The sequence below is a fragment of the Phocoena sinus genome, chromosome 2, assembly GCF_008692025.1.
Source record: "Phocoena sinus isolate mPhoSin1 chromosome 2, mPhoSin1.pri, whole genome shotgun sequence".
Classification (NCBI taxonomy): Eukaryota; Metazoa; Chordata; class Mammalia; order Artiodactyla; family Phocoenidae; genus Phocoena; species Phocoena sinus.
Genome location: NC_045764.1, coordinates 134,431,482 through 134,503,570, shown reverse-complemented (window position 1 = coordinate 134,503,570; position 72,089 = coordinate 134,431,482). Strand labels below are relative to the sequence as shown.

The window sequence follows — 72,089 nt, the reverse complement described above, 5'->3', positions numbered from 1 at the left end:
CTCTTCCTTCCTTTTACTCCAGGCCAACAGCACATGCTGTATTGGAAAGTGTACTCGAAGGAAAACCAGTGGCCCAGGCTGTAGGTCTTTTTCTAACACCCAAAGTATTGATTACCCCCGCTACCATGGGATTGTTGAAAAAAATGAAAAAAGATAATAAATTAGAAAGCAGAGGTTGGATTTTTTTTGTTTTGCTTTGGTTAGAGAAGTCAATCACCTCAATTCTTGGGCCTTGTTTCCCTTGCTTGTAAATCAGGGGTGTTGGACTAGATCAAGGATGCCTCAGGGGCCTGGCAGGTAATAGAAACAAGTGAAAAAGGGGCAACCTTGGTGTAAAACAGTAGACTTTGTTGGGGCACATGGCACAATTGGGGAATGCAAACCTATGCAAAGAACACAAATCAAAAACAAAAACAAAAACACCCTGTGACAATCGGAGTGTGGTCCCCAGATGGCACGCTCTCTAATAATCCATAAAAGGAACAGCCTTGAGTCTGTACATGCACATGTATTTAACTTGCAAATGAAGAGGACTCTCCACTAAATACCTTCCCCCCTACCCTGAAAAGTCAAGTAGCTTAAGTACAAGCATTTGGAGACCAAATAAGAGCAGGGTAGAGGGTAAGAGATAGGGAAAAGGTACAGGGAAGATGAGGAAATAAAGTGAGAATAAGGATGGTGACAGTTTAAAACAGACAACTGGTAACAATTAATCCATTCTACCAATGCACCCCTACAGGCCCATGGTTTTGTTAGGAATTGACGTGTACTCTAAGGAGATCCCAGATCGATAGAACACACTCAGGGATCCTGAGTCTTCTGGTCTGATGCTATTTTCCTAGATCACCAGTTCTTCCATAGTTGGTCTCCTTCTCCTTTTACAGATTATTTCCAAGGATGGCATGCTGTGTACTCTTCTGCAAAGGGGCTTTGCCACTACTCCCATCAAGAGGTGGAGAAGTCAGGTTCCCTTCCCCTTGAATCTGGAATGGGCCTGACTTGTGTTGACCAAAAGAATATGGCAGAAGTGATGCCATATGACTTCCAAGCTAAGGTCTTGCAACTTGTATTTTCACCTTCTTCAAAGCCTTGAACTGCCTTGAAAACAAGTCAGAGCTACCATGCTGGAGAGATAAGTTGAGTTGAGCTCCAGCCAATAGCCAGAACCTAGGCCCCAGTATGCAAATGAGGCCATCTTGGACACTCTATCCCCAACTAAGTGCCCAGCTGAATACGGCCACATGAATGACCCCGGAGCGAGCAGAAGAACTGCGCAATTGGGCCCAACCAACTCATGGGGTTGTGGGAAACACTAAATCCTTGTTATTTTAAGCCATTACTCTTAGGTTACATAGCACTAGATAACTGAAACAAAAACACAACATTATGGTCATCCAGACACCACAAGGACTCTTAGACCAAATCTTTTTTTTTTTTTTTTTTTTTCGGTATGTGGGCCTCTCACTGCTGTGGCCTCTCCCACCGCGGAGCACAGGCTCCGGACGCACAGGCCCAGCGGCCATGGCTCACGGGCCCAGCCGCTCCGCGGCACGCGGGATCCTCCCGGACCGGGGCACGAACCCGCGTCCCCCGCATCGGCAGGCGGACTCCCAACCACTGCGCCACCAGGGAAGCCCTAGACCAAATCTTTGACTTTACAAGTCAAGCCCTGATGGGGCAGTCAGAACTGGAGCTTGTTTTTTAGAAGGTCTGTCTTCCGTGGCACCTGCATGGTTTTCCCTAATAGAATGAGATTTCCTTGAGAATTCAAAAGCTGTAAAATAACACAAATATCAAGGTCGAGCCCCTTATTTAATAGAATCTAAGGCCAGAGAGGGTAAGAAGCTGGCTCAGGGTCACACAGCCCTCTAGTGGCCAAGGTGGGACTTGAATTCAAGGCTCCTGAGTTTTAATCTACTGCTCTTTCCAATAAAATATGCTGCCTCCTGCCATTCCACTGAAAGATTTCCATCACATCAGAATTATTGATATAAACAAACTCCCAGGCAAAATAGTACTCTCAGAAAAGAACGGTTGACAAATATTTTGCAGTCCCGTAGGCAAAATGTAGTATGAAAATACAGGCTTTGGGGTCAGGATATCTGGGTCTAAGTCCTGACTCCTCCATACATCTCCTGTGTGACCTCTTTAAGCCTATTTCTCACCTGTGAAGTGCTCCCATGAAAAGTGCTTTACAGCTGTTTCCTTAGACTCCCAGGAGAATTTTCTGAGAGTTAACTTTGCAGCTGAAATTTGCCTCCACTGTGAAAATCCAACTATAGAGTACTCAGAAGCAAGCTTGAGCCTGACCACCTTGCCTGGAAACCTGAGGACTGACTGCGCTGGGAGAGGGGGACAGTCAATGAGGCCTGAGTCAGCTCCATAGCCCAGCCCACACTGGTGAGCTCATGAGGCAGTGTTGGCCCCTAATCACCCTGAGTAACAGGGGTAGACAAAATCTGAAGCATGACTCTAGGCTGTGGGGAAACAATTTCCAAGGCTTCAGAGCACACGCTGCCTCTAGACCTTGCAAGCACACACAGAATACCTACCACACCCTTGGGCCCCTGGGTGTGAGGAAGTGTGCTTCCCATACTTGCGTTCTGAAACCATGACTGAGCTTGCCCTGGTCCCTGGCACTGAGAAACATCAATACCTCCAGGAAAGAGTGTTTGATGTGCACCCTGACAATCGCCCTTTCTTTCCGAGGCGGAATAATATCCCAATCCTGTTGGGGGTGGGAGATAAGACCTGTTCATTTCTCCAAGGAAAATATGTGACGTCGACTTGCAGACCAGCACCCTGCCTGACCTCAGTCTATTTTCTGCAGCCGTTCTTATCTAGATCCCCCAACTGCGCACGTTCTCTCTGCCCCAGCAACCCAAAACGCTTTTTTGTCAAGTGAGATATGGTTTCACTTTGCTGACTCCGCTCAAGATTTGCCCCATGGAAAATGTAAATTTGCAAATCAGGATCAGAAGCAGTGACTCTGCCCCGATGCTGTATGCGTGTGAGAGAGGCGGCAGAAGGAGGAGATGTGCCAGGAATACATGAGGCTGAAAACTTAGCTTGAGAGTGTGTCACAGCCCAGAATCAAAGGGGGAGGCCTGGGGAGACACTGGGAGTGGCTCCCACTGCAACTGCTGTGAGGGCACAGATGCTCAATTTTCAGGAAACACAAGGCTTATCGCCAGAACAGAGAGAAAGGACTCATGTCATAGGAAGGTGGGGCTCATGTTGGGGAGCAGGGAAAGATAAGGTATGTCAGGCAAGGCTGGGCAAGACTGTGGGAGACCAAGGCCAGATGCAGAGACATCCAGTGTGGGGGGATTCGGATCCCAGGCTTGTCAGTCTCCCTTTCAATAGCCCCTTCCCTTCATCTTCCAACCTCCTAGAACAACTGAATTGTTTAGTTTGTAGTCTTCCCTTATTAGAATGCAAGCTCCACAAGGCATGCATTTTCTGCCTATTGTCTTCACATATGTATCTCCAGCTCCTGGAACAGCAGGTGAGTCAGAAATATTTGTTGAATGAACAAGTGGATTCAATAACATGTAGTAGGTTGAAGTGGGAAAAGAAAACAATGTCTTTTTGTCTAATCATAGAGTCTTTAATTTTGCTGTGGAAACAAACTGAAGAGCAACAAAATACCATCTCTTCTAGTGGCTGGATTTGGAATGCAAGACTGTTTGGGGATGATGGATATAACTTTCTGTGAAAACTGGAAAGCTATTGTCTTGGGAGACGCTCCCACCTCCAGACCTTCACTTCTGCATCTCCCTCCACAATTACGTAAGGTCAAATCCCTGTAATAAATCCCTGTCCTGCCATTCTCACAGGGACTCTATTCTCCTCCCTGAACCTTGACTTCAGAAGTTATTGACACAAGAAAGGTTTCCAGGAAAGCAGAAGGGTGAGGATGGGAATCTGCAACTGGTTCTCTGACTGGCTAGATTTAAAGGCATTAATGGCCATGTTTCCACTGGCAAAAGTTACACATGGCATACGGTGACCAAAAAGTTCCCTCAGGTACTGTCTGTAGTCACCTAGAGTCAAGACCCTACAGAAGTCAAAGGCTCTGGATGACCAAGCAGTCCCATATTTTAGTGGAAATATGGTACAAACTGTGGGGTTGTTTGTTTGCTTCTAAGTGAGCTGGAGAGCTTAAAGGAAAAAACAGATGTGCTTAGGGCTTTGCATTTCCAGCTAAAGGTCTGAAGAAGTTATCAGAAATCTCCTATGACTACCATATGACCCAGCAATCCCACTACTGGGCATATACCCTGAGAAAACCATAATTCAAAAAGAGTCATGTACCAAAATCTTCATTGCAGCTCTATTTACAATAATAGCCTGGAGATGGAAACAACCTAAGTGTCCATCATCGGATGAATGGATAAAGAAGATGTGGCACATATATACAATGGAATATTACTCAGCCATAAAAAGAAACGAAATTGAGCTCTTTGTAATGAGGTGGATAGACCTAGAGTCTGTCATACAGAGTGAAGTAAGTCAGAAAGAGAAAAACAAATACCGTATGCTAACACATATATATGGAATCTAAGAGAAAAAAAAAAAGGTCATGAAGAACCTAGGGGTAAGACGGGAATAAAAACACAGACCTACTAGAGAATGGACTTGAGGATATGGGGAGGGGGAAGGGTAAGCTGTGACAAAGCGAGAGAGTGGCATGGACATATATACACTACCAAACGTAAAATAGGTAGCTAGTGGGAAGCTGCCGCATAGCTCAGGGAGATCAGCTCAGTGGTTTGTGACCACCTAGAGGGGTGGGATAGGGAGGGTGGGAGGGAGGGAGATGCAAGAGGGAAGAGATATGGGAACATATGTATATGTATAACTGATTCACTTTGTTATAAAGCAGAAACTAACACGCCATTGTAAAGCAATTATACCCCAATAAAGATGTTAAAAAAAAAAAAAAAGAAAGAAATCTCCTATGACCACTCTGAAAGAAACCATATCTCCATGGACTCAGGGTTGAGATTTCTGAAAGCCAAGCCTAGAGTCTAATTCTGCAGGTACGGTGCCTTCCTACAAGACACAGTATATGTAACAAACCCGAGGTAAATATATAGTGCTATCTCATAGCCAGAGTGCTCATGTCTGGAAAGCAAGGGATAGAACTGGGATTGGCACTTCTCACTACTAGACTTAATAACCCACGTAAGGAGTCCTGGTTCCTTATGTTGATGCTGCAATCTTGAGCTTAATGTTCTGTAAGGCATCCTGTCCAAGGGAGAAATGGTTCCACCAGTAAACACAGTCAATGTTCCATTAAATTGGAAGCTGGGATTGCCCTCTAGTCAATTTAGGTTCTTTGTGCCAACGAACCAGTAGTCAGCTCTGAGAGGCTGATTTTTATTGACTCTGTCAGCTGCTCTTCCTTACCATCTTCCAGTTGAGTTTGGCCAATGGGAGGCACTGGCAGAGGATTCAAAGGATGCGAGGAGAGAATTTGAAGTATCTACCCATTTGACTCACTCCCTGCTGGGCCATGGGCTGACAGCAGCTGTATTCCTCTACCAAAACCACAGCTTTGCCCCTTTGGCCAAGGGCTAGTATTGGCTTCCTGCTGTTGTTAGATCCTGAGTGCTTAACCCTACTCAGACCTCTATAAATAGTCCCTCCAGTCACCCCTTTTGAATACGTGGGCCATCCTGCCAGCTCCCTGACTGATACAAGAAAGTTGCGATCTGAATCTCATTCTGGTCACCTTATTTAAACTTCTCATTAGCTCTCATAATTGTTAAGTTAATTGCCTTGGTCTGTCTGAATACATAGTCATAGTATCTTCATTTGCTGAGCAAAAGAAAAGCTTTTTTTTTTTAAAGTAACAGAACAGTTAGGCAAAGATTTCTCAGAATACAAAAAGCAAAAACCATAAACAAATTTGAAAGATTAGACTTCATCAGAGGTTAAAAACTGTTGCTTTTCAAAAGATACTCTTAAGAAAATGGAAAGGCAACTCTAGACTGGGAGAAGATATTTGCAAAACATATATCTGATAAAAAGACTTTTCTCCAGAATACATAAAGAACACTTAGAACTCAAGAAAAAGAACATTTTCTTAGAGAAAATTTTTAAAAATTTAATGGGCAAATAGAGATTTTAAATGGGCAAAAGATAACAGATACTTCAACAATGAGGATAGATGGATGTAAAATAAGCAAATGGACATCCAAATTAAAATTACAAGGAGATACCACTACATACTCACTAGAACAGTCAAAATTTAAATGGCTGAAAATACCGGATGTTGGCAAGAATGTGGAACAGCTGTAGCTGTCATCTATTGTTTTGGGGAATGTGAAATGGTGCAACCACTTTGGAAAACAAGTTGGCAGTTTCTTAAAAAGTTAAATATACATTTAACATATGACTCAGCAATTTTACTTTTATGCATCTACCCACGAGAAATGAAAATTGGGTCCACTCAAAGCTTGTACACAAATGTTCACAGCAACTCTGCGCATAATAGCCAACAACTGGAAACAACCCAAAACAATTGATCAACAGGTGAAGGGATAAACAAATTGTGGTATATTCATACAATGGAATGTCACATAACATCAAGAAGGAATAAACTGCACGCAAACAACATGGATGGATCTCAAAATCGTTACACTGAGTTATAGAAGGTGGACACAAAAGAACATGTACTGGGGAATTCCCTGGTGGCGCAGTGGTTGAGAGTCCGCCTGCCGATGCAGGGGACGTGGGTTCGTGCCCCGGTCCGGGAAGATCCCGCATGCCGCGGAGAGGCTGGGCCCGTGAGCCATGGCCGCTGAGCTCGCGCGTCCAGAGCCTGTGCTTCGCAACGGGAGAGGGCGCAACAGTGAGAGGCCCGCGTACCGCAAAAAAAAAAAGCAGATCAGCAGTTGCCTGAGGCTAAGGGTGTGGGGAATGGAGAGAAGAATGACGGGGATGGGGCACAAGACAACTCTTTGGGAAGGCAGAAATATTCTGCACACTTACTGAGGCGGTAGTTACACAGGTGTATAAATCTGTCTAAACTTGTTGAAATGTACAAAGTTTATGGATTTTATTGTTTGTAAACTGTTCTTCAGTAAAGCTGATCAGAAAAAAAAGAAAGAAAAAAAAAAGCAGCAGCACAAATTGTTGTGATCCCAGCATGCTCAAATACTTCTCTTCACAAATCATTTGTGGATTGCAATCACAGCTGTTCTGCGGTAGCCTCTGGAACTGGATTACAGCCAGCAAACATGCTCCCAGATGCTGGAACATCAGTCACGCTGGAGAGGTCATATTTCAGGTCTTTGGGGGATTTGATATATTCCCTGACCTTAAACAGACTACTACCACCTACAATGGAATACTGCATTCTACAGATAAAGAACTGGAGACTGATCTATTATCTTACTCTCTTATACAGTTTAACATCAATACTTTTTCTCCTGTTATCAGACAAAATACAAGGCTATAGGAAAGCTATGCAAGATAAAGATTACAAATGAGGAAGTGTACCCAGATTCAAAGTGGCTGATTACCTCCAAGACAAGTCATGCCAAAGAGACAATCTCCAAATTCCAGTAAAAACAGCTATAACTCAAGCTCCGTGGCTAACCGAGATTCACCAATGCACACAAGAAAAAACTTAGCAGTTCTCGAGACAAATCTGTTCCAAGGAAAAAATCTGTTCCTTGCTGCACTCAGCAAACAAGCATCATCCAGAGTCAACAATTTGTCTTTGACTAAACAGGTTTTATTCTTTAGTTATTACCATTTTGTCCTCTCAAGGGTGAAGTGATGAAGCAAAAATCTTTGCTAAATAGACCATAAAGTTTCCCACTAGTTCAAGGATTAGACACATCAACAACCTAGACACCATTACCTGGGTTTTTGTGGGGTTTTTTAACTTACATGAGATCTGGCCTGGGGCCAAGAAAATGTTATTAAATTGGCACAACATCAGGCCATGGGAGGATGGCATTTAAGAGAAGAGGGTTGGCAGAGAGATTGATTAAATGCTTAGTGTAGGCTTACTTCCCTAGAATCCAAATACCTGAAAATTCACATAACAGAAGTTTTTGCTTTATTATTCAAAGATATCTGATGTTCATATTACAAAGGCAAAGGTATTTCGAGAGAGCAAAGTGGTGTCTGAATCAAAGGAAAGCTTAGATTTCGTATAATTTAACATTGAATATATTTATTGTGCTCTAATTCTTTGAAAAAAATCATGTTTTATGATAGTAACTCTCCACAAACCAGAATATTCAATTGATTAATCTAGGAGCTCCTTACAAGCAGGAACTATATAACTCTTATTTCATCCCTATACCTAGCACAGTGACAAGCACAAAATGTTCATTCAGTGAATTTTAATTGAAATAAAATGAAAACATGCAATATGGTTCAATCTTTTTTAAAAAGAAAAGAACTCCATATATATGTTCATATATTCATATAAACATGAAAGAAATATGGCAAGATACATGCCAAACTTTTAAGAAAAACTACCTCATGGATTTGAGGCAATAGGGAGAGAATTTAGCATTTCCTTTAAAACGTAGCACAGTAGTCAAGATCATAGGCTTAGTAGTCAGACTAGGTTCAAATCCCAACCCTACCACTTTTTATGTGTGTCACTGGGCAAGTTCTTAACCTCTGTGTGCCTTGTTCCCTCAACTGTGAGTGGAGATCATAAGGCTTCCAACCTCACAGGGTTGGGATGAAGATTATCTCAATCTTCAGATAATATTAATACACTTCAGAGTGCTTCACACTTAACAACTACTTGATTAAGGTTAGCTATCATTAGTATTTTGTTTGATCTCTTACAGTGATCAAGGAGTACTTCGGAAATAAAGGGAAAATATTTCACAGCAAAAGTAATTTTAAAGGAACCAAAGTATAATACAAGAAGAAGAAGGAAGAAGAGGAGGAAGGAAGCAAAGGAGGCAAATGGGGAGGAGGAGAAATACAGCCATTGGTTTCATCCTGAAGAAATTTTGCCTGAGCCCTCTGACTTGCTCCAAGGATGGGCTGGTTGCTCCACGCTTCCCACATAGCTATCATCTTGGATTTTGCTTTCACCTTCATCTTTAGGATTTCTTTTGTCTATCACTTATGTCGAATCACATTTTCCTGGGTCCCAAGTTTTCACTTCTCTTCATACCTTCTCATTTTGGTAAGTCATATTTACCATTACCCTCTTAAGAAGGGGTGCGTGGCAGTTAAGTTTTTTGAGATACAGCATGCCTGAAAAGGTCTTTATTATGCACTCATGCTAAATTATGTTTGCGTGGTTAGGTGTAAAATTCTACAGTGGAAATAATATTCCTTCAGAATTTTAAGACATTGCTCCATTGTCTTTTAGCTTCCCGCAGTCCTATAGAGAAGTTTGATACCATTTTATTTGTATTCTTTGTTTCAAACTTGAGTTTTCTATCTGAAGGCTTTTAGGATCTTCTCTTTGTCCCATGTACTCTGAAAGTTCACAGTGGTTGGACTTGGTGCTTTCATCCCTTGTGTTAGGCACTCAGTGGACCTTTTGGTCTGGCAACTCATGCCCTTCAATTCTGGGAGATTTTCATAAATTACTTCTTTGATAACTTCCTCCTTCCTCCTCTCTGTTTTTGCTACTCTTTCTTTGGAATGTTGTTTGTTTCTGTTGTTGTTGTTCTCCATTGTTGCCTATTTTCCATCCCCTTATCTTTTTCCTTTATATTTTGCAGAAATTTAAACCTTATTTTCCAAAATTTCTTTACAGTTTAAAAAAATAGCTTCTATAATACTTTGAATTTCTAAGAGCCCTTTTTTGTTCCCTGTATGTTCTTTTTTACGTGGCTACTGTAGCTTGCTTCACAGATGTAAAATATTCTCCTCTATCATTGAGAATATTAATAGAAGGTAGTTGTTTTTTCTCCAGTTTTCTTCTCCCTGTATCTTCTGTTTCCTCCAATTAATATTTTTGTTTTAGGTTCTTTCATATTAAAGGGTTTCCTCAAACGTCTGGCAATCCTTCTATGTCTGTTCATATTTAAAAGTGGGAGGGTGGAAGAGTAAGATGTGGAGATCACCTTCTTCCCCACAGATACACCAGAAATACACCTACACGTGGAACAACTCCCACAGAACACCTACTGAAGGCCGGCAGAAGACGTCAGACTTCCCAAAAGTCGTGTGGATGAAAGGCTCTTGGTGCTGCAGCCAGGAGTCAGTGCTGTGCATCTGAGGTGGGAGAGCCAACTTCAGGACACAGGACACAAGAGACCTCCCAGCTCCACATAATATCAAATGGCGAAAATCTCCCAGAGATCTCCATCTCAACCAGCACCCAGCTTCACTCAATGACAAGCAAGTTACAGTGCTGGACATCCTATGTCAAACAACTAGCGAGACAGGAACACAAACCCACCCATTAGCAGAGAGGCTGCCTAAAATATAATAAGTCCACAGACACCCCACAACACACCACCAGATGTGGAACTGCCCACCAGAAAGACAAGATCCAGCCTCATCCACCTGAACACAGGCACTAGTCCCCTCCACCAGGAAGCCTACACAACCCACTGAACCAACCATAGCCACTGGGGACAGACACCAAAAACAACGGGAACTACGAGCCTGCAGCCTGCAAAAAGGACACTCCAAACACAGTAAGATAAGCAAAATGAGAAGAGAGAAAAACACATAGCAGATGAAGGAGCAAGATAAAAACCCACCAGACCTAAAAAATGAAGAGGAAATAGGCAGTCTACCTGAAAAACAATTCAGAAAAATGATAGCAAAGATGATCCAAAATCTTGGAAATAGAATAGACAAAATGCAAGAAACATTTAACAAGGACCTAGAAGAGCTAAAGATGAAACAAACAATGATGAACAACACAATAAATGAAATCAAAAATACTCTAGATGGGATCAATAGCAGAATAACTGAGGCAGAAGAACGGATAAGTGACTTGGAAGATAAAATAGTGGAAATAACTACTGCAGAGCAGAATAAAAAAAAAACAATGAAAAGAACTGAGGACAGTCTCAGAGACCTCTGGGACAACATTAAACAAACCAACATTCGAATTATAGGGGTTCGCAAAGAAGAAGAGAAAAAGAAAGGGACTGAGAAAATATTTGAAGAGATTATAGTTGAAAACTTCCCTCATATGGAAAAGGAAATAGTTAATCAAGTCTAGGAAGCACAGAGTCCCATACAGGATAAATCCAAGGAGAAATACGCCAAGACAAATACCAATCAAACTGTCAAAAATTAAATACAAAGAAAAGCAGCAAGGGAAAAACAACAAATAACACACAAGGGAATCCCCATAAGGTTAACAGCTGATCTTTCAGCAGAAACTCTGCAAGCCAGAAGGGACTGGCAGGACATATTTAAAGTGATGAAGGAGAAAAACCTGCAACCAAGATTACTCTACCCAGCAAGTATCTCATTCAGATTTGATGGAGAAATTAAAACCTTTACAGACAAGCAAAAGCTGAGAGAGTTCAGCACCACCAAACCAGCTTAACAACAACTGCTAAAGGAACTTCTCTAGGCAGGAAACACAAGAGAAGAAAAAGACCTACAATAACATACCCAAAATAATTAAGAAAATGGCAATAGGAACATACATATCAATAATTACCTTAAATGTAAATGGACTAAATCCTTCCACTAAAAGACACAGATTGGCTGAATGGATACAAAAACAAGACCCATATATTTGCTGTCTACAAGAGACCCACTTCAGACCCAGAGACACATACAGACTGAAAGTAAGGGGATGGAAAAAGATACTTCATGCAAATGGAAAGCAAAAGAAAGCTGGAGTAGCAATTCTCATATCAGACAGAATAGACTTTAAAATAAAGACTATTACAAGAGACAAAGAAGGACACTACCTAATGATCAAGGGATCGATCCAAGATGATATGACAATTGTAAATATTTATGCACTCAACATAGGAGCACCTCAATACATAAGGCAAATACTAACAGCCATAAAAGGGGAAATCGACAGTAACAAATTCATAGTAGGGGACTTTAACACCCCACTTTCACCAATGCACAGATCATCCAAAATGAAAATAAATAAGGAAACACAAGCTTTAAATGATACATTAAACAAGATGGACTTAACTGATATTTATAGGACATTCCACCCAAAAACAACAGAATACACATTTTTCTCAAGTGCTCATGGAACATTCTCCAGGATAGATCATATCTTGGGTCACAAGTCAAGCCTTGGTGAATTTAAGAAAATTGAAATTTTATCAAGTATCCTTTCTGACCACAACGCTATGAGACTAGATATCAATTACAGGAAAAGATCTGTAAAAAATACAAACACATGGAAGATAAACAATACACTACTTAATAACGAAGTGATCACTGAAGAAATCAAAGAGGAAATCAAAAAATACCTAGAAACAAATGACAATGGAGACACGATGACCCAAAATCTATGGGATGCAGCAAAGGCAGTTCTAAGAGGGAAGTTTATAGCAATACAATCCTACCTTAAGAAACATCTCGAATAAACAACCTAACCTTGCATCTAAAGCAATTAGAGAAAGAAGAACAAAAAGGCCCCAAAGTTAGCAGAAGGAAAGAAATCATAAAAATCAGATCAGAAATAAATGAAAAAGAAAGGAAGGAAACAATAGCAAAGATCAATAAAACTAAAAGCTGGTTCTTTGAGAAGATAAACAAAATTGATAAACCATTAGCCAGATTCATCAAGAAAAAAAAGGAGAAGACTCAAATCAATAGAATTAGAAATGAAAAAGAAGTAACAACTGACACTGCAGAAATACAAAAGATCATGAGAGATTACTACAAGCAACTCTATGCCAATAAAATGGACAACCTGGGCTTCCCTGGTGGCGCAGTGGTTGGGAGTCCGCCTGCCGATGCAGGGGACGCGGGTTCGTGCCCCGGTCCGGGAGGATCCCGCGTGCCACGGAGCGGCTGGGCCCGTGGGCCATGGCCGCTGGGCCTGCACGTCCGGAGCCTGTGCTCCGCGACGGGAGAGGCCGCGGCAGTGAGAGGCCCGCGTACCGCAAAAAAAAAAAAAAAATGGACAACCTGGAAGAAATGGACAAATTCTTAGAAATGCACAACCTGCCAAGACTGAATCAGGAAGAAATAGAAAATATGAACAGACCACTCACAAGTACTGAAATTGAAACTGTGATTAAAAATCGTCCAACAAACAAAAGCCCAGGACCAGATGGCTTAACAGGAGAATTCTATGAAACATTTAGAGAAGAGCTAACATGTATCCTTCTCAAACCCTTCCAAAATATAGCAGAGGGAGGAACACTCCAAAACTCATTCTACGAGGCCACCATCACCCTGATACCAAAACCAGACAAGGATGTCACAAAGAAAGAAAACTGCATGCCATTATCACTGATGAACATAGATGCAAAAATCCTCAACAAAATACTAGCAAACAGAACCCAAAAGTACATTAAACGGATCATACACCATGATCAAGTGGAGTTTATTCCAGGAATGCAAGGATTCTTCAATACACGCAAATCAATCAACGTGATACACCATATTAACAAATTGAAGGAGAAAAAACATATGATCATCTCAATAGACGCAGAGAAACCTTTCGACAAAATTCAACACCCATTTATGGTAAAAACCCTGCAGAAAGTAAGCATAGAGGGAACTTTCCTCAACATAATAAAGGCTATATATGACAAACCCACAGCCAACATCGTCCTCAATGGTGAAAAACTGAAAGCATTTCCACTAAGATCAGGAACAAGACAACGTTGCCCACTCTCACCACTCTTATTCAACGTAGCTTTGGAAGTTTTAGCCACAGCAATCAGAGAAGAAAAGGAAATAAAACAATCCAAATCAGAAAAGAAAAAGTAAAGCTGTCACTGTTTGCAGATGACATGATACTATACATAGAGAATCCTAAAGATGCTACCAGAAAACTACTAGAGCTAATCAATGAATTTGGTAAAGTAGCAGGATACAAAATTAATGCACAGAAATCTCTGGCATTCCTATACACTAATGATGAAAAATCTAAAAGTGAAATCAAGAAAACACTCCCATTTACCAATGCAACAAAAAGAATAAAATATCTAGGAATAGACCTACCTAAGGAGACAAAAGACCTATATGCAGAAAACTATAAGACACTGATGAAAGAAATTAAAGATGATATTAAACAAATGGAGAGATATACCATGTTCTTGGATTGGAAGAATCAACATTGTGAAAATGACTCTACTACCCAAAGCAATCTACAGATTCAGTGCAATCCCTATCAAACTACCACTGGCATTTTTCACAGAACTAGTACAAAAATTTTTACAATTTGTATGGAAACACAAAAGACCCTGAATAGCCAAAGAAACCTTGAGAACGAAAAATGGAGCTGGAGGAATCCAGCTCCCTGACTTCAGACTATACTACAAAGCTACAGTAATCAAGACAGTATGGTACTGGCACAAAAACAGAAAGATAGATCAATGGAACAGGATAGAAAGCCCAGAGATAAACCCACGCACATGTGGTCACCTTATCTTTGATAAAGGAGACAGGAATGTACAGTGGAGAAAGGACAGCCTCTTCAATAAGTGGTGCTGGGAAAACTGGACAGGTACATGTAAAAGTATGAGATTATATCACTCCCAGCACCATACACAAAAATAAGCTCAAAATGGATTAAAGACCTAAATGTAAGGCCAGAAACTATCAAACTCTTAGAGGAAAACATAGGCAGAACACTCTATGACATAAATCACAGCAAGATCCTTTTTGACCCACCTCCTCGAGAAATGGAAATAAAAACAAAAATAAACAAATGGGACCTAATGAAACTTCAAAGCTTTTGCACAGCAAAGGAAACCATAAGCAAGACAAAAAGACAACCCTCAGAATGGGAGAAAATATTCGCAAATGAAGCAACTGACAAAGGGTTAATCTCCAAAATTTAAAAGCAGCTCATGCAGCTCAATAACAAGAAAACAAACAACTCAATCCAAAAATGGACAGAAGACCTAAATAGACATATCTCCAAAGAAGATATACAGACTGCCAACAAACACATGAAAGAATGCTCAACGTCATTAATCATTAGAGAAATGCAAATCAAAACTACAATGAGATATCATCTCACACCAGTCAGGATGGCCATCATCAAAAATCTAGAAACAATAAATGCTGGAGAGAGTGTGGGGAAAAGGGAACCCTCTTGCACTGTTGGTGGGAATGTAAATTGGTACAGTCACTATGGAGAACAGTATGGAGGTTCCTTAAAAAACTATGAATAGAACAACCATATGACCCAGCAATCCCACTACTGGGCATATACCCTGAGAAAATGATAATTCAAAAAGAGTCATGTAGGGCTTCCCTGGTGGCGCAGTGGTTGAGAGTCCGCCTGCTGATGCAGGGGACACAGGTTCATGTCCCGGTCCAGGAAGATCCCGCATGCCACAGAGTGGCTGGGCCTGTGAGCCCAGGCTGCTGAGCCTGCGCGTCTGGAGCCTGAGCTCCGCAACAGGAGAGACCACGACAGTGAGAGGCCCACGTACCGCATAAAAGAAAAAAGAGTCATGTACCAAAATGTTCATTGCAGCTCTATTTACAATAGCCTGGAGATGGAAACAACCTAAGTGTCCATCATGAGATGAGATGAATGGATAAAGAAGATGTGGCACATATATACAATGGAATATTACTCAGCCATAAAAAGAAAGAAAAATGAGTTATTTGTAATGAGGTGGATAGACCTAGAGACTGTCATACAGAGTGAAGTGAGTCAGAAAGAGAAAGACAAATACCGTATGCTAACACATATATATGGAAGTTAAGAAAAAAAATGTCATGAAGAACCTAGGGGTAAGACAGGAATAAAGACACAGACCTACTAGAGAATGGACTTGAGGATATGGGGAGTGGGAAGGGTAAGCTGTGACAAAGCGAGAGAGAGGCATGGACATATATATACACTACCAAACGTAAGGTAGATAGCTAGTGGGAAGGAGCCGCATAGCACAGGGAGATCAGCTCGGTGCTTTGTGACCACCTAGAGGGGTGGGATAGGGAGGGTGGGAGGGAGGGAGACGCAAGAGGGAAGAGATATGGGAACATATGTGTATGTATAACTGATTCACTTTGTTATAAAGCAGAAACTAACACACCATTGTAAAGCAATTATACTCCAAAAAAGATGTAAAAAATAAATAAACAAAAAATAATAAAAGTGGGGCACTAAAAAGTTGATTAGATGTGCCTGTTTATTGTGGGTTTTCCTGGAAGATGATATGGCCAGACCATGTCACTGGGGACTCACTGTGTCAGTATCTCTAGGTCTTTTCTCTTGAGCCGGCTGGAGTTTCCAGAAAAATACCCTCCATTTCCTGCCTCAAAGAAGCTTGAATTCTGGGGGCTAGTAGGGAAAGAGAACCAATACTCTCAGCACTAAGCCTATAAACTTCTGGTCGATACAGCACCAGCCTACAACAGTTACTGGTGCTCCCAGGCCAGAAATCCATTGTTGCAAAGAATAAATCTCTAGTCTTTTTTGGGACGGGGATGATCAGGAAAGACAACTAGGGTTCTAACTGCCTTAAAAAGACTTACAAATTTTCCTTCTCTTTAATCCTGCCTTCACCCACACTTTTTGATGTACCTTGTGCTTCCAAATTTCTGGACCATTGAGTTGCTTGGAGATAAAAAAATATTTAGACACTCTTAGGATCTCTTTTGCTCTTGGCTTATAGTTTAGCTTTTTCAGGGATGTGCTAAATAAGTTATCATTTATCATGTACTGTCCAACTTGTAGTTTTCTCCTTTTCCTGTCTTGCATGGGGTTTTACCTTTTAAAACATACCTTGGCTGCCATTTTAGTGGCATTTCAGAAAAGAGATAAATGCATGTACCCAATCCACTTTTAATTCAGAAGTCACCCACAACGTTATTTTCAAAGGAAAAACTTCAGCAGGATTCAGTGTTGGATTGTCTATAAGAGGTGAAGAAATAAAGAAATCAGATATAGGTCCAAGATTTCTAGTCTGGGTGATCAAGAAAATGTGATATCGTTTACAGAGACAGAGAAAACTGGAAAGGGAACAGATGGGGTAAAATTGTAGCAGATGATTCTGTTGGGTTTAGACATATTGAAATTGAAGTGATGGGAAACATTCAAATGGAGATGTTATGCAGACAATTGGAAATGCATTCATGGAGCATGGGGAAGGGTGAAGGCTGGATATGTATGTTTGGGAATAAACTGTATTTAAGTCTGTTAAGGTAAGTAAGAGTAGGAAAATATTGAAGAAGTAAGTGCTTAGAAAGAATAGCAGAACAAAGACCTAGCCTTGAAGAATATCAAACAACAGGGAAAAGAAAAAGAAAGGAAGTTTCTCACTGGGGAAAAAAAGAGATATGGTTAGAAATAGAAAATAATCAGTATTGTGGGGTAATGTGAAACCCAATGACACTGTGCAAGCTTGGACAGCCACCAGGCCGGGAAGTGGCAGAGTCCAGATGGAACTTCAGGATAGAGTAGGAGGCAAAAAAAGGGGTCTTTAAGATATTAATATCATAACTAAAGCTGAAGAATATGGACTGTAATGGGTCCTGTAGCACTAGTACCCTAGACTAAGGGAAAAGGACAGATGAGAGCAGAATCCCACAAGTCGGTCGGCGTAGAGGCCAAGAACTGATGAGTTCATCCAGGCCAGTGTGCTGGGGAGGAGAGAAGAGCAGTAACTGGTGAAGATTCCAACAGGTAGGTGCTGAGTGTCTCAGAGATACAGGTACAGTGTTCAGAGACTCAGGCATAGGGGAAATCAGGGCAAGTCGCTGAGACAGAGAAGGAAACACAAAAGCAGGAGCGCAGACAATGAGTTATCATGGTCAGAGGTGGGGCAGTGGCAGAGTCAGCTTAGGTGAATCTGAAACTGCTGAAGTAGGATCTCTGAATAGCCTCCCTGCTAGGAACATGCCTTAATCCTCGATTTGAGCTGAGCTGAGCTAAAAGATGACAGCTAAAATAAAGACAACTAATTATTAAAATTTAATATCCTATAACCCAGTAAATCCATCTTGGCATTTACCCTAGAAAAATACTCACACCTCTGTCCAAAGAAGCATATTCAAGGATGATCATTAAAACATTGTTTGCAATAGCCAAGACACAGAAGCAACCTAAGTGTCCACTGACAGATGAATAGATAAAGAAGAGGTGGTACCGTGCTGCGGGAAAACTAAGCCCATGTGCCACAACTACTGAGCTCGCATGCTTCAATGAGAGAGCCCCTGCACCACAACTACAGAGCCCACGAACCCTGGAGCCTGTGCGCCACAACTAGGGAGAGGAAACCACACACCACAACTAGCAAGAAGCCCGCGCCGCAACGAAGATCCCGTGTGCTGCAACTAAGACCCGACACAGCCGAAAATAATAAAGAAAGAAGAGGTGGCCAATATATATAATGGAATATTACTCCGCCATAAAAAAGAATGAAGTAATGCCATTTGCACCAACATGAGTGGACCTAGAGATTATCATACTAAGTGAAGTAAGCCAACAAAGACAAATATTATATGATATCACTTATATGTGGAATCTAAAACAAAAAAAGATACAAATGAACTTATTTCCAAAACAGAAAGAGACTCACAGTCAGAGAAAACAAACCTATGGGTACCAAAGGGAAAAGGTGGGGGAGGGATAAATTAGGAGGTTGGGATTAACATATACACACTACTATATATAAAATAGATAACCAATAAGGACTTACTGTATAGCACAAGGAACTACTCTACTCAATATTTTGTAATAACTTATAAGGGAAAAGAATCTGAAAAAGAAAAAACATATATATATATATATATATATATATATATATATATATATCTGAATCACTGTGCCGTATACCTGAAACTAACAGGACATTGTAAATCCACTATACTTCAATTTTTTTAATTAATTAATTACTTAAAGGGAACTGGATCTAAATTAGGGGACAAAAACAACATTGTTTGCAATCAAAGAACATGTCCATCAATAAAGGCATAATTAAATATGTGTATCCATACTGAAAGAATACACAGCAATCAAAAATAATGAGGTAGTTCCTAGTGACTGACATGAGACAATCTCAATACATAATGTTGAGCTGCAGGGGTAAAAAAGTGGCACAATATAATGAAATATCTGAAATTGTTCATGTTTTTGAGAGAGAGAAAGAGGTCTGACAAACGTAGAGGGTCCTTCAGGGATGACGCCTGCCGCTGTAGATCATTACATGTTGACATAGTCCATATGCAGAGATGCTGAGTCAGGGAAGAAATAAGAAAAGGCGAATGGGTTTGGGTAGAAGGAAGTCATCACCAACCTTCATGACAGCACTACAAGTTGAGCAGTAGAGGTGAGAAAAAGACTGCAGAGGGAGGGAGATGATGGGTGATTTGTGGGGGTGGTCTCTACACCTTCTAACTTTAAGGACAGGAGAGGAATACTGAAGCTGACACAGACAGAAAGGTACAATGAAGAATTTTTAGACTAAGGGCCATCTGGGCATATTTGAAGTTGGAAGGGGAAAGCCCTTGGAAAGAGAGAAACTGCAGATGTTGTCGAGAGCACAGGACCAGAGGGCAGTGGGTTTGTCAAATGTTAGGGTCTGAAAGGAACCTCAGAGCCGCCTTGCCCCCTTATTTTATAGTTGAGGAAACTGGGTCTAGGGAGGTGTTGTGGGTAAGATCATGGTTTGGAATCCAGACTCTATCTCTCAGTAGCTTAGAAACTGCTTTGAGCCACCAATTCCTTATCTTTGAAGTAGAAATAAAAGCTGCCTACTTCATAGAGTTGTAAAGCTTTATTTCCATCATCATCATCATTATTACTGTTATTATTACTTAACACATAAAGATTTACCATGCCTGTCACTCTTCTAGTGCTTCACACGTATTAACCTTCTTAATAACACTGTGAAATAAGTAGCATTTTTATTCCCTTTTTACAACACAGAACTGAGGCATGAAGAGACATTAACTTACACAGCTAGAAAGCGATAGAACCAGGATTCAAAGCAGGCAGCTGGCTTCTCAGTCTAAGCTCTCAATTACTCACCTCCTGCCTCTCAATCAGGTCATGTGACAAGAAGAACCGGCTGCTGTTCCCACAGAGGAAGCCAGGACCCAAATGACTCAGAATGAGAAATTCTCAAGCATAGGGGCCTCATGGCCCATAGGTCAAACCCTGTCTCAAGGGATATTCCAAGCTCTTTTGTTCTACTGGAATGGGCTGAGTCAAGCATTGCTTAATACAAGGGGATCATGAGTCACCATTTGGTAGTCTTTCCAGGTGTGTGGAGATTTTTTATTCAGTTTGATAGCTGTAACACAATTGATTTTGTATCTTCCATTATGGTACCTCATCATGAGTGTTCAAACACATGACAGAGTAGCTGCAGACCATGCTGGCTTCCAGCAGGCCGGTCCACCAACTCAGTGGCAGCTGGAAATCATCTCCATTGAAAGTGGCATTGACATATATACACTACCAAATGTAAAATAGCTAGCTAGTGGGAAGCAGTCGGAGATCAACTCCGTGCTTTGTGTCCACCTAGAAGGGTGGGATAGGGAAGGTGGGAGGGAGACGCAAGAGAGAGGAGATATGGGGATATATGTATACTTATAGCTGATTCACTTTGTTATACAGCAGAAACTAACGCAACATTGTAAAGCAATTATACTCCGATAAAGATGTTAAAAAAGCAAAATAAAATAAAGGCTGCAAAGTGTACTGGAACACTCCTTCCCCTTCTAAGTGAGGAAGGCTCTCCCTCGACATAATGGGTGTCCTCATCAGCAGACTTGGTGAAAGGGCCAGAGATGGGAGTAAAGGTTGCAGCTGAGACCTGGATGCAGCGATGGATGCAGCACAGACCACACATGGGAAGGGAGTGGTCCTTCAGCGTTCTGGGTAGGGGGCATGCCCCAGTCCTTATGATACATTCCCTCCAACACGCATCTTGGCTTTTAAAAAGCAGCTTCTGCATCCAAGATTTTCTTCAAATGGAGGGGCTCAAAATGCTTCACTGGAGTCTTCACGATGCACGTGACAATAGGGACAATTATAGATCAATAGCTGCAAGACCCAAACTGGTCACCGCTGTCTACTTTGTGCCTATAATAAAGCTCATTAGGAGCTTAATGAGAATTTAAGGATTTTTTTTGCTTTATGTTAATTTGAAGACCTAGCACTAATTAAAAACCCAGAATTCTTTCCCCAGAGCCTAGTGCAGAAGAGAGGGAAAGTCCGGTAATATATCCATTCTTCCAATAAACACTTACACGGGCCTGTTATATAGAAGGTTCTGGATTAAGTATGTAGACGGCGGAGGTGAGAGATGGTACAAAGATGAGGGTAGGGTAGAGTTGCTCCTCTTCATGGGTTTATGATTTATTACACAATAGGAGACAGATAGAGCTAGGGTTCTAGACTAGTCACAGTGCTTGAATTCATATCCCAGTGAATCCACACCATGGGACTCTGGATGAGTGACTTGGTCTCTCCAGGCTTCCATTTCCTCACAGGCAAAACAGGGACAGTGATGGGACCATCGTTGTCAGGTTGTCGTAAGAAATAAAATAATGCATAAAAGAAGTTTTGTAGAAATAGAGTTACAGATGTAGAAAATAAACTTATAGTCAGTGGGGGGTAAGTAGGGGAGGGATAAATTGGAAGATCAGGATTGACATATACACACTACTATATATAAAAGAGATAACTAATAAGGACCTACTCTACAGCACTCAGTACTCTGCAATGGCCTATATGGGAAAAGAAGCTAAAAAGGAGTGGAGATATATATATATGTATAACTGATTCGCTTTGCTGTACACCTGAAACTAACACAACATTGTAAATCAACTATACACCAATGAAAATTAAAAAAACAAAAAAGAAATTTAAAAAAGAAGTTTTGTAGAGTCTCTAGTACATAATTGAAGCTCATTATATGCTAGTTATTATTATTATAAATAACAAAAAGCAGATAAGAATCACATTAGATATCCGTAAAGATGAAATTCAGGGTTTTGAACAGGAATATACTTTGAAGGGTTTGGTCCCCCCTACAAGATTAGAAGTTTCAGAAAACATTTGACAAGAACAAAAGCTGTAAGTCCTCCCAAAATAAGGATTACCCATCTCTTCGATGCTACCTAAAGTGCAGCCCGTCTCTAGATTGCTACATATGCTAACCCCACTGTGTCTTGCAGCTGGCCACTCTCTGTTCTGGATCTGACTTTGTAGGCTTGTTTCCTAGGGCCCTGTCCCTCCAAATGCAAAAGCAGTCCTCCTGGATCTTAATCTTCTAAACACCAACTTCCCTGTTCCCCTGCCCACACGGCTGCCTACGCCAGTTTTCAAACTGCATCCTCATTTAGCCTTAAAATCTTTTTTTCCTCCTTAAAAACTTGCTTCTTTCATGCAAACTCTTTTCCTGCCCTCCACGAACAAAATAAGATCAGAAATGTGACCAAAAGTCTCGACAACTACTCTCCTCTCTTAAAGATCTTTCCACGTGTCTTTTGCTGACCTGGCAAGATTTTGGGGGTGAGGGAAAGTTTGTTAGGAGTCCCTTCCAGGTGGGGTAGCCCAGCACTCACATGCTTCAAACTCATGTGCTTGCCCTTTAGGGCAAACCACATTATTACTGAGTGCATCTCACTTTTTCAGAGCAGAGGGGTCCCGGGAACTTTTTCCCTGGACCCAGATATCAAGCGATAGTGTGGGAAGAGAGGCCCTGCCAGAGGGGACTGCCTCAGGGGCCCCAGGGGGGCAGCAGCAGCAACTCAGCCTTGGGCTCTCCCTGTAGAGTTCCAGCCCCCAGGACACATCTGGTCGTAGGGCAGCTCACCAGGCCAGGCAAAGTGTTAATGAGAGCCGAGTGTGTGGGAGTGTCATCAAATCACTTGGTGCTTTGGGGTTTCTTCTGGTGCTCAATCAGATCTGATTGCATTAATAGGCCCATTTAACATAATTGGAAGTGGAAGCTGACAGTTTCTTGGCTTGTTTGGGACCTGTGGTGGCTGGCATGAGAGACAGAGAGGGGCCCAGTATCATCTGGAATGAATCTGGGCAAGTGCAGGAAAGGGGGGCGGGGGCTGCTCGGCAGGCCCTGGAATGACGGCAAGAGGCACGCTGGTATCCTTGGCCCCAAGCCAGCCCCTCCTGTCCTACCTCCTGGGGCTCAACCTCTGCAGCCCTCGAGGGTCTCATTGTTATCTCCACCTGAAACCTGAAAAGATCAGGTCTAGAGAAGTGAAGAGGGGACAGCGTGCCTCTTCTCCATTTCTTTTCAAACAAAGGCCAAGGCTGTCTGAAGTCTGAGACTCCTCTGTCAGTTCAGGCTGGCACCTTGGTGGGATCAGATTTGGCATCACCATATCTAACTTGAAACTTTGGGGTTGAGATAGTTCTATTATATTATGGTTAAGAGCACAGGCATTGAAAGTATCACCCACAGATGACTCACTGATTGTAAGCGGGGGAAGCATCTTTGCAGTGGAGGGATCCACTGTCGCATCCTGAACCCACTGATTAACCTTAGCTCCCAGCCTCCCTGTGGATGCAGTATGCTGTGTACCGAACCAGCTAGAATCAGGGTCACTAAATGATAGAACCTGCGTCTAACGAGCCTTTAGACCTAACTCCCGGTTTACAGAAAATCCGGGGACTGGAGGGACAATCAGATCCAGAATATGCACACGCCACAGGACAACTAATTTTTTTCAGCAAGTTAGTGGCATGTAAAAGGCGGGGAGATTCCTTTAGATGAAAAGATTTGACATTTTAGAGGTATAACAACCAGGAAACAAACAAAAACAACAACAACAAAAACAGAACAATACAAAGGGCTGTGGAGTCAGACCAGCAGGGCTTACTTACATCTGGTCTTTGCCACGTATAGGCATGTGGCCTCATACAAGTTACTGAACTTCTCTGAGCCCTATTTCCTTACCTGCGAAAAGGGAATAATGCATTCTACTTCACAGGGCTGCTGTGAAGATTAACTGAGAAAATGCACTAAAGCCTTTAGCATGGTGCATGGGCATACTGAGTACTCCAAAGCAGCAGCTATTAGTATCATAGCAGAGATCCGCGGATGAACTGAACTGGTCCTGTGGCGTATGCGCTGCCTGCCCGATGCTACTGGGCCTCCCTACTTACCGCTTAGCAGCTGCTTTACTGAATGATGCCTGACCCACCCTACTGGAAGTATCACCTCCCAAACACAAAGCCCCCTCATATACTACCTGTTCCTGAGTTGAGGCTGGAAAAGGCGCCAGAGGGCTGCTTGTGCAGGAATATTCAAGAGCCTGTGGAGCAGACGGTGCCCCAGCCCAGTTCCTGGGCCTTTACCATTTCAGGGCATGCTGCCAGCACTCATCACTCTGTCCCAGGGCTTACTTTCTTTCTTTCTTTCTTTTTTTTTCTTTTCCCACCTAGGGCTTTCTTTGACTGCTAGAACTTGCCCTGACCTGAGGCGTATGGCCAGCTGGAAGTGCCAGGGAATGAACAACCCGCCCTGCCCTGCCCTCAGCAATTCTCCATCAGAGACAGACAGGAGTGGAGGTATAGATATCCCACCTCCCTTGCCTCTCTGCTGGGATATCTCTGAAGTATGTGTTCAACACTGTTTCCCAGAAATCCACAGCAGGGCTAAGGTGTACTCAGGGCAGTGGAACAAGCTAAATTATACAGCCCCTCTTCTTAGCTTTTTTCCCTCCCTGAATTAGCTCCCCACACACCACCTGTGAGTTCTAGGACGCCTCCCAAATAAACCGCTTATGCTGGAAGCTTTGTCCGAGGGAACCCAAACTAAGACACCACATAAATGAGTTTGGATTTTACCCTAAGGGCAGCAGGAAGCTGTTGAAATACTCGCTGAACTGCAAATATTCGTATGGTTCTAGAGATCCAAGCTCTGCCCCAGTCCTTGAATTTTCACTACCAGTGCTAGATGTTTTATCCAGTAAGACTAACAAGGGCTGTGTCCCATCCATGTGAGACACTCCCCATGTACTGCCCGTCACAGTGGACTGCCTCCATCTTCTCCTCCTCGACAGCATCCTCCCCATTCTGCTTCGCGACAGGAGCAACAGGCACGGAAGCTGGAGAGAACCCGGGGATCTTGTTATGCAGAGCTTATGCACGGTAGACACCATGGCTGCAAACAGGCACATAGAAATTAACTGTTGCCTTCTGCTTGGAGATGTCTGAAGTTTAAGAGTAAAGTCCTGCAGAAGACATCATGCCAGTTGTAGCAAGAAACATCTGGAAGGGATGCAGGTCTGAGGAAGTATCTGGCTGCCCGGGGACCTACCTTCCCCGGGGTAACAGAGAGAGCCCTGGAAAGACCCGTGGGAAACTGCACTGCTCTAATAGAGAATCCTAAGCCCGCTGTCCTGCTTCGACAGCAGTGCCCACAGGCATGCTGATGAGACCAGAATAAGCCATAAGCAATACCATCAGGCAGCTGGCCAGCGTCCTGTCAAGGCTTTGTATACAGCTCTTGGAACTACTTCAGAAAGAGTTTGGGTACAAGTGGATACTATGATGGAAGATCCTTGCAAAAATCTTTCCAGCGGAACCTAAGATCATCCCCCCAACACTTCTGGGTAATAATTTTTCCCTTCTCGTGAGAAGCAGATGGAATAAACAGACTAAGTTTATTGTTCCATTATTCTATTGTTGTAAAGCAAGACACTCCATGATCTGTATCTCGGCTACAAACTGGTAGCAAGGAAGTAAATTTAAGATTAGGAAATCCTTTGCCTCTATCCCTATGTTTAGCAATCATGCCGATTTGTTTTCTGTTTATATTTTCAAAAAAGAAAGAAAGAAAAGAAAAGAGAGGCCGAAACACGTCTTACAAGAGTCCCTAAAGAGATCACAGAGTTAAGACTGGGTGGCATCATGGACATTATTTCTGCCTCAAGGAAAGTAATAAAGGAGGTCAAGGTGGTCACTGGACTGCATTGGCCGGGGCTCAGCCCCAGGTAACAGGAAGTCCTCTGTCCTCACTGCACCGCCCAGTGACCTAAGCCAGATCGGGGATCCTGGGACACCTGGACAGGTAAAGAGTCTGTCCAGAGAAGTGAGGGTGCCTCTCAGGATTGCTGGGTATCACATTTATTAAAAGTAACAAAAGGGGGAATGAGGGAAAGGGAAATCTTTAGGGAAGGTTTCTTTATTTGGTGTCCCCTAAATTTCATCTCATTGCAGTTTACAAAAAAAATCAAGGTACAGAGTTTCCCAGGACAGGGAGACATCCCTGATTTGGGCATACCCCAGAGTAAATGCACCTTAAAACACATGGCTGACAACTGAGATTTCTGAGCTGGGACACTACTCTGGCCGGGTAGCATTTAGTTTGATGACACCAGCTGAAGTGACACTTGGGACCACTTTGGTCCACCCGGAACTTTGGGACATCTGTTTCACCACGCTCCTCTCTACCCTGTTCTTATGCACCTTGAAAGATAGAAAGAATCCCACGTCTTCACCTCTGGCTCCACAATTTAAATTTCTCAAAAAAAGAGCAACTCTATAATTTGTTTTTAGTAGACATCTGCAAGAGTAGGATTTTGCCTTAAGGGGGAAAAAAATGCATGTTAATCGATTTAGGCCTATATCCTGAGTGACTCTATCTGGTTTAGACCAGATAGAGACCATGTATTAAAGGTTAAATTTCCATGTAAATTCTTGAGACAAACGTCTATGGATTAACAGTTAAAATGTAATCTTATTTCAAAGAAGGTAGAAGAGAAAACAGATTTTCTAAAGATGTCTTTAAAAGGATTATTATAACCAAAAGCTGATATTCTCCCAAGGAGAGAGAAAATATACAAAAATTCTTTGACCTAAGTTAAGTCCACTAGCATTTTAGGAAACTCATACACTGGCTATCTTCAGAGCAGCAGGTATGTGATGGTTTGGTTTTAGCATTTAATTCAGTGATACACTTGCAGATTGCATTTAAAGTGTAGAGATATAAATTTGATTCAACTGATCTCATTTAACAGTTTATACAAGAAGCCTCAATTCACATTTTTTCCATTTGCTTTGCTTTAGCATTTCCAAGCCAAATAGGTCTGGTTGGACTGTCACCCTCACACCAAATGTATGGATAAATATAGAGGGAAATAATCACTGGGAGGAAAACTAAGGTTTGGATCATACATCAGCTCTGCTTAGTTGGCATCCAAACACATAATTCACATGGCTGAAAAGCCTCTAGTGATTGTTTATTCATTACAGATCAATTTCATTACAGATCAATTGCAGAAAAGACTATAACTTTATTAAATGCGTAATTTAGGAATCCTGTAAACATTTAGGATTTAAATCCCACTTACTGAATGGCCAATGCATAGTAATTAACCCATGTGTGAAATTAAATCCAACCCTAAGGAATATTTATATACACGTTGTTTTTAATCCTGTCGGAAACCTTTCCAAGAAAATACTACGCTGAAGGATCAAAAGGCAATTTAACCAACCTGACTCCAGATCACCACCATCCTATTCCAGGGAATATCACCTTCGCATTCACCATCTGCTTAACATAAAACATCCAAATGGATATGCCCATAGCCCATTAAAAAAAGAAACTCATTTGTCCAACATTAGGTTGTATAAATCTTAAAATTTACTACAGATTACTATAAACAGCCACTGAGCATCTGTGTGGTTTTCTTTCTGTCTGTAGCTGCTTAGAGCCTATTGCTACTGTAGTCACAACTTGCTGCTTGATTCACATAGTACCTGGTGAGCTCCCTGCGGGAAATCTACCTTTCTTCATGGCAGCCTCTTAATCTCCAAGAGGTAGGGGGACAAGAGAGTGTGGATGACCCTGGCAAGTCCATCAAAACTATGGCAAGAGCTATCAAATTACAATCCTACGAACAAGGTAGGTCGTGTCTCCACACAAGGAAAAAATGCTCTAGTCTTGCTGCCTCTGAGGAGATACTGTTGTGTGAATTGGGCTGGAAAAGGTTGTAAGGAAACTTAGAGGGCACTTAACCTGCTCTCTGTTGCCCAACTCAGCCCTCTGTATTCACATGCAAAGTTTTCTCTTATTAGAGAACAGAAAAATCCACCTATCTCCTATGAATGTGCATTGAGTTTCTATAGAATTTAAATTCACTAAACAAGATTCCTTAACAGTTTTGCTCAAGTTAAGACTGAACCAAGAACAAAAGCAGAGATTTCCGGCTGCAGAAAGCAGCTTTGTGTTATAGCATTTGCCTCTCCTTCCTGTCTTTAGATCTAAAGGCTGAAGAGGAGGTAAGGGACAGGGTTAGTAAGTTCATGGGAACTGTGTGGTCAGGTTGCCTACGGAGCCGCCCGAAGCTGGGGCTTCCATACCTCACATGTGGAAATGGCACCCCTGGCTATGGGTCCCTGCCCCTCTCCATCTCCTCCAGCACCTCACCACCTGCTCTGTTCTCTGTGCCCTCTGTCTTAATAAAGTTCTCTCCGGGCATTATCTTCAACTTTAGAAAAGTTTAATCCCTTCTCTGCCTCATCTTAATAGATTTATATACTTATATTCTCATTTCATATTCAAGAATTCTGAGTATTACAAATAACATATTTAATCATCTTTACACACTATCTTGCATATTCATAACCAGTCTTGAACTGGGGAAGAATCATTATAAAGTATCACTGATAGTCTGAGGAGTGGGCGAGGTTTTGTGATTGAGAGTTTTTAATGTCTTCCAACTCTTGTGGTTAAGAAATTGTATCTTATATATAACTCCATAGGTGAGCTTAACTTCTCCTTTTCCTCTTTTAATGAAATTGAAATTATTTTTCTCTATCACTCTTAAAAATCCCTTTTAGCACATGCTGACTTTTTAAATATTAGATCTTAAGCATTGTTTGTTTTCCCAGTTAAATAGGCCCAATTAATTTACCCTTCCCTCACTGGTCTTTTCCATACTTAGGTATAAACTCCTTTAGACAGGAATATGTCTATTTTAATGGATTATGACCAATGGGTGATAAGGACTACCCTATTACATGTAGCAGTACTTCCTCAGGAGGACAAGTATAGTGGCTAATGTTTACTTCAAGCTTGCTGTATGTCAGGTACTATTCTAAGAGCTATAAGTGGAATTAATTGATTCATTCCTCATTAAGTATTTTTATTAACCCCATTTTACAGATGAGAAAATTCAGGCATGGAATGGTTAAGTAATCTGCACAAGTTTCAAAGCTTGGAAGTGGCTAGTGATCAATGGAAACAAACGTGGTATAAATCTTCATTTCTTTCATCGTTTCCTCAACAACTAACCAACTTCCTCTACAGAGGCTCATATTCTCTACAGATACGTCTCTTGAAATTAAATAATAATAAGGCAAAAAATGAGAACTGAATCTTTCTCACTGGTCCAGATCCATGAAGTCCACAGTTTCCAGTATAATTTCTAGTTCATTGGTCAGTTTGCAATACTTTCGCCTGCCCTTAGAAATACTCAAACTAATTGTATCCAAAAATAAACCTGACTAGATATTGTTCAAGTATTTTAATCTTTATAATTAAACTAGTCTCTAGTTACCAGAGGTAGTTTTGTTTGCAGATACTACTTATATATGATTATTTCTTACAAGTCTTTCTGCCACAGAGAAAATTGTGTGTAAAATGCAAAGGGAATAAGTGGGAGAAAATTAAACTCAGGCTTTTTAGAAGACCTCTATTGGCTTACAAGAATTTCCAAACCCATATTAGCATCTTAGAAAATGAATTTTACAAAAGTGAAAAATAAATTTCTTTGAACTTCTCTCTATCCCTGTATGGATATGATGAAAACATAAGCAATCTGTGGTCATGAACAATTAGAACTTGAAAGTGAGTTCTGTTTCTAAGTATCAATATGAAGAATAAAATAAAAATCACCCATAACCCCAACATTCAGAAATCACTGCTCAACATTTCAGCACATTGCTTTTCAGTCTTTTTTTTTTTCAATTTTTTTAAACATAGTATATAGGCTATCTTTGAATAGGCTATCTTTGAGTTTTACTTGAATTATTTATTCAAGAATTTTGTCCCCTCATCCCCAGGAAAGAAGTGCTATTGTCTCCCTGCCCTCCTGTAATGTATTCATCTCCTTCAAAGGCAATTCAAATTATTGACAGAAAAATTATTTTAGCTACTCTGCTGTTTCCTTTCCTATTTGGAAGATAAATTCTTCAATTAAGATTAAAGATTAACAAAGCCCTAGATGATTAGTTCCTGTTATTTCCAAAGGTGACTTAGCTCTTCTCAGTTGGTAATTCTTACAGATGATGTTTAAAGGTACACACAATGAAAGGGTCCAATTTAAGGCCAATGAAAGGGTCAAATTTAAGACCTCTGAACCCCTGCTCTCCATCTCTGTTAATGGCCTTCCTGGTGTTAGAGATTTGTTTAATGATCAATAGTGGTTTCTCTTCCTACCACTGAGTCTTTCAGAAAGTAGGCATAACCAAGTCAATGTTTAACTGGATTCTTTGGGTCTGAAATGGCGAAGTAGGAGTTGAAGGGCAGTCTCCATGGAAACCAGCCTCCCGGGAAGTGGCCAAAGTGTTAGTGTGTAGTGAAATAAAGCTACACAGATGTTATGAAGGAAACGACTGCTTTAGAGCTGGGTTAACTTCAGAAATCCCTTGATTAAAACAAGCTATATTAAAGGCCCCAAACCACTAACCTCATGGTTTTACACTGAGTGTCTTTAATGTGAAATGGGCCTGAGCCACTCTAAAGCTCACCCAAGGGTGACCAAGGTAGCACCTTTGCAAAACAAAGAGGAAGAGACTCCCTCAGCCGGCCCTGTGGACTTTGTATTCACTGAGAATCCAGAAGAAGAGAGTTCATATTCATTTGCAAGACTGGAGGAACGGAATAAAGCTTTGGAAGGGCGGTTGCCACCTCTAAGAGAGACCTGGTATGGAAGATATTCTGCAGGTAAATGTAAAACCCAGCGTGAGATTTGTGGATTTGGGCCGAGGAGTGCTATTGATAGATTTACCTGACTGTCTATCTCTATAATCTCTGAAAGTTTCTACATTACTGAAATATAAGAGAACATCCTTCAAAGGGTGACAATGTCTGTCAGTTGTAAGTATTCTGGGCACATTAGAATAGGTGTGTAAACTGTGTGTGTACTAAGGGCTTTTCACCATTCCACATGAGAAGGAAAAAATCATTTTGTGTCAGCTTGGTTTATAGTGCTTTGGATGTTTATACCTAGCTTTGCCAGGCAATTAAAATTCTATAGATAGAGATGTGATAATTAGGACAATCATATGTTTCAGTTAGATTCTAAATTTAAATCATTCTCTTCGGTACTGTTTCTTGCATCAGGCTTTGTTGTTTTGCAAGCAGTACTTTAGGAGTGAATCCATTGTGATGGGAATTTGGAAACCACCCCAAACTGAATTGATTTATTGCAGTACAGATGAGCGGATGGGGCACCCTCTCCCCAGCCCCTTATTCTTCATGGTCATACGCAAAACTAAGAGAATTTTTCCTATTATGATTGGAAGCTCTGAGCCAGATGTGGCTATAAATTCTCCTGGGATATTTCACAAGACATAGAATGTTTTATGACAACCATGATGATACTTAAACAGATGACACTTAAACTGACGTTCTAACTTGGGAAGAGATACATGCATATATATATATATATATATGTATATATTTTATATATATATACACACACACATATATATATATGTTGTTTTTTCCTTTCTTCACATTCTGGATTATTAACACAAATAAGTTCCCATTATTGGCCATAAAGCCATATATTCCCTTTCAGCACCTAGTAGCTCTTACCTAGAATGATTTTCATGGCTACTTTCTACAGAACTGACAACCTCTGACTGGTTCTATATGGCCTTTTTTTTTTTTTTTTTTAATGTTTTCAACTTCCTAAGCATGCAAGTAGGAATATTCCTCTTAGTTTCATTGAATAATTCCTTTTTACCCAAACCTTCCATCTAGAGTTTTAAGATTTTGGTAACTGACAGGTAAAAGCTGATTCTAACATGTTAAGAGTCCCAACTGGGAAATGTTCTTATTTTTGAAATTGCAAAATCTCATTAAAAATAAATAACAACGGATGGTAAGCATTCTGAACACTATTTTCAAGGGGCCCATATTCTAACCCCAGCTCCACCAAATACCAAATAGTATGACTTTGGGCAAGTTACTTCATCAGTTTTCTTCACCTATAAATCAGGGGTAAAAGTAACACAGCCTATGCCATTTCAGCAGTATCAAATTAAATAATGGGGTGATATTACTCAAATCATGGCATAAAAATAAGTAGTCACATTGCTGAAAAAAATTTTGCTGGAAATATTTACATTTTTAAATGCAACATGTTTTTGGTCTTGCTCAATATACTGGCATCTCTCGAAAGAAAATAAGGACATAGAGAAGTTCTTACGGTGATCATTCAAATGTCTTAAGGATAGAAACACATAATTACCCATGGATTTTTCCATTTAAAATGCAAAGTGGCATTATAGGATAGTCTACACAACAATCTAGAAATCAGAATGTTTCCAGATTGTTAAGAGGAAAGGACAAGAATGTCATTCATGTAGCATTGGTCACGGTAGTAGTCCCAAGGGCCCAGGATAATCAAACTGAAAAATGAAATCTATATGGATCTCTTGAGCTTCTCTGTTTCCTAATGAGGCTTAACTCTGTAGCCCTGGGTTATTTTATCAGGAAAGAATACTGATATGTTGTATTATAGTAGCAACTTGTGGGAATTCATTTCCCTAGATGGGGGGACTATTTAATTGGGAACATTCAATGCTAAACGTTGCATACTCCTATTACACACTCAAGCTCCATTTCTTTATCATCTCTCTGTCTAATACCTATCCACCTATTTATCTATTTTATCTGAAAAGAGAACTTATTTTCATTTCTTACAGCTATATGTTTTCGGATTTCCTATTTGAGGGAGATTTCATGAAATTAAAACAAATCAATAAGTTTCTATTTTCCAAGCTAAATTCTATGTCTGAATAACACTTGCACTCAATACGTTGTTAATTGTGCAGCTCTTCTTCTAAATATTAGTCTGGGGAGGAAATGATGAAAGCAGAAATTAAGTCCTGTATCTAGGCTAATATTTTATCATTTGCAGTTATGTAGGGCCCCTGGTTTATGTGTTTCATTTCCACATTCAACCTATCGGTTAGACATATAGAACTGAAGATACAAAATTGTGTTAACAAAGTCTAATAACTAATGACCAGTCTAATTTAATAGTAAATTGCTTTTAATAGTTTGTTTTTGTTTCTCTCCAACCCTTCAAGGACCGAGGGCCATGTATTTTGACATCCCACTGGAACAGGGAGAAACAAGTATTATTAAAAGGCATCCACCCCAAAGACTTCAAGTAAGACGCATTTAAAAGGCTTCATAAGGAATTTCTTGGATTTAATGGTAACATCCCTTTTTAACTATAATCATAGAAGAGGGATATTGACAATGACTAAGCTAATGAGAATGACAGTGTTGTTAAAGAGAATGTTGTCAACGCAAAAGCCATATTTCTTTAGGATTTCCTTTTGTAATGATTTCACTTTTAAGACCACCACCAAAAGAAAGAAGTATAGTACTAAAGACATAAACATAATGGGGCACAGAGGACCTGAATCTTGCACTTATTAGTTGGATGACTGTAGGGAAATCACTGTAATAAATAACAACAGTAACAACCACTACTACTATTCAATTACCACCTATTACAAGTCTGATATACTCCAAGCAACAATGATCTACATCATTCATTTAATCCTCATACCCCTCTACGAGAAAGGAAGTATTATCTTGGTTTCATACATGTGCTTCAGAGATTAAGTGACTTGCCCAAGGACAACAGGGGCCACATATCAACCAGGCCTCCAAAGCCTGTGCTCTTAACCATCGGCATAGATGATCTCAACAACCCTTCTATCCCTAACTCTTCATTGTTCTAAATGTTAACTGGTTGTCTAAATTGAGGACATTGGATTTCAAGGCAGCAAAGCAAGAGCTTTAAGGTAAAATACATTCACCTTAATAAATATTTAATGAATTCCCTGTAGAGAACTATAAATTTTAAGAACTCTCATCCTAGAAGGGGAAAGAGATCTGAGTGGGTCCTTAAAACTGAGCATCAGCTAAAAGGAAGGTCTGGGGCTCTCTTGTGAGCAGGATCTATCACTGACATTTGGAAAAGGGAATTGGAACTAAACCCCACCTGCTACACAACTCACCCAGGTGTCCGGACTAATCCCAGGGGTATTTGAGCTCATTTGTTGGGGATTATTTCTTTTAACGTTAGTTTTTATTTACCTGTCTTCTCCAGAAGCTCACAATCATTATTTGAAGTGATTATATCTTTTGGTCACACAGAAAAAGTATCTTTTCCCAAAATATTAGAAACCTCAAAATATTGCTTAGTTACTGGAAAAAAAGTGTAATTCTACCAAATTGATATCTAATTTTTAAATTTTTGAGCATATCTCTAGCTAAAGTGGCAATTTTAAAAACTTACGCATTCCTAAATCAAAGGTATCCTTTCAAAGGAGCTCATTTAATATATATTCCTGTGAAGACTCTAAGCCGAATAATTCAAATAGAAGATATCACTATAACTAGTGAAAAATATCTGTGTACCAACCTATAGTTCACAAAGTACTTTTTTATATCTATCAACCCTAAATAAGCTAGAGTCAGGCTTTGATTCTCTCAAGTCAATCAAACTCAAAAAGAGAAATTTGGTATTTCAGAGTCAAAGACTGCATTCCCCACATCCCAGCCAACCACCTTAAAAATGAAGAATCAAGATGACTTATTTGAGCATAAAAACAACATCTCATTCAGTGTTACATATTTAGTCACTAACACTTAATATGCATCCCTCGAAAGTTTATGAATAAAGGAATGAATGAACAGATGAATGAATGAGACCCATTATCCCTGGTAGGAAAAAAAAAAATCAAAGTGAGCTCCCTGCTATTTCAGACCTGTAACATAACTGTATTAGAAGTCAAATGGACTAGCCAAAGCAACCAATGCGATAAATTATAAGGATATAGGAGTGTTTTAAGGAACTCAAAAGCTGGGAGGCATCTAGACTTCAGGGAAGAGCTATGTCTTGGAACCTGAAAGGCAGAAGAACTCTCTCTGTGCATTTGCTTTAATCTCTTCTTGCAGGTCGACTTTCTCTAGTCCTCAAGACCACTTGGTGAAATATGGCCACCTTGAACTTGCATCTTATAATTCCAGCCAAACCGACTAGTCTGGCCCTCTTGGGTCTAATTCAAAATTCCTGGGAGAAAAGATGCTATTGGCTCAGTTTAGCTCATGATTTTAGCTCTGTTCCAATGAGCTATGACCAGAGAATATGCTCACGCAGTAGAAATGTGGGCAGGGGAGCCCTCCCCCCACCACCAAATGCCACTCCCCACCAACTGCCATTCTCCATAGATTCTAGAAGCAGGTCCCAGAGAAGAGGGAAATCACTGTGAACTTGGCAGACACTCCCAAAGATATAAACTATAATTATCTTCACAAATGAGGCTCAGCACATTTTCTACCAAAAATGGGTTTTTGAGAGAATAATAACTTCTGGGTTCCCATGACCTGCTAATTAATAGCCTAACCTCTTCCAAAGAAAATTCTAAAAGTATCTTTAATTATTAAACCAAATCTAATTGCATCCTAAATAATTTGAGTTTCATATTTGGCATACTCCACTTCCTGAACATCTACTCCTCAAGGAAACAGCAGGTCCTGAACTAAGGTTCTCCAACTCGGAGCGGCTAAGATCTGAGAAGCTCTGCCAGGGAACTCTGAATCCAATGTACTCGCCCCATGTTGAAGAGTTGACCATCACCGTCCCTTCTGGGTGGTTCACCTTCTCATCCAACCATCTCAGGTCCAGCCTAAGGTGGAGAGGGTCCCCCACTCCCACCGCACCCCACATATAGAGTTTCCTCAGGTGATCTCCTTGGATGACTCCCTCATCTCCAAAGATTTTCTTAAAGCTCACTTTCCCTGTAAGGCTTATATGACAGCCTATTGACAACTGTAGCCCTTACTCTGGCACTCCTGATCCCCTTGACCCTTCACTGTCTTTTCTCTGGGGCGCTTATTTCCATCTAACACACCAAGCAATTTGCTTATGTGTTAAGTTCATTGTGTGTTTTTCTTTTTTTTTTTTTACTACCTGCACACTCCACCTCAATGCTAGAATATAATCTTCACAGGGGCAGGGATTTTTGTCTGTCATCTTCACTAATATCCAAGTGTCTAGAACAGTTGCTGGCACATAAAGGGTGATCACTAAGTATGTGTTAATCAGTGTTGAAAGAATGAATGGAGAGAAGAGAAAGAGGAGCGTAAAGACGGCTGGTGAGGGATGAGGAGAGTGATTCCAACCTGAATGATTTCATTATACTCTTTGCGGTATCAGACAATTTGCCACAAACTTATTCTCTTTCCTTACCTATTCTAATCCTTTGCCCATTTTCTATGATCTGTGACAGTTCTTTATATATTTTAGATGTAGTCCTTTGTTAGTTATATGTGTTGCAAGTATCTTCAATCTATGGTTTGCCTTTTCATTTTGCTGTGTGTATGTGTGTGTGTGTACACAAAGACTTTAATGTTGTCAGATTTCTCAATCTTAATCTTTATGTTTTGTATCTCATATTTTGTCAAGGAAAATTTTCAATTCCCTAAGTTCATAAAGATATCCTTATTTATTTTTAAAATTTGTAATCTTTAACTTTTCACATTTAGGTCCTAATCCATCTTAAGTTCATTTGTATGCAGGTGTGAAATTGGAAGCTAATTTTACGTTTTTTCCATTTGATTATTTTATTGCCCCAGAACTCTATGGAATCATCCATTGTGACCACTGATTTGAAATGTTACTTCTGTCACGTATCCAATATCCAGATCTTAATGAGTCTGCTTCTGAGCTCTCTCTTCTGTTGCACTGGCCTACTTGTATATCCACAGGAATTCCATCCTGTCCTAATTATGTACCTTTAAGCTAAGTCTTAATATCTAGTTTGGCAAGTCCCTTCACCTTATTCTTCTTCAAAATTGTCTTTGCTATTTACAGTCCTTTGCTTTTCCATGTAAAGTTTGGATCTTCTTGTCAAGTTCCACAAAAAAACCTTGTCAGCATTCTGATTGGAATGCATTCATAGATTTGGGGGAAATTAACCAAGTTTACAATACTGAGTCTTTTAAACCATAAACATGACGTAAATCTCCATTTAGCCACATTTTCTTTTAGATCTTTCAATAATGTTTCATAATTTCTCCACAGGGGCCTTGTGTGGTATATTTTTAGGTTTGTTTCTCGATACCTGTATCAGTCAGGGTTCAACCAGAGAAACAGAACCTATAGAAGGAGACATATATTAAGAGACATTGCAAGGAATTGGTTACATGATGGTGGAGGTGGACTGGCAAGGCAAGTTTGAAATCATAGGACAGGCCATCAGGAAGGGCAGACTGGAACTGTAGGGCGTGAGGTGAAGCTGCTGTCCACAAGAAGAATTTCCTCTTCTGGAAAACCTCAGCTTTGCTCTTAAGGCCTTTCAATTGATTGAATCATGCCCACCCAGATTATCTAAAATAATCTTCGTTAAAGTCAACTGATTATTGGCTTTAATCACATCTACAAAAGAATTTCACAGCAACACCTAGGTTAGTGTTTGAATAACTGGACACTGTAGCCTAGCCAAGTTGACACATACAACTGGCCATCAAAATACCTCATTTGGTTTTTACATCCTACAATGAATGAGGTATTTTTCCTATTTAATTTTCTAAATGATTATTATTGGTGAATAAGAAAGCTAATAATTTTTGTGGGGACTTCCCTGGTGGCACTGTGGTTAAGAATCACCTGCCAATGCAGGGGACACGGGTTCGATCCCTGGTCTGGAAAGATCTCACGTGCCGCGGAGCAACTAAGCCTGTGCGCCACAACTACTGAGCCTGCGCTCTAGAGCCTGTGAGCCATAACTACTGAACCCACGTGTCACAACTACTGAAGCCCATGTGCCTAGAGCCTGTGCTTCACAACAAGAGAAGCCACCACAATGAGAAGCCTGCACACCTCAACGAAGAGTAGCCCCCACTCGCCGCAACTGGAGAAAGCCTGTGCACAGCAACAAAGACCCTACACAGCCAAAAAGAAAAAAAGAAAGAAAAAAAAAGAAAGCTAATAATTTTTGTGTATTAAATTTTGTTTTCCACAACTTGATTGAAATACCTTGGTAATTCTAATTGTCTATAGATTCTTCCTGACTTTCTATGTAGACAATATCTTCTATAAACAGAAATAATTTCTTCTCTTTCTTCCCAATTGTCCCTTGTACTGGTTTTCTTGACTTTTGCATTGACTAAAACTTCCCTTGCAATTTTGAACACAAGCAGTAATAATGGACATCCTTGCCTTATCTGTGACATTAACGGGACTGGTTCTAAAGCGAAATACATTCGCAATAGGATTTTGATAGATGCTCATCAGAGTCCCAAAAGGAAACAGATGGTACATTCGAATTAGGACAATTCAGGGAAGTTTTCTTTACAGGTAACTGTACCGAGGTTTGGATGGAGCGAACCAGAGGGGGTATTGCAATAACCACTAGCAGCAGTAAGAAGTAGCTATATCTAGGCCAAGGGACTTCTAGAACCTGAAAGGGAAGAGTGATATAGAGGGAGCTGCTCTGAGAGGAACAGTGGGACACAGCCAACCCAACATGCCTTGCAGGGAGGAGATAGAAGAAGAAATATCCTGACCTCATTCTCTTTCTCCTCTCAGATTTCCTACCAGGATTCTTTAGCGGTTGAACCCAATAGGAAGCCAGAAGGCAGGATAAACTGCTTGCTCGTTATAGGCAGAGAACAGGGTAGAGAAATGTGATAAGTGGATCTGGAGAGACAAATGGAAGATATCTGTCACAATGCTGTTTACTAAATTATGGGCATTTCTCTCATTTCTCTTATTCCTGGTAGGCTAAGAGTTTTTCCCAGGACTGAGTGTTAAATTTTATTGATGTTTTTCCTCCATCTAGTAAATAATCTATTAAAATGATCTTATGGATTTTCTTTTTAACCGGTTGACCTAATATATCACACTAATAGATTTTATGATGTGAACCATGCTTGCATTCCTGATATAAATCCTACTGGGTCATGAGATACATATATAAATACACTGCTGAATTTTATATGCTTAGGATTTTTGTACCTACTGATATTTTCATAAGTGGAGTTGTTCTATAATTTCCCTATGCTGTCTTTTTCCAGGTTTTTTCTCGAGGTCATACTAGTTTTATAAGAGGAGTTGATTACCTTTCCATCTTTTCTGTCCTCTAAAACATTTGATTTAACATAGTTCTTATCTGTTCCTTAAAAATCTAATAAAACAGGCCTGTGAAACCATCTTTGACCACCTGGAATTTTGGGGAAAGAGAAATTTTCCTGCTTACTTAATGAGTAAAAGAATGGTTCTTAGTTGATTTCGATACCTTATAGGTATCTTATTTCTTCCTGATGCAATTATGTTAACTTATATTTCCCAGAAAATTATCCATTTATCTAAGCTTTTAAGCTGGTTGTTATAAGTCTTAACTTCTTATTCAACTTTTTGATAATGCCTGTAAAACAAATCTTCCGGCTTACGTTTTGATGCAGCTCTTGGACTGGGGAAAGAGGTGAGAACAACTCAGCCCCCGAGTTAAAACTCAGGCCCCTGTGAGCCTGCCTCTACTTTCCCTTCTTATATGGAGCATTTTTGAGGTCTCCTTTAGCCTACAGTAATAACTCACAGCCATCAGGAGCCCTAAATGCCTTATGAATCAGCTTCCCCCAAGTTTTCTGTTCCATTTTCTGATCCAGAGAGATATTTTTCTTGTATTAAAGGCTGACCACATCTTATTTGGTTTATGTTTTATTTTTCATTGCTGGTTATTTGAATCAAAGAATGTTATTGAAATGTGAACTCACTGCAATGCCTTGGCCTTATAATTTCTTGCTCCAAACTGTCTTGGACACCTTTACCTTCTTCCCAGAAACTTAAAAGATACATTCTTAAGTCATGATACCAAACAAACTTTACAGTTCTTCGAATTGCTCCTACCCACCTTTCTCTTCCTGTTAGTAAACAGAAGCAACGATCTCAGGTTAGTGGTTGTCACCAGGCTCTGTGCCTTATGCTTGATTTAATCTCCTTTCCTGAATCTCCTAGCTGACACTCCAACTGATCATCCTGACCATTTGTTTTCTTTGAGAAGCCAAATAATCCATAAATCTTTAGACAAATAATCATTTTTTATACCATGAAATAAAAACAGGCATCATTCTACCAATTCTCCAGTAATTCCTGCCATTGTATTCTCTCCGAAGATGATGAAGTGAGGCATCTTGCTTCCCAGGCAGGGAAAAGAAACATTGATATGAACCCAGAATTCTGAGGCAATTTCATTTGACTGGTTTGTTTGGAGATGCCAGTTTTCCAACACTTCTCTGCAGTGCTTCTCAGGGCAAGTGCAGGCGATTTAACCAGGGGATCCTATTTGCAATGTTAGCTACTGCCATCTAGTGCCGTTTGTGGAGGAATGGCATTCTTTAGGTTCTTAACAAAGGCCAGAAAGTCAGTCATTGCCTGGAGAGAGTACTTAAAGATACTTACTACTTAACCGTTATCAGAATTGAAAATGAGGCTGAAAATAGATTCATATATATTCATACTTTCAAAGAAAAAGCTGGCTCTAGAACTTATGGATAGACTATTTTAAATAGCTGAAAATATTTAAATAGCAGACTTCTTCAGACTCAATTTTTCAATAATGCTCCACAAACAAATCCTCCCTGGTCTATTTTGATGTAGCTCCTTTACTGAGTGGAGGGAGTCTGGAGGCCAGTGGACACCACCCTAGGAAATCTTCAGAATCCTCTGGAGAGTTTTGAAAAATACATATTGCAAAGAAACAACTGATAAGCTCGACTTCATTAAAATTAAGAACTTCTGTTCTGTGATAGACAATGTCAAGAGAACACGAAGAGAAGAAGACATACAGATGGCAAGTAATCATATGAAAAGATATTCAACATCATATGTCATTAGGGAATTGCAATTAAAACAACAATGAAATACTACTACACACCTATTAGAATGGCCAAAGTCCAGAGCACTGACAACACCAAATGCTGACAAGGATGTGGAACATCAGAAACTCTCATACATTGCTGGTAGGAACGTAAAGTAGTACAGGCACTTTAGAAGACAGTTTGGCAGTTTCTTACAAAACTACACATATTCTTACCAGACAATCTAGCAATCACTTTTCTTGGTTATCTACCCAAATGAACTGAAAACTTATATCCACACAAAAATCTACACACGAATGTTTATAGAAGCTTTATTCATAATGCCAAAACTTGGAAGCAAACAATATGTCCTTTAGTAGGTGAATGGATAAATAAACTGTGGCATATCCAGACAATGGAATATTACTCAGCAATAAAAAGAATTGAGCTATCAAGCCATGAAAACACATGGAGGAAACACAAATGCATATTGCTAAGTGAAAGAAACCAATCTGAAAAGACTACATAGTATATGATTCCAAGTTGATGACATTCTGGAAAACGTAAAACTGTGTAGACAGTAAAAATATTAGTGGTTGCCAGGGGTTTGTGGGGAGAGAAAAATGAGTAGGCAGAGCACAGAGGGTTTGGGGGACTGTGAAACTGTCTATATGATGCTACTGGTGGATATATGTCATTATACATTTGTCCAAACCCAGAGAATGTATAACATCAAGAGTAAGCCTTAATGTAAACTATGGACTTTGAGCAATAATGATGCGTCAATGTAGGCTCAATGATTGTAACAAATGTAGTGCTCTAGTGAGGGATGTTGATAGTAGGGAGGTTGTGTGCGTACGGAGATGGGGGTATGAGAACTCTGTACTTTCTGCTCAATTCTGCAATGAACCTAAATCTCTCTAAAAAATAAATTGTATTAATCAAATATATACATGTAAATATTTATAATACATATAAATATATATAATACATATAAATACATACATGTGTATATATTTTTTAAACATCTTTATTGGAGTATAATTGCTCTACAATGGTGCGTTAGTTTCTGCTTTATAACAAAGTGAATCACTTATACATATACATATGTCCCCACATCTCTTCCCTCTTGCATCTCCCTCCTTCCCACTCTCCCTATCCCACCCCTCTAGGTGGTCACAAAGCACCGAGCTAATCTCCCTGTGCTATGTGGCTGCTTCCTACTAGCTATCTATTTTACGTTTGGTAGTGTATATATGTCCATGCCACTCTCTCACTTTGTCCCAGCTTACTCTTCCCCCTCCCTGTATCCTCCAGTTCATTCTCTAGTAGGTCTGTGTCTTTATTCCCGTCTTGCCCCTAGGTACTTCTGACCATATTCTTTTTTTTTTTTTAGATTCCATATACATGTGTTAGCATACAGTATTTGTTTTTCTCTTTCTGACTTACTTCACTCTGTATGACAGTCTCTAGGTCCATCCAACTCACTACAAATAAACCAGTTTCGTTACTTTTTATGGCTGAGTAATATTCCATTGTATATATGTGCCACATCTTCTTTATCCATTCATCTGTTGATAGACACTGAGGTTGCTTCCATGTCCTGGCTATTGTAAACAGAGCTGCAATGAACATTTTGGTACATGACTCTTTTTGAATTATGGTTTTCTCAGGGTATATGCCCAGTAGTGGGATTGCTGGGTCATATGGTAGTTCTATTTTTAGTTTTTTAAGGAACCTCCATACTGTTCTCCATAGTGGCTATACCAATTAACATTCCCACCAACAGCGCAAGAGGGTTCCCCTTTCTTCACACCCTCTCCAACATTTATTGTTTGTAGAATTTTTTGATGCTGGCCATTCTGACTGGTGTGAGATGATACCTCATTGTAGCTTTGATTTACATTTCTCTAATGATTAGTCATGTTGAGCAACCTTTCCTGCGTTTGTTGGCAATCTGTATATTTTCTTTAGAGGAATGTCTGTTTAGGTCTTCCGCCCATTTTTGGAAAGGGTTGCTTGTGTTTTTGATATTGAGCTCCATGAGCTGCTTGTATATTTTGGAGATTAATCCTTTGTCAGCTGCTTCATTTGCAAATATTTTCTCCCATTCTGAGGGTTGCCTTTTTGTCTTGTTTACGGTTTCCTTTGCTGGGCAAAAGCTTTTAAGTTTCATTAGGTCCCATTTGTTTATTTTTGTTTTTATTTCCATTTCCCTAGGAGGTGGGTCAAAAAGGATCTTGCTGTGATTTATGTCATAGGGTGCTCTATCTATGTTTTCCTCTGAGAGTTTTATAGTATCTGGCCTTACATTTAGGTCTTAAATCCATTTTGAGTTTATTTTTATGTATGGTGTTAGGGAATGTTCTAATTTCATTCTTTTACATGTAGCTGTCCAGTTTTCCCTGCACCACTTATTGAAGAGGCTGTCTTTTGCCCATTGTATATCCTTGCCTCCTTTATGAAAGGTAAGGTGACCATATGTGCGTGGGTTTATCCCTGGGCTTTCTATCCTCTTCCATTGATCTATATTTCTGCTTTTGTGCCAGTACCATACTGTCTTGATTACTGTAGCTTTGTAGTATAGTCTGAAGTCAGGGAGCTGGATTCCTCCAGCTCTGTTTATCTTTCTCAATATCGCTTTGGCTATTCAGGGTCTTTTGTGTTTCCATACAAATTTAAAAATTTTTTGTTCTAGTTCTGTGAAAAATGCCAGTGGTAGTTTGATAGGGATTGCATTGAATCTGTAGATTGCTTTGGGTAGTGGAATCATTTTCACAATGTTGATTCTTCCAATCCAAGAACATGGTATATCTCTCCATTTGTTTAATATCATCTTTAATTTCTTTCATCAGTGTCTTATAGTTTTCTGCATATAGGTCTTTTGTCTCCTTAGGTAGCTTTATTCCTAGGTATTTTATTCTATTTGTTGCAATGGTAAATGGGAGTGTTTCCTTAATTTCTCTTTCAGATATTTTATCGTTAGTGTATAGGAATGCCAGAGATTTCTGTGCATTAATTTTGTATCCTGCAACTTTACCAAATTCATTGATTAGCTCTAGTAGTTTTCTGGTAACATCTGTAGGATTCTCTATGTATAGTATCATGTCATCTGCAAACAGTGACAGTCTTACTTATTCTTTTCTGATTTGGATTCCTTTATTTCTTTTTCTTCTCTGATTGCTGTGGCTAAAACTTCCAAAACTGTGTTGAATAATAGTGGTGAGAGTGGGCAACCTTGTCTTGTTCCTGATCTTAGTGGAAATGGTTTCCGTTTTTCACCATTGAGGACGATGTTGGCTGTGGGTTTGTCATATATGGCCTTTATAATGTTGAGGTAGGTTCACTCTATGCCTACTTTCTGGAGGGTTTTTACCATAAATGGGTGTTGAATTTTGTCTAAAGCTTTTTCTGCATCTATTGAGACGATCATAGGGTTTTTCTCCTTCAATTTGTTAATCTGGTGTATCACATTGATTAATTTCTGTATATTGAAGAATACTTGCATTTCTGGGATAAACCCCACTTGATCGTGGTGTATGATCCTTTTAATGTGCTGTTGGATTCTGTTTCCTAGTATTTTGTTGGGGATTTTTGCATCTATGTTCATCAGTGATATTGGCCTGTAGTTTTCTTTTTCTTGTGACACATTTGTTTGATTTTGGTATCAGGGTGATGGTGGCCTCGTAGAATGAGTTTGGGAGTGTTCCTCCCTCTGCTATATTTTGGAAGAGTTTGAGAGGATAGGTGTTAGCTCTTCTCTAAATGTTTGATAAAATTCGCCTGTGAAGCCATCTTGTCCTGGACTTTTGTTTGTTGGAAGATTTTTAATCACAGTTTCAATTTCAGTGCTTGTGATTGGTGTGTTTATATTTTCTATTTCTTCCTGGTTCAGTCTCGGAATGTGGTGCCTTTCTAAGAATTTGTCCATTTCTTCCAGGTAGTCCATTTTATTTGCATAGAGTTGCTTGTAGTAATCTCTCATGATCCTTTGTATTTCTGCAGTGTCAGTTGTTACTTCTTTCTCATTTCTAATTCTGTTGAGTTGAGTCTTCTCCCTTTTTTCCCTTATGAGTCTTGCTAATGGTTTATCAATTTTGTTTATCTTCTCAAAGAACCAGCTTTTAGTTTTATTGATCTTTGCTATTGTTTCCTTCATTTCTTTTTCATTTATTTCTGATCTGATCTATATGATTTCTTTCCTTCTGCTAATTTTGGGGTTGTTTTTCCTTCTCTAATTGCTTTAAGTGTAAGGTTAGGTTGTTTATTTGAGACTATTCTTGTTTCTAGAGGTAGGACTGTATTGCTATAAACTTCCCTTGTAGAACTGCTTTTGCTGAATCTCATAGGTTTTGAGTTGTCATGTTTTCATTGTCATTTGTTTCTAGGTATTTTTTGACTTCCTCTTTGACTTCTTCAGTGATCTCTTGGTTATTTAGTAGCATATTTTTAGCCTCCATGTGTTTGTATTTTTTACAGTTTTTTTTTTAATTACGTAAGTTATTTATTTCTGGCTGTGTTGGGTCTTCATTGCTGCACGTGGGCTTTTCTCTAGTTGCAGTGGGTGGGCACTACTGTTTGTTGTGGTGCATGGGCTTCTCATTGTGATGGCTTCTCTTGTTGTGGAGCATGGGTTCTAGGTGTGTGGGCTTCAGTAGTTGTGGCTCGCAGGCTCTAGAGCACAGGCTCAGTAGTTGTGGTGCACAGGCTTAGTTGTGCCACAGCATGTGGGGTTTTCCCCGATCAGTGCTTGAACCCGTGTCCCCTTCATTGGCAGGCAGATTCTTAACCACTGTGCCACCAGGGAAGCCCGTTTTTTACAGTTTTTTTCCTATAATTGATATCTAGTCTCATGGCGTTGTGGCTGGAAAAGATCCTTGATACGATGTCAATTTTCTTAACTTTACCAAGGTTTGATTTGTGACCCAAGATATGATCGATCCTGGAGAATGTTCCATGAGCACTTGAGAAGAAAGTGTATTCTGTTGTTTTTGGATGGAATGTCCTATAAATATCAATTAAGCCCATCTTGTTTAATGTATCATTTAAAGCTTGTGTTTCCTTATTTATTTTCATTTTGGATGATCTGTCCATTGGTGAAAGTGGGGTGTTAAAAATCCCCTACTATGATTGTGTTACTGTTGATTTCCCCTTTTATGGCTGTTAGCATTTGCCTTATGTATTGAGGTGCTATGTTGGGTACATAAATATTCACAATTGATTTATCTTCTTCTTGGATTGATCCCTTGATCATTATGTAGTGTCCTTGGCTCTTGTAATAGTCTTTATTTTAAAGTCTATTTTGTCTGATATGAGAATTGCTACTCCATCTTTCTTTAGATTTCCATTTGCATGGAATATCTTATTCCACCCTTCACTTTCAGTCTGTATGTGTCCCTAGGCCTGAAGTGGGTCTCTTGTAGACAGCATATATATGGATCTGGTTTTTGTATACATTCAGCCAGTCTGTGTCTTTTGGTTGGGGCATTTAATCATTTACATTCAAGGTTATTATCAATATGTATGTTCCTATTACCATTTTCTTAATTGTTTTGGGTTTGTTTTGTGGGTCTTTTTCTTCCCTTGTGCTTCCTGCCTAGAGAAGTTCCTTTAGGATTTGTTATAAAGCTGGTTTGGTGGTGCAGAATTCTCTTAGCTTTTGCTTGTCTGTATGGTTTTAATTACTCCATTGAATCTGAATGAGATCCTTGCTGGGTAGAGTAATCTTGGTTGTAGGTTTTTCCCTTTCATCACTTTAAATATATCCTGCCACTCCCTCCTGGCTTGCAGAGTTTCTGCTGAACGATCAGCTGTTAACCTTATGGGGATTTCCTTGTATTTTATTTGTTGCTTTTCCCTTGCTGCTTTTAAAGTTTTCTTTGTATTTAATTTGTGAAAGTTTGATTAATATGTGTGTGGGCATGTTTCTCCTTGGATTTATCCTGTATGGGACTCTCTGTGATTCCTGGACTTGATTGACCACTTCTTTTCCCATATTAGGTATGTTTTCAACTATAATCTCTTCAAATATTTTCTCAGTCCCTTTCTTTTTCTCTTCTTCTTCTGGGACCCCTATAATTCAAATGTTGGTGCATTAAATGTTGTCCCAGAGGTCTCTGCGACTATCCTCAACTCTTTTCATTCTTTTTTCTTTATTCTGCTCTGCAATAGTTATTTCCACTATTTTATCTTCCAGGTCACTTATCCGTTCTTCTGCCTCAGTTATTCTGCCATTAATTCCTTCTAGAGAATTTTTAATTTCATTTATTGTGTTGTTCATCATTGTTTGTTTGCTCTTTAGTGCTTCTAGGTCCTTGTTAAACGTTTCTTGTATTTTCTCCATTCTATTTCCAAGATTTTGGATCATCTTTACTATCATTACTCTGAATTCTTTTTCAGGTAGACTGCCTATTTCTTCTTCATTTGTTTGGTCTGGTGGGTTTTTACCTTGCTCCTTCATCTGCTGCGTGTTTCTCTGTCTTCTCATTTTGCTTAATGAACTGTGTTTGGGGTCTCCTTTTCGCAGGCTGCAGCTTCTTAATCCTGTTGTTATTGGTGTCTGCCCCCAGTGGGTAAGATAGGTTCAGTGGCTTGTGTAGGCTTCCTGGTGGACTGATGCCTGTTTTCTGATGGATGAGGCTGGATTTTGTCTTTCTGGTGGGCAGGACCACAACTAGTGGTGTGTTTTAGGTTGTCTGTGAACTTATTATGATTTTAGGCAGCCTCTCTGTTAATGGGTGGGTTGTGTTCCTGTCTTGCTAGTTGTTTGGCATGGGGTGCCCAACACTGTAGCTTGCTGGTCATTGAGTGGAGCTGGGTCTTAGCATTGAGACTGAGATAGTTCTCTAGGATAGCTCTCACTGATTGACATTATGTGGAGCCAGGAGGTCTCTGGTGGTCCAGTGTCCTGAACTTAGCTCTCCCACCTCAGAGGCTCAGGCCTGACAGCCAGCTGGAGGACCAAGATCCTGTCAGCCACATGGCTTCTAGTGTTGGAGGGTCTCCTGCAGAGGTGGAGGCTGGCTGTGGCTCACTGCAGGGACAAGGACACTGGCAGCAGAAGTTCTGGGAAGTACTCCTTGGCATGACCCCTCCCGGAGTCCACCATTAGCCTCAAGAAAGAGCCTGTAGCTTCCAGTGCTGGATCACCTCAGGCCAAACAACCCTGTATTTTATATATATATATATATATATATATATATATATATATATATATATATATATATATTCCCTCTTGCTGGGACATATCCCAGACCTATTGAATCTCAATCCCCAATGAATAGCCTAGGATTTTTTTTTTTAATTCCATAGATTCTAACAATAAACCAGTTTTAGAAACAAGTATGGAGAAAGGAACATGGGATTTGGAAGTGGACAGACCTGAGTTTGAATAGCAGAATCAGCACTTTCTAGGTCTGCAAACTTGCACAACTCATTAACCCGTGAAACAGAGAATCACCATAATTATACACAGGGTTCACATGGGGATTGAATGACATATTGTGAGTGTGGCATGATGGACGGCAGTGGCTGCAAAGGCATATGGGCCTAATCACCAGAAAGAACCAAATCTTGAACCAAGTCCAGGGGACGGCACAAACACTTCCTTGTTCTCTCCTCACCCCGAAATCCCCCTCAGTCATTGCTGAGTCTTCCTCCCATAGGTTCCTGCATATCCCTTCCCCTTGGTCTCCCTCCCCCTTCCTTTTCTTCTCCATTCCTTCAGGGTTCTGACTTGATCAGTGGCTGCTTCCTGTGCCAGCGTGTGTCATTTACCCTGCATCTTTAGGTTCTGCAGAGTTGAGAGACAGGACAACAAACAAACCTCTTTCTAGCTAGTATTAATTACCTCTCATTACCTCATTGCTAAGTTATTATGTTAAAAAAAAAAAAATCCCTCACTTCCTCACCTGAGGTGAGACCAGGACAGAGAACCACTTCCTTCCACAAATGCAAATGGCCTGGCACATCTAACACAGAGATGGGTTCTTCCCCCTTTGTCTCTCCTTCCCATCTCCACATCCTTTGCCTTTCTTTCCTTCCTTGCCAGCTCAGCTTTGGGCTGCTCTACCAGAAAGGGCTGCTGGCTGTTCTCCCTAGAACAGCTCAGGCTCAGCCCAGGGACCAGGAAATTGTTCTACAGGGAAGGAGCAGGAGGCCCCAGTCATGCTCCCCCTTATGAGTGCTGGATGCTCGGCCACCATTTTCCATGGTCTCTCCCTCTCTTCTCACTCTGGTCACCCTGAAGAACAAACTGGCTTCCAGGCCTACCCCTTGATAAGGCAACCAATCAGACTACAATGGAAAATACTTTCAAAATATATTAGGATTTGCTTGTAGTGCTGGACTAAGGTGGGTGTGATGCTGACATTGGTTTCTGTGGCATGGTGTCCTCCTGGTTTTCCTCCCACTTCTGAAGCAATCATTCCTCCATCTCCTTGGCCAGCCCATCCCCATCCACCAGCTCTCAGTGCTAGGGCAGCCTTGATTCTGCTCTCCTCACTCTGGACCTCATTCATCCTATGGTTTCAGTTATTCTCTACCCAAGGATGATTCCCAAGCATGCATCTTCAGCACAGACCTCCCCTCTATATTCCACCCAAACGTGGCCCTCTTCCAGGATTCCCCATCTCAGCAAATGACAGCACTATCCATCCCTTGTATCTGGATGTCATTTGGACATGTCACTCTCCTTCAATAACAATCATGAATCTTGCTTGGTCTGTTCTAAACATTTGTAGAGCCCATCAATTTCCCCCCCATAAGCCCATCATCTTTGTCTTCCTAAGTGCTCACCCACATCCATAACTGCTCTTCTTCAGTATAGTTCCCACACTGCAGCTCGAGTGATCATTTTTTAAGCAAATGTAGCATGTCCCTACTCAGCTTAACATGTGTCAATGGCTGCCTGCTCCTCTTAAGAAGACAATGTCTTCATGATGCCCCATCAGGCCCTTCATGAGCTGGACCCTGCCTACCTCTCCAGTCCCATGTGAGCCACTCTTCCTCTCACTCTCGACTGCAGCCAACTGACTTCTTACAGTTCCTTCCAGAGATCATGCTCTCTCCTGCATTGGGGCTATTGCCCATGTGATTCCCTCTGCCTGGAACTCCTCAATCCCCTGAAAACTCCCAACCTTCCAACTGCTGCTAAAAATTACTTCCTCAGGAAACTTTCTTGGACTGCCTCCTGACCCCTCTGTCCCTTGAATTCATTTTCTAGGGCTGTGGTAACAGAGAATAACAACTGTGTGGCTTAAAACAGTAGAAATGTATTGTCTCACAGTTCTAGAAGCTACAAGTCCAAAATCAAGGTGTTGGCAGGCGTGGTTCTTTCTGGGGGCTATGTGGAAGAATCTGTCCCATGCCTGTCTCTTAGCTTCTGGTGGTTTGTTGACAATCTTTGGCATTCCTGGACATGTGAAAGCATCGCCCCAATTGCTGCCTTTATCTTCACGTGGTATTCTCCCTGTGTGCATGTCTACACCCAAACTTCCCCTTTTTATAAAGATACCAGACATATTGGATTGAGGGTCCACCCTATTCCAGTACGACCTAATCTTAACTAATTATATCTGCAAGGACCCTATTTCCCAATAAGGTCGCACTGGGGGGAGGTGGTTTAGGGCTTCAACATATGAATTTGGGGGGAACATAATCCAATTCATAAAACCCCTCATTCCCAAGGTGGAGTCCTCCAGTTATATCTTGTCATAGTCCTACCCTGCAGACTTTTTCTTCAAAGCCCCAATCGCAGTTTGTAATTATTCATCAAATAATCACACAAGCAAAAGTGTACTTGTTTCCCCATAGATCGTAAGCCCCAAGAGGGACCATGCCCATTTTTGTTGAGCATTGCATCCCAATGCCTGGCCGGTAGCAGTCATTCAATAAGTCATCACTGAGTGAACAAATAAATTCAGGTCCCTGATTGCATGTCAATGTGAAGAGACCAGCCCTTGTCTCCCAAGCCTGCTCAGTCACTTCCTAGTGCTCCAAATTAAGTCATCTAAGACAGGTAGAGCTGGCGGCCAATCACTAGTTCATCAACTGCTGCCTAGTCTCAGTGACCGCTTGAAACTTCAGCATCACCTCCCTGATAAAGCAAGGCCCTGCTGGAAAAATCCATGTCTGAGATTTGTTAGCACAGTGCACTTTCATTGTCAATATGCCTCACAAGCACCAGTGATTATTACTGAGGAGGCTGAGGGAGCTTCTCTGGAGAGCTTAAAATAGGTTACTTCCCTAAGGACCAGAATAGTTTAGCTGGGTGGTTAAGGGATAAATAAAGTAAAGGAGCTTCCTGGTGCCTCTTTCATCTCTAATATTCTAAGACCCTTGTTGCTTGATAACTGTGGACATAGTCCCTCAATGCAGACAGAAAATGATTCTTAATCCTTTAACTCTCTGACCAATACTTAGATCAATGAGTCACTGGCAACAGTGCAAGAGAACACTGAAGAACCCAGATAGGTCAAAAAGCCTTTCACACAGATACAGCTGTAATCCTGTAGAAACTGCCTTCCCTGTGTGCTCTCATGAATACGTGCAGAGTGTTAAGATAGTTTAATATCTGGCTTTTATGTTTCATCATCTCATGGCATGAGGAATGCTGAATACTCTAAATGTTGGACTTCCAGAAGCTTGAACCCATTGACCTGCCACAAGTAATTACTTCTGAAAGGCTCCTGAGCCAGGAAGAAGCTGGGAGGACTCACAAAGCCAAGGTGAGTGGCAGCAAAACCTGGAGGGGGTGGGGAACTGGGGGGCTGGCCATCCTTTTCCTGTACTCCCCACACAGAAGACCTCAAAGGCAAAGAGAGCTATTAATTCATTCAGAGCTAGAACTTTCCAAAGCTATCCATTCTCTTCTGGGCCTGCTTCCAACTGGTGATTACTCTTGCCTCTCAGATGAACTCTGAGCCCTTCTCTGCGGCCTGGTGAAAACAGGGAGATGTAGATGAGAGAGAGGAATTTTACTTGGAGATTGGTGATTCTAGAAGTGTTCAAATTTGTGAACACTTTCCTCCCCTGATTCATTTCAGAGTCATTTAGATGCTGCCATCCACAGATGACTGAGTTGATAAAAGATGTCCAGGTACTTTTAGATCCCCAAGGCCATGTTTGTGATACTGACAGTGCCCATAGAGATGGGCCCCTCCCGGAGGCTCACATAGCCACCACAGTTCATGTCCACAGGGAAACAGAACAGGGGATCTCTGAACACATTTGGCTGCATGTCCCTTCCCCTTCCTGGCCACAGCAAGTGATGAGTGAGGGTATATTCACCCCTGGCTGCCCTCATTAACTGTTCACATTGTCTCACTGGAGTTTATGATACACCAGGGGAGATCACCCAAGTCACAAATAATCAATTTTAAATCCTTCCTAAACTGCAGTGTACCAGGGCTTATAGTGGAATATGGGAGTAAACCCTACAGAAATAGGTTGGCCCCCCTCTAGTTTCATAGCCAGACAATTACTCAATGACAGAAGAAGCAGGGAGAGCAGGTCTCATCAAACCAGAACACATTTCTGGGAAGATAGTTAAAGCAGCTGTTGACATGGAAAGTGGTATCTTGTCAAAATGAGATATGGAAACATATTTCCATTCAACGTTTGCAAAACTCTACAGGAACCTTAAAAATGATATGATACACATGGCAAATTGCCACTTCATTCACTGATAGCTTCACTAAGAACTGGTCGGGAAGCTGCAACGGTCCACCTCTGATGTCACAAGAGATCTCTATGGATTATGACTGATGATTAAGATCTCACTCTGTTCCAAAAAGGATTTCAAGTTGTGATTGCAGAGTCAGTAACTAATTACCCCATGCTAACGAGTGCATCATCTTTCATAGCAGGAACTGGAAAAGAAGATGCAAACTCTAATGTATCCTTCTGGGAAAAGACAGTATTTACATAAGATGCAAATGCTGGAAATGAACCGTAAAAGACAAGAGGTAAACATGAGAAGAAGAGGGTCGTATTTACCAAATGTACTCTACATAATCACTGCCCTGGCACACGAATATAGTTAAGCATTCATCTCTGGTCTTTACCTAGCATTTTAAATTTAGTCATTGGAGCCGAAGTTTCAACTACTGGGGTTGAGAAGAAGCAGGAAGATCCCTTCTGCTACCAACTCTGTTGAGTCTTTCCTCTGTTTTCCATCCTCTCAAGGATGTATCCATGTCTCAAGTCTCCCTTTTTTTAACTGTTGCTTCTATGACATTCTGGCTCTAGCAGGAAAATGAGGTTAATTTTTCTTGGTTTAGTAAAAAGGAAGAGGGTGGTGAATTGGTCTCTGTTTTGATACCTAGGCATCTCTCTATAATTTAAGCCATAGAATCATTTTATAAGCAAGATCTCTTGTAACAAACCCCTTTACAGTAATGTCTCCTGTAAATGTCATAACCCAAATTCCTCACTCTAGTGAATAAGCCTGAAGTCCCTGTCTTCTGCAATTCCAAATATATCAGCTAGCCTATGGTGAAATGGTTTTACAAAGGTCCTCACTGTTTTGAGATTATAGGCATGCTCCCCTTTCTCCTAACAAACCTGCGCGTGAAGAAAGTTTCCATACCTTCTAACAGGAAAAAAGAGAACCGTGTTCTATTTAGGGGACTACAGATGTCTACAGATAAGTACACAATTTTCAAAGTAGCTGGTCTGTTGATCTTCTCTGGTGAAAGTAGCTTGAGGGGAGAATACTAACTGTTTATAGCTGATCAATTTCAGGCCCAAGTGGAATTGAAGACAAGTCTTCACAAGGAGGCAAGAACTAATAAGCAGAAACAGAGGGACCACAAAGTCAAGAAAATCCTTCAAAGCATCCCAAGAAATGACGACGGTGACTTTCTAACCTTGTTGCCTGATGAAACCTTGAACAGAAGTCCAGGTGAGGCACACAATTTTTTTAGTAAAATATTCAAGCATTTTAAAAACTTCATCAGATAAACTTCTGATGTGGAGTGGGGAAGGTGAAATGCAAATCTGACCATATCACTCTCTTGCTGAAAAAAAAAAGAATCCTTCAGTGAGTCTCCTTGAGCCTGAGGACAAGGTATATCTCCTTGCCCTGATACTCTAAGCCTTCAGGATCTAGCCTCTGCCTACCTTCCTGGCTTCATCTCCTGCTATGATCACTCCCAGCCCACACACTGCAGTCAGGCCAGGTTGCTCAGGGGCCTCAGATGGCTCTGTGATTTCCAACAGACATTTTGCTCATAAACTCTGTGTTGTGTTGCCCCATCAATTAGCATCCCATTAAGTTTTCCCTGTCTGTACTCCCCCAGAGCAAACCCACCACTGCAAATGCATGGTATTGTTCACATACAGAGCTTACTGCGCTGTGGGCCAATCGCCCATTAGCAAGACTGACCACTTAGAGATCTACAGAAATGCTGGCCACGTCTCTGGAGGTCTTGACCTTCTAAGATGCAAAGTTACCAGCTGAAAGAGACACTGCCCCTGCTCAGAGGAATGAGATGCTTAATCAATAAGTTAATTAAACAAGAAAATGCTGAATAAATGAAAAATCTACTTGGAACATCTATTTAACCTATAGTCCCACGTCCCAGAATGAAATATGCTGTGTAGTCACATAGAAAAACAACTTTTACCATTTAAAAAATATTGGCAAAACCACCAAGAAAGGTGCCTCAGTTAAAATTAGACACTTAGAGTCATTGCTTGAGATCAGGCCAAAAAAAACCCCAACATTTGGAAGATGCTCCAGATCTGGAGAGGCCAGGGGAGACAGAGGCACATGGAGAAGGGGGTTCTCCTCTGCTCTCCTGATACTTTTTAAAGCTGTTTCATTTAGTTCCAGCTAAGGTTTCCTGAGTGCTTACTCTAAGCCAGGCACCGTGGTCCACCCTTAACATGAATTATCACGTTTAAGCTTCACACCTATAAGACAGGAGTTACTATTAGCCCCCATGTGACAAGCCAGGATTCAAGGCCGGGTCTTTCTGATTCCAAAGGGTGCACTCCCACCCATCCCCTCATATAGCCTCATCAGGACTCCAGCGACTCAGAGCTGGGTCCAGGGCAACCTTGGGAAAGTCAGCAAATGTAGAGGTTATGACTCCTCCAATTTCTGTCTCAAGAGAAGGCTTCCCACTGCAAAGCCTTATAGACCTCACCACTCTGTAGGCATATGCTCAAGCAATGGTTCCTTTTTACATATTCCGAAGTAGCATCTTTGATTACCTTCTTTGTCTTCTGAAAGCAGTTCACTTTTCTTTCTCCTAAAAATGAAACATCGCTGAGATCATAGACTTCCATGAGCATTCTGCTAGTCGGGTTCTGGTAATTAAGGTTCCTCTGTACCCGGCTCCTCTTATTTAAGGCTCTATTTGTCCATTTTTATTCCCTCTTTTGGAAGGTAGGATGAGAGTTTCAGCTCTCTTGTGAGATAAAAATCAGTCTTTGTTTCTTGCTGCCTCTTTAAAATGAAATCACACATGCTTTACCTATATTTTATAGATAGTTACATAGTAAATTACATATATCTGTGTAATACGTGATAATATATAACTTACACAAAGTGAACATTGCTCTTTTAGGTATACAGTTCTATGAGTTTTAACATGTTCATGTGGCTCCTACACTTTCCAGAAGCCATATGAGTCTAGTGAGTAGAAAAAGCACTGGACTTGGAATCAAAGTCCTTTATTTGAGCCCTGATGGTACATTCACTAATTGTAAGCTCCATGGGAGCTAGGATCTTTTCTTGTTCCTAGAACAGTGCCTGGTACATAGCCACTCAATAGTACCACTATTAGAATAGAATTAGAATAATAGAAGCCCGAATAGTACCGCTAAGAGCAGCCGCTCAATAAATATTAGCTATATATTTGTTCATATAGCTTTATTTTACAGAGAGATTATAGCTAACTTCCAGTTGTCTGACCTCTTTGAACCTCAGTTTCCACATCTATAAAATGGGAATAAAGCATTGTGTCTACCATGTAGAGTTTACATAAAATTCAAATGATGTGTGTAAAAGCACATATAAAATGTAAAGTATCATATGGATAGGGACAAAACTGAAGAAATATGGAACTGATGTCTTATAGTGAAAATAACTACCTGCTTCAGGGGAAGTGTCACTCCACATACATCATTTGAATGTCACCTTCACAACTCTGGTCTTATCTGGCCACTTGTACTATTATTTACTTAGTATTTTCCTTTAAGGTATCTTGCTTTGTTTTATTTTAATAATTTAGCCTTGGCTGTGAATTAACTGTGACATTATGGGTTCGATATAGTGGTAATACATTTTTCTAAAACACATATTATAAAATACATACCCATCAAACATTTTTAATGGTTGGTATGATCCTTGTACTACCTAAAATCACTCCCTATTTTTCCCACACTGGCTTCTGTTTCTTTCCTCTCTCCCCAAATTAATTGTGAAGTAGGATACACTTTCCTCTACTCTGCTCACCCAAAACACATTTAGGTTTTAAAGGTCGTGTTTTTCTTTTTTTCTTTTTTCTTTAAGTCTAGCAACCATAAAGAATCAAACAGAGATTTATCAAAATGTAACAAGTAATAAGACATCTAGCTCAGAAGTTCTCAGACTTTAATGCTTAGTATACAAAACTTTTTTTTTTTTGCCTCACATACTAACTTTAGAGTTGAAATATCATAACACCAAGAGCGTAGTGAGAGTCAAGCTATTGCTAATATTACATTAGATCCCACCATTAACACATGGTCTCTTCCTGTTTCAAAGCTCCTGCCTCTAGTCTGCAGAAAATCCCTGTTCTCAATCTGAGTGAAGCTTCTAATAGTTCTGGGCTCATGTGTAGAGCAGAGATGATTGACACGCCCTGGCCCCAATGAATGAAGCCCTTCCCAGGTCCCAGTTACCAATACTTCCCGCCTGCCAAAATTCTCTGATGGCTCACTTGTTCATTCCTTTACTTATTTACTCTTTCAACAGATACTGAACTGAGTAGATGTGGTTCTTACACAATAGCACACACAATGAACAAAGGAAAGTCCAATGAGAGTATAACTGAGAGACCTAATAATCTGAGGAGTTGGACAGTTTCTGTGAGGAAGTGATATTTAAGTTGAGACAGGAAGTAGCTGCATGAAGGGAGCAGGTGAGCACGTGAGCATAAGGAACAGAGTCCTGGGACATCCTAAACTGTGATTGATAAGTGTGCAAAAGCCCTTGAGTGGGAAGGAGCCTGACAGATTCCAGACACCAGATGGAGAAGAGACATCGAGATAGAGAATGACTGGAGATGGCTCTGGAGGCACAGTCAGGGCCCAGGGCACACAGGGTCTCATAAATCAAATAAAGACTTTGAACTCTATCTTAAGATCAATGAGAAACCACTGAAAGGGCAAGTAAGTGAACTATTGGGTTTATATTTTAAATATTACTCTGTCTGAACTGTGGAGCATGGATGGGAGAGGAATGAAAGAGGATGTGGGGAGACAGGTGAGAAGTACATAGCAGTAGTGCAAGAGAGAGGTGGTGTCTGGACCAGCAGAGAAGGGTGACACAGAGGAGGGAGAGAAGGAGCCAGATATAAGATATTTAGGAGAGAGAATTGGCAGAACCTGGTGATGAATTACACATGGGTACGTGGAGAGAGTGAGGTGGCCAGGAGGATTCTTGGGTTTCTCCTGAAGAACTAGGCAGGTGATGGAACAAAGTTACAACCAAGTGCTGGACTAGGGTAACTGGGAGAAGAGGCAGGTTTAAGACAGAAAAAGAAGGTGGAGCTGACATATTGTCAGGAGACATCAAAGAGGAGGTGTCCAGTTGTACAAAAAATTATCAGAGCTCAGGAGACAGATTAGGGCTGCAGGATAAATTAACTATAGTTTTCTGTCGGGGCTGTGTAAATAGACAATGCTAGTAAGTACAGTAACATGCAAGGGGAGAGCAGGGTAGCCCCTCAGTGAGGCAGAAAGGGAACTCGCGAGTCACAAGGCATGAATCCTCACGTTGAAATGTTTAATATTCTTTTGTAACCATATGCAACTTCAGGTATCAAGGGCTTAAATAAAATATGCCTTAAGATTTGATAAACAACAATCACGAAAACAACTTCTATAAAGTTACAGCTGATTCCGCCAGACTGAGGGGAAAATCTGGACTTTGACCCAGGATGATTTTCCAAGCTTGAAAACGATGGTTAAGATTTTGTTTTCTTAAAAGCCACCTTCCTTGCATAAAGCCTGTTGTTCTGAAGCGCACTCTAAAAGGGCACTGAGTACTACTTAAATAAAAAGCTAAAGTAAAGACATACATGCACAAAATCCCACACCAAAAAATAAATTAAATCTCTTCCAAAAAAAAAAAAGAAGGTAAAATAAGTGCCTGACCCTTTGAGCTCCCTAGTTCTGTAGATCTGGCATCTGTGTCTCTGAAAAGCTCCATAGGTGATTCTGCTACGAAAGGCAGAGCTGATGTGAAGGTTAAGAAAAGTGTATAGTATGTGCCTAGCATGTAGTAGAAGTTCAATAAGTAGCTCCAGGCAACATCACCTGTGCAATATTCTTGCCAAAACCACTTAATCTTAATTTAATCACAAGGAAACAATCAGAGAAGCCCGAATTTAGGGCCATTCTACCGAACAATTGACCTGGATGCTTTAAAATGTCAGTGTTAGGGAAAAAAGAAGATAATGAAGGTGGAGGAGGAAAAGAGCCAATGAGAGAGTTGGGGATGGGGAGAGAAAGAGAGACGAAGGAGAAGAAGAAGGGGGAGATGGGAGGGGGATAGGAGGGAAGGGGAGGGGAAGGCGAAGAAGAGCGGGAGAGAAGGAAGGAAGGAAAGAAGGAAGGAGAAGAGAAGAAAGAAGAAAAAGATAGGAGGGTGTTCTTGAATTAAAGAAGACTAAGAGACAAGAAAATAAAATGCAACACATATTCCTAGATTGGATCCTGGATCTAAAAAATAAAACACAAACAGACAAACAAAAAGCCATTATAAAGGGTATTACTGGGACAACCATGGATATCTGAATACAGACCGTATATTAGAAAACAATGTTGTCTCAATGTCATATATCTTAAGTGTAATAATTGTATTGTGGTTACATAGGAAAATTGCCCTTGTTCTTAGGAGACTTGTGGTGATGTATTTTGGGAGGAAGTGACTCTGCAACTAATTCTCAAATGGTTCAGCTGAAGAAAAGTGTGTGTGTGTGTGTGCATATATGTATAAAACAATACTGTGACAAAATGTTGTTGATAAGTTAGGATATACAAGTGTATACTGTGCCATTCTTGTGACTTTCAGAAAATTAAGAAGTTTTTTAAATAGCAAGGAAAGCATTTTTAATGCTTACAGAAACACCAGTTGAAATCCTTTATATGTGTGTATGTGTGTGTGTGTGTGTGTGTGTATTTTTTTTTTTTTTTAAAGAACACCAAGTAGATTATTTTGTGTTCCTAAAAACCTAAGCACTTAAACAAATACATCATTGTCAGGGGAAAAAATAAATGAACTTCTAATTCTTTGTAGAAAATACACAGAGTGCAGAATTTCTGGAACATCAAGCAAGTAATGACTATTGTCCCCAGAAAATTGGCAAATTGGAAACATGGTTCCGTGAACGAGAGGCTCGTGGACAGCTTCTCTGGGACAGTTCCAGCTCTGACTCAGATGAGTTGGGGAAAGACGAGAAGAAACCACGAGCACTGGTGAGAACCAGGACAGAGAGAATTCCACTTTCTGACGAGTTTTTTGATTGAGAATAATAATACTATTCACTAACCTAGATACTGAGTGCACTGAAAGCTTACTTTCCTTTAAAAAGTCTCCAAGGTAGTATATGAACTATTTTGAGGACACCAATTCACTTTCTTTTCATTTTGAAATCCTAAGATTAAACATGTGAGATATATTGTTAATTATACTACATAACTGACTGCCTCAAAACTTAGGGGCTTAAATAACAGCCACTTATTGTCCAACTTTTCTGTGGGTTGCTGGGCTCAGTTGGGTGGTTCTTCTGCTGGTGTCTTTTGAAGTTTTTCATGCTGTTGAAGCCAGATGGCAGCTAGGACTGGAGTCCTCTGGAGGCTCGACCAGGACACTGAGACAGCTGGACCTCGCCCCCTCTCTGTATCATCCCAGAGCCTCCTCATGTGGATTCCCCAAGTGCTCTCTCCTACAGGGTAGTGAATTTGCTTTTATATCAGCTCAGGGCTCCCCAAAGCAAACGTTTCCAGAGGAGGAAAAGTTGCCTATCCTCTTAAGTCTAATTCATGGAACGGGCCCCAAATCACTGCCCCAACAACACACACTCGATTGGTTACTACAAGTCATAGGCCAGGCCACAGGTAATGAAAAAGGGGCTACACAAGGCATCAATTCCAAAGTGTGGTCTATTGGGGTCCATCTCTGAGACATGGCACCCCACTGTTTTAAAAGCAAATTATTTCTTATAAAACAAATAGATGAGAGAGTAAATTTGATAGAAATAAAAATGACTTTTTAAAGAAAAGTCACAGTGATGCTACAGTAGACAGTAAGCTCACTTAAGTCACTTTCCTGTGAGTTAGAAACTTGTTACCTCATAACAGAGAGGCTATAGGAAAAAGGTAAAATAATGTCAAGTGTGGAACGTCACTGTGAGTCGACACTCAAAATTAAATGAAGATCCCTTAGATTATGGTGTAGATCTTAGAACTCTTTAAAAGGAAACTTAGAAATGTTCAGTCCAAAAGTGATTATATTTACAAAATTAAATTTTTTTTTACCCTTCAAGCAATCTACTTTATTCAGATTTTACCAGTTACATGTACTCGTTTGTGTGTGTATTTAGTTCTGTGTAGTTTTGTCACGTGTGTAGATTCATGTGAGCAACCCCACAATCAGATACAGAGAAGTTCAATCACAAGAATCCCTTGTGCTACCTATAGGGACCCCCAAAGTAGATTTTTAGGCAATTTTAAGAACTTCTTTTGTATAAAATTTGACTCCACTTTTAGCATAACCTAAAAATATTTTTAAGCCATCCAGAAGCTTCTAAGAATTTAGTGAACTTTAAAAAAAGTAAAACAAAAATACCTTTTAAGCCTTCTCTAGGAAACTTCCAAAAAGAAAACAATAGAAACACCCCCCTGAATTTGACATTCAGATCAGTCACTAAGAAGATAAAAAGACTGCTGTGTCAAGGGATGAACATTCATGTTTCTTCCAAGGACAGAGACAATTAATTAGGTCATCCCTGGGCATTTTTACTCCCAGTTCTTTGCAAGCAGCATTCTTTTTCTTTGGTAGGTAAAAAGCGTATTTCCTACAAAGGAATGCATAGATTGTTTGACCAGTCAGCCTGTTTGGAAAAGTAAGATCCTTCGTTTTTTTTAATTGAAGTACAGTTGATTTACAATATTGTGTTAGTTTCAGGTGTACAGCACAATGATTCAGTTATATATATGTGTGTGCATATACATATATATATACATGTATGTGTATACATATGTATGTGTATGTATATATATATTCTTTTTCTGATTTTTTTCCCTTATAGGTTATTACAAAATATTGAATATAGTTTCCTGTGCTAGACAATAGGTCCTTGTTGGTTATCTTTTGTATATATAGTAGTATGTATAGGTTAATCCCAGCCTCCTAATCTATCCCTTCCCCAGCCCTTTCCCCCTTGGTAACCATAAATTTGTTTTCTATATCTGTGAGTCTCTGTTTTGTAAATAAGTACATTGTATCTTTTCCAAAACAAACAAATGGGACCTAATTAAACTTAAAGCTTTTGCACAGCAAAGGAGACAACCTACAGAATGGGAGAAAATATTTGCTGATGATGTGACAACTGAGAAGGGATTAATTCAAAAAAACAACCCAATCAAAAATGGGCAGAAGATCTAAATAGACATTTTGGTAAAGAAGACAAACAGATGGCCAACAGGCACATGAAAAAATGCTCAACATCACTAATTATGAGAGATTATGGCCATTCTGACCAGAGAAAGGCAAATCAAAATCTACAAACAATAAATGCTGAAGAGGGTGCAGAGAAAAAGGAAACTTTCTACGCCACTGGAGGGAATGTAAATTGGTGCAGTCACTATGGCGAACAGTATGGAGGTTCCTTAAAAACTAAAATAGAGTTACCATATGATCCTGCAATTCCACTGCTGGGCATATATCCTGAGAAAATATATTTTTAAAAGACACATACACCCCAATGTGCATTGCAGCACTATTTACAACAGCCAAGACATGTAAGCAACCTAAATGCCCATCAACAGATGAATGGATAAAGAAGTTGTGGTATATATACACAATGGAATATATACACAATGGAATATTAAATGCCCATCGACAGATAAATGGATAAAGAAGATGTGGTATATATACAATGGAATACTACTCAGCCATAAAAATGAATGAAATTTTGCTATTTGCAGCAACATGGATAGACCTAGGGATTATCATACTGACTGAAGTAAGTCAGACAGAGAAAGACAAATATTGATATCATATGATATCACTTATATATGGAATCCAACAAAAAAAGGAAAAGTAAGATCCTTGAGAGGAGAAATGAGTTCAACCTATTCTCAACATCCTCATATTATGGTTGACCTGGAAGGTTTAAAACAAAGTGGGAGGGGCTTCCCTGGTGGCGCAGTGCAGGCCCGCGTACTGCAAAAAAGAAAACAAAAAAACAAAGTGGGGTGGGCAACTCCCAGCACTGAAGACAGCAGGGCCAATGAAGGTGTTCATGGCTCTGGTCTGTGACTTGAACGTGGACGACACTTCCTTCTACACGTTCACTGGTCTCTGAGCTACATGAGGGCTCGGCGTCTCCTCCCTGTAGTATCCACACCCTACACCCACCCCCCTGCTTCCTAGCATGACATCTGGCACCGAGTTTATTATTTAATGTTTGTGGAATTCATTAATTTATGTGTTAACTAGTCGATTAGCGTCAATTGCTCACTCTCACTTTCATTTCCCAAGAGTCTTAGTTGTACAAGGTTGATTATACAGTTTAAAAAGAAGGGCTTCCCTGGTGGCGCAGTGGTTGAGAGTCTGCCTGCCGACGCAGGGGTACACGGGTTCGTGTCCTGGTCTAGGAAGACTCCATATGGCGCGGAGCGGCTGGGTCCGTGAGCCATGTCCGCTGAGCCTGCGCGTACGGAGCTTGTGCTCCGCAACGGGAGAGGCCACAACAGTGAGAAGTCCGCGTACCGCAAAAAAAAAGGTGGGTTTTTTTTTTTCCCCCTAGATCTTGGAATTTATACATCTAAATGGATGGCACAAATTAGACATTGTCTTGGGATAGAGGAGCTAGACACGTATGTGTACCAATGAAGATGCCATAGCTCAAAATATTTCTTGAAATTCAATCGGAGTGTGTCAGCTGCAAAAGGAAGTCAATCATAATGCCTTCTCCATTTTCCTGCTCCATGTGGAACTCTCCTTCACCCAATCTTAAACTCAAGAATTTGAAATTACGATAATAATAATAACGGTGATAGTAATACTTGCTAATGTGCACTGACTGCTTATGGTGTGTCAAGCATTCTCCAAATGCTTCACGTATATAATCCACGCAACAATTTTGTGGGTCACCCCTGTTTGACAGATGCGGAATCTGAGGCACAGAGAGGTCAACTAACTTGCCAGGGTCACCCAGCAGAACTGGGTGTTTTTGAGCAGACCGCTGCTTACCAGAAGGGGCCTGATGGGAGCCAGAAGCACACACCTCCTCTCCCTAATTTAACCTTAGCTCACCAGTTGCATTCTCACATTTCTGTTACATGTTTTTTGTTTGGGGAGTGGAATACTATTACACTGGAAATGGTGAGAGCTTTCTTTTAGCAAGAAAGAATTGCCGTGGAGCCTGAGTGCTTAAATGGGGGCACAGGGCAGGATAAGAGCACCTGAGAAATATGTTAGGAGGGGAGTTTCCACGGGTGGGGTGAGGGGTACAGAAAGGCAGATGAGAGACTAAAGATAAATTTAACTGTCTTCACAATTTGGCCTGCGAGCAGGATCAGTGAGCAACCCCACCAGACACCCCGTCCAGGATGGAACTCAGGTGCACACCGTATCCTGGGCCAGAGGGCTGTGGTTCTCAGAGCCACATGTTGGAATCAGCCAGCGAGTGATCAAACACCTAATAACAAGTAGGATTTGTGTTCCCGCCTTTTGATTTATCTGGGTCAGGCTAGAGTTCTGGCACTGGGTTGGTGTTTTCCTGCTTTTAGCTCCCAGGTGAATCCAACGTGCAGCTGGGGTTGAAAGCCACAGCTTCAGGGCTACAAACATTCTATTATAGCAGATATACCAACTTCTATCTTTAAAAGCAACAGCTTCTGAGGTAATTTTTAAAGGTAAGGACATGAGGCCTGGAGCTCCACACACAGTAAGAGACTGTGCGTTTGGCTGGTAATTATCTGAGAACACCAATCCTTTACTTAATCTTGAATTTGTTCAGAGGCAACACAGGGCCGTCAGTAAACACAGCTGCTGCGGCTGGTAAAAGCTATAAAATTAAGCCTGAAGGCAAAGTTGTCAATTTTCTCTAACTGAAAATCTCCTCAGCTTTGGGGATGGTGGGGGGGGGGGGGGGGGGGTCTTGTCTATGACCAAATACATGCTTTCTCTTGTGAAAGTAGCATTTTCTTTCTTGCTCTGAAATTTTCATGAGAAAAAGAAAGCTTTTTTCTGGCATACTTTTGGAAATATGCTTTTCTCGATTATTTTTTTCCAGCAAAGGGCCATTCTTCTTCATCTATCTATTTTGACGATAATTCTGAGTTACTGTACTGGGAGTTAACTGGAGATGATTCTTGCAGGAGTCACCTATGAAATAGTTTTGTAAACAAGAAGATAATCTTTTCTGCTCACACAGAGCCTTTAAAGACAGAAAACAAATACCAGCTCTTCATGCCACTTCCCTTCTTACCAGGATCATCAAATCATAATTAAAGTCAAATATTTCCTGCCTCAAATGAAAAACAAAAGCCTATTTCCACATATTACTGCAAAACCTAATTTAGAATACTGTGGGGAAAGCTTGAGAGAAAATATACTAAGGGGTAGATTAGGGAAGTTTAGACCATGAAAAATCCAAATTACATCTCACTTTAAAAGGAATACTATTATACTATTTATGTGCAAAATAAAAACATTTTAAAACAAAGTGAAGAGTTAAGGTTTATTTTCAAATGTGTACTTCATAATAAGTCTGCAGCTCACTCTCATTGATTTATTTAATCAAGCATGCAGCCAATAGGTTTTAAGTGTCTACTAGATGCCAAGCACTCTTCCAGATGCTGAAAATACAGCCATACAAGACAAAGTCCCTGGACCCATGGGTCATATTCCAGCGGTGAGACCTGGAGCAGAGAGTCAAATACATGATACAATTTCAGGTAATATTGAAGAGAATAAAGCAGGTATGAGGACACGCACAGTGGAATGGACTGTTTCAGGCAGGATGCTCAGGGAGGGGCTTGTTAGGGAATCAGGTTTGTTTTGCCTGACACACAACAAGCAAAAACACTGCAGTGACAAGGTTTGCAGCAAAGAGAAGGTTTATTCTCAAGACAGACAAGACAGGAGAACAAGTTTCAAATCTGCCTCCCTGAAGCCAAGGGGCTTGGGTATTTATGAGATAAAGAATAAAGCAGCAGGGTGGTCTGAGGCATGGGGGGCGTGGGGAGTGTGGGGAAAGGTGATTGGAAAAAGGTGCAGTAATTGTCCTTCTGCGCAGGTGTAACTAAGCTACAGGCCTTGGCACATTCAAATATGTAAGTGCTTAACACAATCTGAGGGTGGAGTTTTCAGCACTCTGACAGCTAAAGAATACTCAGGCATGCCCAGCTGGAGGGTCAGTGGTCCTATCCAGTCTTAACTGGCTCGGCTTGAACTAGACACAGCTGACTGCAAGTTCCTGGAAAACAACTTGGGCTATGTGCTGGTTGGAGAACAGGCAAATCTTTTGTAGCAACAATGAAAATGACCTTGATTAGTAAAGCAAGGTGAAATGGATTTGACCCATGGTTTTAGAATCTCTGAGGAAGAGACTTGAATGAAGTAAGGATGGAAGCCATGAGGACACCTATGAGAGCAAGTACAAAGGCCCTGAGTTGCAATGAACTTGTAATATTCAAGGACCAACAAGAAGGCTGGAAAAGTGAAGTGAGCCAAGAGGACGCTGACAGGGACGACCTCAGAAAGGTCATCAAGACACAGATGGTGAGGAGTCCAGAGGATCCTGGTGTGACAACGAGTTTTAAGTGCAACAGAATTTCAGAGACAGAAGGGGCTGGTCCTAGTCTAGAATGACATCTCCAATGTGATCATGAACAGAAGCAAACAGACTATGGCCAACACTAACGTCATATGGTCATAGCTGACTGTCTAGGACTGACCCTTGACCCAACTGAGCCAGTCAGAGAGGACCTCAGTCTCTGCCGGTGGCAAGAACCTCAGTGGGTACATTCAGGATTGATGGATAGTAGCATTCTGCCCTGTGAGCCAGAGATGCAGGAACACAGACCTGCAGTAAACAGAGTCAGAGACAAGGGATGCACTGAGACCCCACAGCACATCTATCCCTCATTCCCAGCCCTCCTAAGCCCTGCTGCCTCCTTGCCCTTCCTTCTAAGACTGTATCTTTACAGCGAATTCACCTTTGACTTGGACCAGCTCCACCTGATTTCTATTTCTTGAAGCCAAAGAACCTCAACCAACAGGTACCTTACACAGCAACCACCTCCTTGCCTTATGATGTAATGCTGGAGGCTGAGGAGTGCTGGAATTGCCTAGCGTGGCCAGTTCTGGTTCCCAAGAGGAATTAGGAGGACCTCTTCCCAAATCCATATTCAGTGATACCACATCAACCATGGTGAGAGTAGTTACACCACAAAAATTGGCAAATGTTGCCAATCGGGACTTTTTTTTTTTCAGAGAGCTGGATATTAAACATTTACCAGCACACCTGTCTAGAGGTAAAGAACAATAGGCTCTAGACTCAGAATTCACAGCCCGGCTCTGCAACTTCCTCATGGCCACATAGAGGTTAAATAACTGAAAGAAATTCTGAATCAGGTATCAATAGTTAATAAAAGCTGTGTATTTTTTAATGAGTCTTCTCTGTGTACAGAATTCCTGATCCTGATTCTATGATAGACATTATCATTCTCGATTCTGAAAAGGGAAAACCGATGTTAATAAAGTGTATGAAATGTCAATGCCCACACATTTAATTGGAAAAACTGCAATTTCATTTGAAGTTTGCCTGTCTTCAAAACCTCCTCACTGTAAAATGGAAATTATAATAGTGCCTACCTCACAGTGACAGAAATAAGATCATACATTAAAGTACTTAAAACAGCACCCAACACACATACAGACTGAAAGTGAGGGGATGGAAAAAGATATTCCATGCAAATGGAAATCAAAAGAAAGCTGGAGTAGCAATACTCATATCAGATAAAATAGACTTTAAAAAAAAGAATGTTACAAGAGACAAGGAAGGACACTACATAATGATCAAGGGATCAATCCAAGAAGAAGATATAACAATGATCAATCCAAGAAGAAGATATAACAATTATAAGTATATATGCACCCAACATAGGAGCACCTCAATACATAAGGCAACTGCTACAGCTATAAAAGGAGAAATCGACAGTAACACAATAATAGTGGGGGACTTTAACACCTCACTTATACCAATGGACAGATCATCCAGTTGGAAAATAAATAAGGAAACACAAGCTTTAAATGACACAATAGAACAGATAGATTTAATTGACATTTATAAGACATTTCATCCAAAAACAGCAGATCACACTTTCTTCTCAAGTGCACAAGGAACATTCTCCAGGATAGATCACATCTTGGGTCACAAATCAAGCCTCGGTAAATTTACCAAAACTGAAATCATATCAAGCATCTTTTCCAACCACAATCCTATGAGATTAGAAATCAATTACAGGGCTTCCCTGGTGGCTCAGTGGTTGAGAATCTGCCTGCTAATGCAGGGGATACGGGTTCAAGCCCTGGTCTGGGAGGATCCCACATGCCACAGAGCAACTAGGCCTGTGAGCCACAACTACTAAGCCTGCGTGTCTGGAGCCTGGACTCCGCAACAAGAGAGGCCGTGCCAGTGAGAGGCCTGCACACCGCGATCAAGAGTGGCCCCTGCTCGCCGCAGTTGGAGAAAGCCCTCACACAGAAACGAAGACCCAACACAGCAAAAATAAATTAATTAATTAATAAACTCCTATCCCCAACATCTTAAAAAAAAAAGAAATCAATTACAGAGGAAAAACAAAAACGTGAAAGGGCTTCCCTGGTGGCGCAGTGGTTGAGAGTCCGCCTGCCGATGCAGGCGAAACGAGTTCGTGCCCCGGTCCGGGAGGGTCCCACATGCCGCAGAGTGGCTGGGCCCATGAGCCACGGCTGCTGGGCCTGCATGTCTGGAGCCTTGCTCCGCAATGGGAGAGGCCACAACAGTGAGAGGCCCACGTACCGCAAAAAAAAAAAAAAAAAACGTGAAAAACAGAAAAACGTGGAGGCTAAACAATACGTTACTAACTAACCAAGAGATCACTGAAGAAATCAAAGAGGAAATCAAAAAATACCTAGAGGCAAATGACAATGAAAACATGACGATCCAAAACCTATGGGATGCAGCAAAAGCAGTTCTAAGAGTGAACGTTATAACAATACAATCCTACCTTAAGAAACAAGAAAAATCTCAAATAAACAATCTAACCTTACACCTAAAGGAACTAGAGAAAGAAGAATAAACAAAATCCAAAGTTAGTAGAAGGAAAGAAATCATAAAGATCAGAGCAGAAATAAATGAAATAGAAACAAAGAAAACAATAGCAAAGATCAATAAAGCTAAAAGCTGGTTCTTTGAGAAGATAAGCAAAATTGATAAACTGTTAGCCAGATTCATGAAGAAAAAGAGGGAGAGGACTCAAATCAACAAGATTAGGAATGAAAAAGGAGAAGTTACAACGGACACTGCAGAAATACAAAGCATCCTAAGAGACTACTACAAGCAACTCTATGCCAATAAGATGGACAACCTAGAAGAAATGGACAAATTCTTAGAAAGGTTTAACCTTCCAAGACTGAACCAGGAAGAAACAGAAAATATGAACAGACCAATCACAAGTAATGCAATTCAAACTGTGATTAAAAATCTTCCAACAAACAAAAGTCCAGGACCAGATGGCTTCACAGGTGAATTCTATCAAACATTTAGAGAAGAGCTAACACCTATCCTTCTCAAACTCTTCCAAAGAACTTCAGAGGAAGGAACACTCCCAAACTCATTCTATGAGTCCACCATCACCCTGATACCAAAACCAGACAAAGATACTACAATAAAAGAAAATTACAGGCCAATATCAGATGAATATAGATGCAAAAATCCTCAACAAAATACTAGCAAACAAAATCCAACAACACATTAAAAGGATCATACACTGTGATCAAGTGGGATTTATCCTAGAGATGGAAGGGTTTTTCAATATATGCAAATCAATCAATGTGATACACCATGTTAACAAATTGAAGGATAAAAACCATATGATCATCTCAATAGATGCAGAAAAAGCTTTTGACAAAATTCAACACCGATTTATGGTAAAAACTCTCCAGAAAGTGGGCATAGAGGGAACCTACCTCAACATCATAAAGGCCATATACAACAAACCTGCAGCAAACATCATCCTCAATGGTGAAAAACTGAAACCATTTCCACTAAGATCAGGAACAAGACAAGGATGTCCACTCTTGCCACTATTATTCAACGTAGATTTGGAAGTCTTAGCCATTGAAATCAGAGAAGAAAAAGAAATAAAAGAAATACAAATTGGAAAAGAAGAAGTAAAACTGTCACTGTTTGCAGATGACATGGTACTATACATAGATAACCCTAAAGATGCCACCAGGAAACTACTAGAGCTAATCAATGAACTTTGTAAAGTTGCAGGATACAAAATCAATGCACACAAATCTCTTGCATTCCTATACACTAACAACAAAAGATCAGAAAGAGAAATTAAAGAAACAATCCCGTTCACCATTGCAACAAAAAGAATAAAATACCTAGGAATAAACCTGCATAAGGAGGTAAAAGACCTGTACTCAGAAAACTATAAGACACTGATGAAAGAAATTAAAGATGACACAAACAGATGGAGAAATATACCATGTTTGTGGATTGGAAGAATCAATATTGTGAAAATGACTATACTACCCAAAGCAATCTACAGGTTCAACGCAATCCCTATCAAATTACCAATGGCATTTTTTACAGAACTAGAACAAAAAATCTTAAAATTTGTATGGAGACACAAAAGACCCCAAATAGCCAAAGCTATCTGGAGGGGAATAAAACAGAGCTGGAGGAATCAGACTCCCTAACTTCAGACTATACTACAAAGCTACAGTAATCAAGACAATATGTTACTGGCACAAAAACAGAAATACAGATCAATGGAACAGGATAGAAAGCCCAGAGATAAACCCATGCACCTATGGTCAACTAATCTATGACAAACGAGGCAAGGATATACAATGGAGAAAAGACAGTCTCTTCAACAAGTGGTGCTGGGAAAACTGGGCAGCTACATGTAAAAGAATGAAATTAGAACACTCCCTAATACCATACACAAAAATAAACTCAAAATGGATTAAAGACCTAAGTGTAAGACTGGACACTACAAAACTCTTAGAGGAAAACATAATAACACTCTTTGACATAAATCACAACAAGATCTTTTTTGATCCACCTGCTAGAGTAATGGAAATAAAAACAGAAATAAACAAATGGGACCTAATGAAACTTCAAAGCTTTTGCACAGCAAAGGAAACTATACAAGATGAAATGACACCCCTCAGAATGGGAGAAAATATTTGCAAATGAATCAACAAAGGATTAATCTCCAAAATATATAAACAGCTCATGCAGGTCAATATTTTTTAAAAAATCAAACAACACAATCAAAAAAATGGGCAGAAGACCTAAATAGACATTTCTCCAAAGAAGACATACAGAAGGCCAAGAGGCACATAAAAAGCTGCTCAACATCACTAATCATTAGAGAAATGCAAATCAAAACCACAATGAGGTATCACCTCACACCAATTAGAATGGGCATCATCAGAAAATCTACAAACAACAAATGCTGGAGAGGGCATGGAGAAAAGGGAACCCTCTTGCCCTGTTGGTGGCAATGTAAATTGATACAGCCACTATGGAGAATATGGAGGTTCCTTAAGAAACTAAAAATAGAATTACCATATGACCCAGCAATCCCACTACGGGGCATATAGCCAGAGAAAACCATAATTCAAAAAGGCACATGCACCCCAATGTTCATTGCAGCACTATTTACAATAGCCAGGTCATGGAAGCAACCTAAATGCCCATCGACAGACGAATGGATAAAGAAGATGTGGTACATATATACAATGGAATATTACTCAGCCATAAAAAGGAACGAAATTGGGTCATTTGAAGAAACATGGATGGACCCAGAGACTGCCATACAGAGTAAGTCAGAAAGAGAAAAACAAATATCACATGTTAACGCATACATGTGGAATCTAGAAACATTGTATAGATGAACTGGTTTGCAAGGCAGAAATAGAGACACAGATGTAGAGAACAAACATATGGACACCAAGGGGGGAAAGTGGGGTGGTGGGGGGGAGTGGTGGGGGGATGAATTGGGAGAGTGGGATTGACACGTATACACTAATACGTATAAAATAGATAACTAATAAAATAAACAGCGCCCAATGCCTAATAACTGCTCTATACATGTTTGTTAACTAGTAGCTTTATTCCTGTTGAAATTAGGAATAAAATAAGAAGAAAAAATTTTGTGGTTCTAGGA

The 72,089-nt window shown here is 40.5% G+C and overlaps 1 protein-coding gene across 3 annotated transcripts; it reads left to right on the top strand.

The window, feature by feature from the left end:
• Positions 1-30,686: 30,686 nt before the first annotated feature.
• Positions 30,687-60,133, top strand: CCDC198 (coiled-coil domain containing 198). 3 transcript variants are annotated; one of them, XM_032618117.1, is made up of 6 exons: positions 30,687-31,013; positions 33,392-33,474; positions 51,824-51,910; positions 53,051-53,149; positions 53,928-54,087; positions 59,698-60,133. In XM_032618117.1, exons 1-6 carry the CDS (start codon positions 30,791-30,793, stop codon positions 59,925-59,927), a joined length of 882 nt encoding a protein of 293 aa, XP_032474008.1. In that variant the 5' UTR covers positions 30,687-30,790; the 3' UTR covers positions 59,928-60,133. The 3 variants fall into 3 exon arrangements, with proteins under 3 accessions (XP_032474008.1, XP_032474007.1, XP_032474009.1); XM_032618116.1 differs by having other exon boundaries at positions 53,048-53,149; XM_032618118.1 differs by lacking the exon at positions 53,051-53,149.
• Positions 60,134-72,089: the final 11,956 nt, after the last annotated feature.

What these genes read in the sequence shown, in the direction of transcription:
- CCDC198 (XM_032618116.1), top strand. Translation starts at nt 30,791, where the DNA reads ATGGGCCTGAGCCACTCTAAAGCTCACCCAAGGGTGACCAAGGTAGCA. An exon ending in ATCCACCCCAAAGACTTCAA is followed by an intron (nt 33,475 to 51,823) that starts GTAAGACGCATT and finishes TTGGACTTCCAG; the next exon opens with AAGCTTGAACCCATTGACCT. An exon ending in AACCTTGAACAGAAGTCCAG is followed by an intron (nt 54,088 to 59,697) that starts GTGAGGCACACA and finishes AATTCTTTGTAG; the next exon opens with AAAATACACAGAGTGCAGAA.